The sequence below is a fragment of the Molothrus ater genome, chromosome 6 (assembly GCF_012460135.2).
Source record: "Molothrus ater isolate BHLD 08-10-18 breed brown headed cowbird chromosome 6, BPBGC_Mater_1.1, whole genome shotgun sequence".
Classification (NCBI taxonomy): Eukaryota; Metazoa; Chordata; class Aves; order Passeriformes; family Icteridae; genus Molothrus; species Molothrus ater.
In genome coordinates, this window is record NC_050483.2 from 10,127,653 (window position 1) to 10,181,472 (window position 53,820).

The following is a 53,820-nucleotide window of genomic DNA, read 5'->3' on the forward strand; positions in this document are numbered from 1 at the left end:
CCCTGGCAGCTCTCAGCGGAGCTCCCACCGGACCCCTGGGACACACAACTTTCCCCGAGTTTGGATGCAGGGCTCGGTGTGAGTGGGACCGCCCCCGGGATGCGCCGGGCACACCCGCGAGGTGTGAGGGCGCCTCGGGCGCCTCTGAGGGACCCACGGGGGGCGCCCTGAGTGGCGCGCGAGGCCGCCTCACGCCCCCGTCCTGTGAGGGAATCGCGGCCACCGGGGGCTACCCCAGAGCTCCGGCGGAGCGGTTATCCCGGTTTTCCCGGTTATCCCGCGCCACTGGAGAGGGGTAGCAGAGTGGGGGGCTCCGTGAGGGGAGTGGGGGGGCGCCGAGGGGGGCTCGGGGCGGGGGCGGGCGCGGCGGCGATTGGCCGGCGGCGGCGGGGAGAGGCGGCCGTGATTGGCCGGCGCGGCGGGGCGAGCGGCGGGCGGCGGGCGGCGATTGGCTGCGGACGAGGAAGCAGGAAGGAGGCCGGAGGCGCTCGCGGCTTGCGGGGAGTTCGCGGCGGCGGCGGCGCCCCCGGTCCCTCCTCCGGTCCCTTCTCCGCCCCCTCCTCCGCCCCTCCCGGCCCCTCCGCCGCCCGCTCCGGCCTCCGCCCGCCCGCTCCGCGACGCCCCGCGGCCAGGGGCGGGCGGCGGCGGTGGCGCCTCGTCCCCATCCCGCAGCCGAGGAGGCGGCGGCGCTGACGCAGCAGCAGCGCGGAGCTCGGGACTCGCGGCGCTCCCGCCGCTGGATTTCTCCCCCCCGGGGCCTGCGGCAGCCTCCCGGTGAGTCCACACGCGGTCCTCGCGGCGCCGGCTCGTCCCTCCGCCCCCGGGAACTCCGCCGGGCCGGGAGCAGGTGCCGCCGCCCCGGGGTTTGGGGGGCGGGGGGTACGTGGGGCCACCGGGAACTTCCCGCGGCGGCGGGGAAGCGCCGGGAGGGCACGGCGGGCTCGGTGGCGGGTGGGCCGGGCCGGGCCGCCGTTACCCCGCGCGGTCCCACCGGTGCGAGGCCGGATCGGCCCCGCCGAACCCCCCCGGGCTCCTCCGCCCCTGCCGCTCGGGCAGCACAAAGGCGGCGGGGCCGGGCGGGGGGGGCCCGGGGGAGTTGCGGGGCTCGCGGTCCCGGGGGGCTCCTCGCCCCAGGGGCTGCTCGCCTCGGCATCGCCGGATCGGGGGCGATTCCCAGGGAAAGCCGTCGCTGTCCTCGGCCCCTCCGGATCTCGGAGCTGAACCGGCGCTGCCCGGCCGGGAGTTGGCACAGGACGGGCTGGCTGGGGTTGGCGTTTTGGGGCTCCCCACGCCCGAGCGGGGCCATGAGCCCCTCCCCTGAGGGCTGAGCGGTTGAGTGCGTCGAGTTCCCGATGGTTTGCAGGATGTGATGCCGGGCGGGCTGTGCGCCCCGTGTCTCTGTCAAGCAGGTACCATCGAGCCTCTTTGGGGGACAGCACAGCAGTTTTCATTTCCATCGTGATTTTTCCCACTTGCCGTGCGCTCCCCGTGGCTCTGGACATCTCTCCTTTCCTGCCGGCTGCTCCGGTGGCCGACGGCTTGTTTCCTCTTCTCCTTTTGTGTAGCGGTGGCTCCTAATGGAGGCAGCTCCGCTGGCTCCCTCTTTTCCAGCTGCTTCTATAAGGCGCAGGAGCCAGCACATGTGACTGGGCAGATCTCGGGAAGACTAGCAAGTGCTCCCCGGGCTCCTGCTCGACAGCCAGCCCCAGTGCGGGGATACCCACACCCCGATGTCCCTTTCCCTGCCCCGGCACAGGGAGACACAGGAACCCCCTCTCTTTCACAAGAGCAGCCATGAAAACTTAAAAAATACGAGCATTTGGGATCTATTCTATTTGCCTCTCCCCCTCCCCTCTCTCTTTCCACAAAATGCTTATCTGAAAGAGGTTCTGGTTGTGTTTTGTTTTAAAGAATCCAGCTGCCCCTCGTGCTCGCTCTCCATCTGAAGTCATCATTGTCAGGAGCAGGCGAACCTCAAAGCGAGAGGCTTTGCCGGGCTTTTGCTTGCCTGGTTAATTGATCTGTCCATCAGTTTGCCACAATTAGCGAGTGCTTGCTCCACGCTGAGGGGCTCTCTGGTGTTCTGGGGGGCTCGGGGTTTTATTTTAAGGCTTCTGGTCCTCGTGGTTGTGAGAAAGAGTGACACGAGCTGCGTGATAGACTGATGCTTTTGAAATCTTAATGTGATTTAAATACCAGCACGCTGCTGATCGCTTTAACAGAAATATCCTGCTCACATATTCATCCCGGGCCATCCTTCACGTTTGTCATGTCCTGGCTACCTGAATCGTTCTCAAGCTTCAGCTGGAGCTGTCTAAATGTTTGCTGGTGATAGGAAATTGTGCATTAGTGTGATTTACCAGGATGTTTTGGATTTAAACATTGATTTCTGTTTGTTTTGCTCATGAACTCAGTGCAGCATTTCCAACTGCTTTCCAGCTGGAGCAGAGCAGAGAAGTGTAGTGCTACTGATAGGTGTAAAATCAGCTGGAAAACGCCAAGCCTGCAAGGAAAAATAATTCCCTGAACTTTGTGCCAGTGGATCCTTTCTGGATGCTTTGTTTGCTGGGGGTTGATGGTGACAGTTGCACAGAACAATAAGATGCAACTTAGAAATGTGGGGTTTGGGGGAAAAAAAGTCACACCCTTGTGTCTTGAGGCAGAAATGTTATTTTGGAGGTCACTGACATGTTCTCATCCAACTGAATCATTCAGTTAAGTGTCGGTACTCTGTCCTTCTTGCCAGTTCGTCTGCATCACCTTTCCGTTTCCACTCTGGAAGCCTCAGTGTTTATTTGGCTTTTTAACCAGTATCACGGGACAGTTGGGGTTGGAAGGGCCTCTGGAGACCATCCTCACCTAGAGCAGGTGACACAGAAATGTGTCCAGGTGGGTTTGGAATGCCTCCAGAGAGGGAGACAGCCTGAGCAGCCTGTTCCTGTGCTCTGCCACACTCAATGGAAAGTTCTTCCTCCTGTTGAGGTGGAACTTGTTGTGTTTTAGGTGATGCAGGTGAATTTTGTTTGCTGTGGTGGTGTTAATCGCTGTTGTGTGACTCGAAGGCTCTGTGGGACACGTGTGCCGGTGCAGTCTGTGGAGATCCGATTTAGGGAGAGCCTGGCCGTGATTTGGGGGGAAATCCACCCTTCAGCAAAAGCTTTTCTAATGCTGCTGCAGCACTAAAAATAAGCCCTTAGCAGCAAATCTGTCCAAAGTAAACAATTGAAAAATAATTAGGAGTGGTAGGCAAAGGCATGCTCGCTGCTTGGCGTCATGTTCAGATCACAAGCAAATGAATGAATGATGAGATCTGGCTCTGCAAAAACAGGAAGGTATGCTTGGATGTGCAAATATCACATCCAGTGTGGGGCTTATTTTGCCCCATCTCCCAGTTAGTTGTCTCCATTTGGACATCAGAAGGGATTTCTTCCTGTAAAGGGTTGTCAGGCACTGGAAGGGGCTGACAGCAGGGAGGTGGTGGAATGCCCATCCCTGCAGGTGCTTAAGGAAGGACTGGGTGTGCCATTCAGTGCTCTGGGCTGGGTGACAAGGTGGTGGTTGGTCACAGGTTGGACTCGATGATCTCAGAGTTCTTTTCCAAGCTCATTGGTCCTGGGATCTCAGTTAACCAGGGGATACAACTCGTGGAAGCAGCAGCAGAACAGCCTCGGTGTCACACCCAACCGGCTGAACCAAGTCATAACTCTCATGTTGATAATAATAAATGGAGCAGTGTTCAGATGACTGGGAAATACAGGGGGGGAAAAAAAACCAACCAAAAATAAGCAGCCCAGAGAAGCCATAAATCTGAAAATCGCTTCAAACACAAGCTGTGAGCTGGCAGGGGCTGGGGTGGCTGGGCTGTGACAGAGAGGGATGTGCTTCGATCCCGGGGGATTTCCCCATCCGAGAGCTCTGACCGTCTGGTTTGCTCTCCTGCTTGAACTCACAGTGTGAGTGATGATTTATGTGCCTGTTTCCAGCAGCTCATAGGTGAGCTGGTTATATTCCCAGCTGCAGATTTGGGCTGTCTTGAGCTATTCTCCAAGTGTGAAGTCTGGAAGACGTTGCAGTTTTGGATACAGACAGTGTTTAAAGGGAAGAACAGGGGATGTTTTGTGGAGGATGCTCAGAAGGAATTGTTCCTTGTGCTTCTGCATGAGGACTGGAGGCTTTGGGTCCTTCAGCCATGATCACAGCTGTCCAGCATGGCAGCTCCTCTTTTATTGAGACCAAAGACATGGATTTAATGGCAGAAAATATTGAAATTTGTGGCTAGATTGTTGTTCTCAGTGAATGAGTTGCCTGTAAGAAGACCATCACAATTTAACTCTCTGTGCTTTCACACTTGTACTGGCACCTGATATCCTTGAAATGGGGAAAACACACTTAAATTTGATACTACTGGTTTTATGTCTTTTAAGACAGAAAGAAACAAGATTGTATGGGACAATGTCATAACTTTGTCCAGTTATTGCCCAGATTTGCTATTTTAGCATGGAGCTTTATTATAAATAAAATAGAATAGAGTCACAGTAATATTTCATATTAATAAAAAAACCCCTTCCATTAGGAGAACAAGACACTGGAAAACTTTATCATGCATTAAAGTGAAATGAGGGACTGAAGTTACTAAAAAGAGAAGCCAAGGGTATCATTAAGAAAAACAAATATAAATCTGGTTTAAAATCAACTCATTTGGGCCCTGTCAATATTTGTGCCATTGGGGTTTAATTGATCTGTTCCAAGTTACTTTTTCTCTGGCCATGTGGGTGAAACCCCTATAAAATCAGAGTATGGAGAGCTGGCAGGATATAAGAAGTGCAGTCAGCTGAGGGAAGTGAACCTGAACCTCTTTGTGAAATCTCTGGTCTCTCAAAATTATAATTGTATAATTTCCAAAGAATAATTTGATTTAAATCTTAGTGGAAATCCCTCAGTGGGGATGGCAGTGCTGCTCTGCTTCTGGAGAAAAGCAGCTGAAAATGAGGATGGCTGCCCTGGAGGAGCAGTTGTTTTCCCTTCAATCTGCTACTTATTGATATACATGAAATTTCAGGACATCTTCCATAGAGGGCGGGTGGTTATTAACTCCACATGGGTCAAAAATAATTCAGGGGACGCTGTTGATTTTGGCCTGATTTGTGAGTGATGCTCTCATTTGGCAGTGCTGGGTTCTTGCTGGTTGATGACGGGGGAAGGCGTGGATGTGTCTTTCCTTGAATCAAAGCGTGTGGGAATGAGCGATGGAACGCCCTGCGCGCCTGGTGGCACCGGGCAGTCCCCGCTGGGGTCTGAGCCGTGCCGGTAGCGTGCAGCTAAATAAACACTGTTAAATGGGGAGGGAATGTGTGTCACTCCCCGGGAGCGCGCCGTGCTCAGGGCCCTGCCGCTGCGCTTTTCCCACGTGGCACGGTCGGGAATGCCGCTTTTATCACCTCTTGTAGCAGCTCTGACTTAGATTAGAGGTGCATTTTCAGGAGAGATGTTTGGCCGGACCCTGTCTGAGCCTGCTTGGAATCCCTCGGTTTGTCATTCTCCTTCCTTCACCGTTTAAAATTCCCAGTGCTTTTGGAGACTTGGCAGCACGGGATTTTGAGGGGTGTTTGCTGTCACACGTGCAGCCAGGCACCGTGACACGAGTCTGGTGGCACTGGCAGGGTGTCAGCTCATCCCATGGGATGGCACAGCCGGCACGGTGATGCTGGGAGCAAGGAGGCTTTGGGATCCGTGTGTCTCGTGGCTCCCTCCTTCCTCTGCCAGAGAAGGGGATGCAGCCCAGGTGGGAATTTTCTCCTGCTGTATTCCCTGGGCGCTGCCCTGTTGCGGACAGAAGCGCTCCGGGAAAAGGCACGTGGAGAGCGGGTGGGATTTGTGTTAAATGCGTGGTGCTCAGGAATAAGATGATGCTTGGGCTCAGCTGCCGGGTGCTGCATTCCTCGTGTCCCAGTTCTCCTAAACAAAGGTATGACTAAAGAAAATGATGATTTTTAGGTTTTCCCCCTTTGTAAGGCACATCACAGGAGCGCTCACTGGCACCCATTGTTCTTCCAGCAGTTTTTGAAGGGCTTTCTCATGCTCAGCTTTGAAACTCTACAGCTCAGCAGCCTTGATTTTTTTTTTTTAATGAAAGATCTTGGCTTTTAGAGGCTGCCTGTATCTCAATATTTCAAATTATTTACGAGGCTTTTAGAAATAAAAAGCAGACGTTTTCCTCTCATTGATTGGAATAAAACTGCTTTGCTGGCAGCTGATTCTTCAGTGTCTGAATTATCATCCTTGAAATAAAATCTCAGTGCTAGGGAAGCATCGAGATCCCAGGCATTGCTTCCTACTTACACCGTGCCTGGCCTTCTATTGTTCCTGCCTGTGGCCTGTGGGAAGCACGGAAAATCGGGAGCTTCAGCCAGCCTTCCCGCAGCACAGCATTATCCGGTGCTCGTCTTCATTGTGTCTCCGGGTGCGTGCGGAATACCTGGAACAGGCTTAAATCGACAGCGAGGGAGAGCAGTGGGCAGTTCCGGGATGCGAGGGAAGGGTGGCTGAGCCGAGCTGAGTTTCGGGGGCAGGAGGGAGCGGGCGGAGGAGCCGCGGGGAGCGCGGCCGCCGGCGGATGCGGCTGGAGCTGGGAGCACCCCCGCGCTCCCGGTTCCACATCCTCGCCGGGAGAGTTCGGTGAACTAACGAGCATCCTAACGGGAAACGGACCGGGGCCACGTCCCTGAAATCCCTTCGGGAGCGCTGCTTCTGCTAGGGCATTTGGCCGGTTGAGCGTGTTCTCTCTGGCTCAGGGTTGGGAATTCTGTGGAAAAAGAGCAGGATTTGAGGCGGGGTGGAGAGGAGCATCGAGGTCTCTGCTGAGGGAGGATGGAGAGGCGCCGGGGGAAATGCAGGCAATGAGGATTAAGCTGCAATAATCACATATTGATAAATATGAATGGTTTGGAGGGAGAGAAAGCAGGAAAGTGCAGGCTTGTGGAGGGAACTAGTGGGCAGCAGGAGGTTTATTTTTAATGAATAAAAAACTCGTAAGAAACAGATGCAAGAGGCATGTTTGGGTTTGTTCCTTTGTTCAGCTCAGCCAAAGTCAGTGGAAGGATTCAAGGTTGGAGATGGTTTAGAGTAAGGAGACAGAGCAGCTCTCTCCAAGGTGAGCAGGATAGTAAAGGAAAAGGATTTGGCAGCTATAATCACGTGTAGACAGAGAAAAAAGAGATTTTATTAAAATCCTGGCCAAATGCCAGGTGTCAGAACAGATACGGAAATGCCGAGTTGGGCAGGTAAATCCCAACCCGGGAATTCCTTAGGTTTCAGCAAATGGCACAAGCAACAGAAGCAAACCAGGCATTTTGGGGATTTATTCCTTAAAAATTACTTGGTAACCCTGACTCTGTGACATGTCCCTAATTCCTGGAGGTGGTGATTACCTGGAAATGGCCCCTGCAATAACCAAGCATGTGGTGGGCAGAGCTCCTGGTGAGGGGGAATATGCAGTGCCTGCTGGCTGCCCCCGTGTTCCTTCCCAAGAACTCTGTCATCTTGTCCTTCCTAGATGCTGGATTTCATCAGGGATCTCTAGGGATGTAGTTATGTGGCATTTCTACTGTCCTCCTTGTGTTTTGGTTGGAAAGAGGCGAATCCTTTCTAGTCCTGTTAGGGTAGATAGGGTGGTTGGGAAGCAATGTTTAGCCAACCTTCAAAAAAAAAAAAACAAAAGCTGTTTTCATTTTCATTTCTTCACGGTTCTGTTTATTCTGATATAGTGGAAGAGGACCCAGGGAATAATTTCCACTTGAGAATAAATTGCCAGCTTTGCTGGAAGTGCAGTCCTGCCACCTCTGGGGCTGTAGAGGAGTGGTACAAACCCTGTCCCTCTCTGTGTCTGTGGGTCAGGATCAGTTACCAGGAATAACTTCAGCCTAGGGATGAAGTTTTGGATGCAAGTAGCTTAATTACAGTGCGAATGGAGCATCGCTGTCTGTGCTCAGCCCACATGTGATCTGCTGCAGTTCTCCTGCCTGAAACCACTAATGAGCTTAAGAACTCCCCTGTTTTCCCAGCGCTTAACAAAAATTAAATCCTTCCCTCCCAACAAAACTGGTCGCGTGCTCAGCCCGCTGCTTTCATCAGAAACAATGGGTGAGCGCTGACCTTCCTGAGATGCCACCTCAGAGCTCGTTACTGAATAATTAGGTGATCCTTCCCCTTCCCACAAAGCTCGGGGGCTGTTTTTTGTATTGATAACGTGACATATCCCAAGGCTCGGCCTTGAATTTCAGGCGCTGGGCTGTTCCAAACTCCATCTGTCCACTAAGTGAATGTCAATCCAATTTAAGCTTGCATATGTTTCCAAGGAAACCATGGGAGGCAGTGGGGAGAAATGGATCATGGAGGGGCAGGGAGGCTAGCGCAGCAGCAGCACTTTGACTTTTCACTATTTAAATATAATTAAGCCCCAGTTCACTGTAATAACCCTATATAGAGCAGTGTCTGGAAGCCTTGAGGGTCAAATGGTTGATCTTGGAGTAGCCTGTGTTATGTGTAAAACAAACACAGTGAATTTAAAAATAAGAAAGGAAAGTGGCCTCAAGGAAGGTGGCTTCAGGTGCTTCTGTGAGGCCTCAGTCCAGCTCGTAGAGCTCTGCACTTTCTTATGTAGATCCCAAAATCATTTAGGTTGGAAAAGACCTCCAGGATCATCAGGGTCTACCTGTGGTTGATCACCGGCTTGTCAACCAGAGCAGAGCACTGAGTGCCATGTCCAGTCATTCCTTGGACACCTCTAGGAATGGTGACTCCACCACTGTCCTGGGCAGCCACTTGCAATGCTTGAAATCATGGGTTTGGGTAGTGAGGTCCTAATTTTCTTTCTCTCAGGCTGGAGAGCTCATGCAGCCATATAAAAACCTGTCCAGCCCTCAGCTGAACAAAGCAAGCCGTGAATAGACCCAAAGGAGTCATCATATGTGTATTTAGACCCCCACGAAAATATAAATGGAAAGTGTTTGGATAAATTGAGGACCAGTGTCCCTGTCAAGTTGAAAGGGCCAGGTTGGATGAGTCTTGGAGCAGCCTAGGCCGGTGGAAGGTGTCCCTGCCTATGGGGGTTGGAATGGGATGATCACTAGGGTCCCTGCCCTCCCAAATCATTCCAGGATAAAACATCTTAATGCTGCACACTGATGTGCTTGTGTTTGGAGGGCAGTAACTGTGACAGACCTTGCCTGGGGAGCAGGAAAGTTGGTGAATATTCGGATATTTGCTCCTGATCCCTCAGATAAGCTGCAGGTGCTGTGGCTCCCTAAAGGCTCATCCTTCACCAGAGGTGTGAGAACTTCCAGGCACAGCCCAGCTCGAGTAGAGGCCTGGAAGGAAAGCTGTGAGGTGACACTGAGCAGGAGGCCCCAGAGGTAATTTGGGGTCTGTTCCTTTTGCAGACCCTATGTCAACCCGAGCAGAGACCTGACAGAAGTTGTGGCATCCTCTAGGAAGTGTCACTCAGCTCTGCCGGTGCTCCCATGTGTGGGGCAAAGGTGTAAGCCGGGTAGGAAGCAGCAGAGCTGGAGACTCAAACGTGGACTTTGTGCTTGGTTTCTGTTCAGAAGAAATGAGGGTTCCCCCGCCCCATTTCCAGGAATTCAACTTGAACTGAGAGTTTAAATGCCGCAGAAAGCCGGGACTGTAAGTCTGCCTGGCTTTCTGAAGCAAAGCATGTTTCTACCTGCTAATACAGCTGTTAAATAAAATGTTTATCTTAGTTATTGAAATGAAGAGCGAGGAGCTAGCTTTGGATCTCTAAAATGGGATATTATCTGTCATTTTACTTTGAAGAATGCTGCTGCCTTAAAATGTTTTACTGTGACAAATAGCTGTAGCTGAAATTCTAGTGTCTGGGGATATCCTGCGTGGATACATCTCTCCTTGTGCACTGTAACTGCAATCTGAGACAGAAACTCCTCAGCTCTGAGCTCTTTGCAGCTGTTGTCCAGCATCGGATCCTCTTTGGATCAAATCTCCTGAGATTTGGACTGCCAGCAGCAAAACTGGCCAAAGGGAGGTGTGTGCTGGGCCCGGGCACTGGGAATTGTCCTTGGGCCGAACTGTGGGATAGCAGGGGGTTCTGCCTGCTTGGGGGGGCTTTGCAGCACATTCCTCCTTATCAGCTGTTAACCCTTCCAATCTGGGCACAGCCTGGGAAAGCAGAGCTTGCTGCAGCTTGCTTGGATCTTCCAGCAGCTCCTAGAAACTTCCTACCAGCTCTCCCGACATTCGACCGGTAGCTGTGAGCGTCTCCCGCTGCCACTTTGGCTCTGCTTCAGCTGGCAGCTCGTGCAGCTCAGGAATCCCTCTGGGATCGCTGCTCCACTCGCATTCCCCATGGTCTGGCTTCACACATTGTCTCCTTGTGCCCCATTCCTTGGAGCCTGGCTCTCTGAACCATGTGCATCTTTTACCCTTGTGGTTCTGTGCAGGTGACTGGGATGGATGAGGGCAGTTTTCCCTTCCCCATCCCTATAATCCACAGTATTGAACACCTCAATGTGCAGTCAATGTTCTCAAATCCTGTAGCTGATAATGAAGGGGATGATTCTGATTCTTTTTTTGTTTCTCTGCTTGTCAGTGCTAGGAGTTCCTCAAAAGTTTTGCTGTTTTCTGCCCTACGATGAATATTCTCCTCAAGGCTGGAGGAAGCATATGCGGGGTGGTTTTGCAGTATCAGAGCATCATTTGGAAGAACAGTACTTGTAGGACTCTTCTCCCTGCTACTCAGCACACCTGGATGTTTTGAAGCCACAGCCTGACTTCAAGGGATCTTCCTGAAAATTATTTGGAGCACCTGTGGCATTTCCATAAAACTAGGCTGCACTATTTAAAAGCTTTGTGGTTCCCCAGAGGAAGTTGTAATTAGGCTCCTTTGCCAGAGAGCTGATGTTTTATCCTCTGGAGTTCCCACTGGCTCCATGGTGACCTGCACTGCTGGGAGAATAGAAGCATTCAGCATCCCCCCAGAATTCAACCAAGAGCTCTTGGGACCAAGGCTGTTACTTAGTCACTGTTCTTAACCATTCCTGATACTCTTATTTCCTTCCTGGCTGTGCAAGGTGCAGTGAAATCCAAGCAATATTTCAATGTGATGGAGTCTGTAAGACCCACCTTATTGAAGAAGTCTGATCCTAGCCCTGGCTAGGAGAGCTGAGCGTGTTTAATTGCTGCCTTTCCGAATGGCCAAGCGGCATCACGCCCGTGTGGGTCGATAAATGCACCTTAATGAGTGCATATAAACCAGATCACTCCCAGCACGGGCTGCAAACCCTGTCCAGTCTGTTTAAAGGTGCTATTTGTTGCCTTGACTGATCAAACCTGGGGCACAAGCAAAGGTGTGTGTTTAAACACACCTCTAACGATGTGGGTAAAGGATGAAAGAGCTGGGGCAGCTCCTAATGGGAGTTAAACGGGCTCTCATGGAAGCAGTGTTCCAGCAAGCTGGGTTTCTCCTTGTCTAAAGTGGCTGAATTGCCTATGTTTGGCTTGTGGTTCCTGGGATTTTAACATGTTACAACATCCAGCTTCTGCTTGAGTTTTCCCTCACCAGATTTCTGATCTGTGCCAGCTGCTGGTTCCTAGAAACGCTCCTCTGGGTCAACTCAGGACCTTTGGCAACACTGAGTCCCCTGCTTCCTGGGCTTAAATGATCCAATTGGACCCAAATTTAAATGATTCTTCTGCTAACACCCTAGGAATTAAGGAACTGGTTCTCCTTGGAGATGTCAGCTGTTGCAGCACAATTCAGCGGTGCTACATTTCCTCTAACTGACCTAGTACCTGAAACCAGTTGAGTTGTGAAATTTTAAGTGGAACTTCTTCACTTACTTTGTGAGTTACTGATTTGTAAAAACTGTCTCTGGCACTAATGAGAGGGAGGAAAGGGTTTAAAGCCGGTTTAGGTAGGTTTGGCAGTTCTGCCTTGGCTAAAACCATGTCACCAGAAGATGCGTGAATATACACCTGTATTTGTGGTGGTGATTGGTCCTGTATTTTGTGAAGGGAAAAAAAAAATTGTGTATTTTCAAGCCACATCTAGACTTTTATTCCAGGAGTTCCCAAACCGTTCTATGATTCATGGAATGCCAGAATATTTTGGGTGGCAAGGGACCTTAAAACTTATCCATTTCCACCCCCTGTCATGGGCAGGGACACCTTCCACCAACCTGTGCCAGGGCCTCACCACCCTCACAGGGAAGAATTAGATTCTCTGATTCTAGTTCAAATCCACTAAGGTTGGCTCTGGATTTAAGCTCTGCTCAGCATTCAGTGCAGCACTGTGGTTTACAAGACATCAGGGAAGGAGAGGGTTTGGTTTCCAGGAATTGCACTGGGAATGCAAGAGTTCTGTAAAGTCTTTCTTTGACTTGAATTTTGGATTGGGATTGAAACTCTCAAATGGAAAAATGCTCAGCATAACTCATCCTCTGTCACCTTTGTCCTCAGCTGGGAACGTGTGGGGTTAAAGCTGGTGTTTCAAGTGATGATCAGAAAGTGAGAATAAAGAAGTAGAAAGTCTGTTTTCTTTTGAAATGTCTGTTAGCTTTGAATAGAAAGAGGAATCAAAACCTTTGATGAAGGAAATCCCAGAGAGCTGTTTTGCTGTATGGAAAACTTGCAACCCAGCTGAGGGTGAAGTGGTGCGCTATTCCTTTTTAAACCATATAGAAACAGAAGGTATTTCCAAATGTAAGATGATACTGTCTGAAGTACTTATTCTAGAACTGAAAATAATTCAGGTAGCAGTTTTAGTCTGAAGAGCTAGTTCTGGTCAGTGTATTTCAACTGGAGATGAGTCAGAACACAAGAATCCTCGAAAATATTACATGAACTTGTTTTTTAACAGAACTTAGTTTTGCCTGCTTGGGTTTAAAGCTTCTGTGAATTTAAGTCGAGGTTATAAACATGCATGTCTGTTACATTTTCAAATTCAGGCTGCCTTTTGCACTCCTCAGAGATGATAATTCCTAGAGTCCCTACTTGGAACCATAGTGTGAAGGATTTGGTCACTGAGGTGGGGCAGATGCAGTTTTGAGGGACATTGAGGTGAGGAAAATAAGATGAAGATTATTTAAAGGAAAAAAAAATGTTTAAATCAAACACTTAGTTTAATGTCATGTAGAAGGAATGCCTTGCCCTTCCCTGAATTTCTTGCATTTCTTTTATCTCCCCTAAAGCCACTTTTGAACTTGTGGAGTAGGAATGTGTTGTCTTTGGATCCTGAGGGTGCTGTGCCCACAGTTCCCTGGCAGGCAGAGTTGAGTGGAGACCTTTGTGGGAGAGAGGTACCCGAGGGAGGAGAAGGGGAATCCACATCCAGAGATAGGATGGCAGTGACAGCTCCGTGACATGGAGAGGAGCTGGCAGGGATGCACCTGCCCTTGAAATTCCCACAGGCAGCACAGTTTGCAGCCGCACGTGTAGAACACAGAATCACGGCGCAGCTTGAATTATTTAAGCTCAGCAGCTTGAAGGAAGCTCCTAAAGCAGTCGTGGAAGGGTGTGATTATAATATATAGAAGAGCTTTAATATTTACTATAGAAAAACCTTACACCTTGTTCTTCAAAATAAAGCCTTGGGAATAATTTGTTATTCCATTTTGCCCGTGGAACAGGAAGGGTGCCAGAGCTATCTGAGCAAAGTGACATGTGATTGATATTTTACCAGACTCAGCCTTCTGCCACGAAGGAATCGAGTTTGCATTTTGCATATATGAAAAATCAGATGAGCAGGGCTTGTGTGGGTTATTTTTTTAAAAAACCTTGATTGGCAAAGCTTGTGCTTTTTCTATAAACACGACTGCAAAAGCTGTCCCGGAATATTTTTGACTTGGTTTTTCAAACTACTTATAGGCATGTTTTAGGGTGTTGTTGGCATAGCTGTCACATGGCAGCTTTGTACAGAACCTATTTAAATTTGTAACAGGCAATTCTGTGTAAAGGGGTGGTATTTAATAGATCTGGTATTTTATAGAGTCAGAGAATCCTAGAATTATTTGGGTTGGAAGGGTCCTTTAGGGTCATCTCGTTCCACACCCTGCTACAGGCAGGGACACCTTCCACCATCCCAGATTCCTTCAAGCTCTGTCCAGCCTGGCCTTGGACACTTCCAGGGATGGAGCAGCCACAGCTTCTCTGGGCTTGATCTGTGCCAGTGCCTTCCCATCCTCACAGGGAAGAATTTCCTCCCAATATCCTGTCCAACCCTATGCTCTTGTCAGTGGGAAGCTATTCTCCCTTATCCTGGCACTACCTGCTCTTTCAAAAAGTCCCTTTCCTTCTTGTTGCTGCTGTTCCTTGGGATATTTCAGGATTGCAATATCTGTGTAAGCTTCAGCCTTGTCGTTTTTCCAAGTGGTCTGGTGTGCCCCTCCCATCCTTTCCCATGTCTCTCTTGCCTAATCTCTGGACTCTGAATGCCTTCATTAAAGGAAACCTTAGTAACTAGTTCACTGGGGAGTGATGCAGCAAAAGCCAAGTGTCAAAGCATCTCTTTCCATCAAATTGTCAGCCTGGAGACAAGCTCAGCCTCATTTCCACCCCCACATCCTTGTACTTACCTGCAAATGCCAGGGAATTCCTTTGCCCTACCCAGGCTTTCCTTTGCCGCAGCATGCTTAAGGCTGATTATCCATAGTTCTCCATGGGTTGCTGCTGCAGCTGGGAGGCTCCTATGGGAAGCACAAGTGATGGATGCTGTTTGGGAATTGCCATATGCTCTATCACACTCTAGAATCCATTAATTCCAAATTTCCTTCTCCTCCTGTTGCATCCCTCCCTAACTTGTTGAAAAGCAAAGAAAATACATCCCCTCTTGAGAGTAGGAAGGTAAGCAAACTCTGAGCAAACTAAGGGCACAGAAACAAATCCTGGTCTCTACTTCCAGTTTTTTACTGGCTTTGGAGTGGGTTTGGAGTTTTGGGGAAGCAAGGATAGCTTTGCCTGTAAGTACAGATTTTGCATCTCTTCTGCACAGAGTGAGTATGAAACTGTGGCTGTGCCGTTGCCTCTCGAGCTCTGACCCCACTCAAGCCAATTTCAGTGGGATTTGGGAGGCTGTGAAGAGCAGAAGAGGCACCAGAGGTACGAGAGACACACAGAACAACGCTGCTTTATGTTGGGGTCACAAGCAAAAGGGCTTGTGACAGCTCTTGGGCTGGAAATCTGCACTTCTTCAAGGCGTAGGAAGTGGTTTTGCCAGTGTTTTGATCACGGGTGTTCAGTGAAGGCTTTGCTTTCAGAAACTTGGGGTTTGCTTTAATGCAAGTATGTGCCAGACCCCAAAGCTTTGGGGCTCCAAACTTCATCGGGGTTTGGTGCCTGATGTTGGAGTTGCTGAGGTCACTTATCTGTCCCCACATTCGTTTTTCACTTCATCATTTCCTGGCTGTTTTGCTGGGTGGCAGCCTGTCACTGGCAACGTGACACAGTGTTACAGCTTCTTACCATCGGTGTAAAGGGGAAAGGAAAGCCGGTGCCTTTGAGAAAGATGTGCTTTTCCCGGGGTTGTGTTAATTGACCAAACAACCTGCCCTGTTGCGGATTTTGAAGAAATATCCTGTGACTCTCCCCCACGCTTGTACATTGTTCGCTCCCACTGGTGTTTTCTTGGTTTTCCTCTTATTTCCCCCCCTCTTTTCCCCATCCATTTTCACTCCCATTTCCCCCCACTTTTTCCATTTTCCCCCCACTTTTTCACCCCCCATTTCTTTTTATCCCCCTCTTCTTTTTCCCCCCCTCTGCTCTTCCCCCTGTTTTTCCCCCTTTCCTCTTCCCTGAGAATGCCGCTTGCTGAGGCTGCGGAGAGTGTGAGAACAACCAGAGAAATGTAATTTTGGCTTCCCCAGAGCACTGCCACTAGGCAAGATCTGAAACCAGATAACCGAGGCTGAGCCAGACCTTCCCAAGGAATCAGCCGGGGAGCTCCTCGGGGGTGTTCCCAGCTGTGGCTCCGGGCAGCGCGGGTCAGGCTGCGCCCGGCCGGATTCGCTCCCTGTCGGACACATTCAGCACTCGGGGTGTGGAGCCCAGGGCTCTCACTGCAGTTGTCTGATTTATCACGGCCACACACGGGCTGCAGAGCTCCCAGCCGGGTGGTGGAGCACACACGGCTTTCGCAACAGGGGGATAATTACGGGCGTTGGAGCAGGGAGTGAAGCAGAGCCCAGTCCGGGACAGCTCCCAGAGATCCTCTCGGCTGTGCCGGAGTTGCCCCACATCCCTTTTTATGAGCCTTTTGGAAGCTGCGTGTCCACATGGCTTTTCAGGAGCTGCTGGCAGTGAATCATAGAATCCTCAAACGGTTTGAATTGGAAGGGATCTTAAAGATTCATCCCCCTGCCATGGCCAGGGACACCTTCCACTATTCCAGGTTCCTCCAAGCCCCATCCATCCCTTCCAGGGATCCAGGGGCAGCCACAGCTTCTCTGGGCAACCTGTGCCAGTGCCTGAGCACCCTCACAGGGAAGAATTTCTTCCCAGTATCCCATTTAACCCTGCTCTGGAACAATGGTCAGAGCTATGCTGATGAGTGAGAGAAGCCAGCCCTTGCTGCAGCCTAATAAGCTCTGTATAAACAGTTTCCTCCAGAGCATGTGAATGATGGAGCTTTCAGTGGATCTCAGGAGAAAAATCAGGACTGGACCCTGGGAAGACAAATTGTAGCTTCCAACAGCTACAGATTTTCTGAATGTTTGAGAGGGAGGCAATGTTTCCACTCACAGGACGTGCATGGCATTCAAGGAACTCAGCCTGGGATACCTGATGCTGCTGCGATTTATCCGGATTTCCCAAAGCTCCTGCAAGGCTTCTTCCATGCAGCACGTTCCTTAGAGCACTGGGAATTACTCGCCTGCAAAAGCAGCAGGGAGGAAGGAGCCAATCCTCCAGATACTCACAGTTGTAGGGCTGTTGTCACAGCAGAAGCTGTTCCAATGGAAATGGATAGACAGGATTCAAGTAGATGGGGCTGAGAGTCATCGGAGCGGTGCCGTGCGTGGAGAGGAGGATTGGTGTTGTCGTAACTCTTTGTGTGTTATTGAAGTGCCAAATGGATTAGGAGCTTTAAAAGCTTTAATTTCTGTGCTTTTGGCATCGTCTCTTGGAACGCGCGCATCTCCGTAGTGAAGCTCTGGAGAGGAAATGGGGCTTGAAGGGGTAGTCCCAGACTAGTTTCTTCTAATTTCACTTGCAATCAAGTGCTGGAGAGAGAGAGACAGATGCTGCAGCTGCATGATTACAGAACATGCAGCTGTTATCCCACTTGCTTCTTTTCCTGCTAATGAGGCATCAACTCTCTCCTGAGTTTGCTGTTTGGGTAATGGTTTTATTCTAGCACGAAACTAGAAGTGGTTTTAATTTTTCTTTATTCTGATCTGGTTTGGGTTCAGCAGCTGGAAAGATGGTTTTTCACAACCAGTCTGGTTTGAGGAAGGAGTTGCCCAGAGAAGCTGTGGCTGTTCCATTCCTGAAAGTGTTCAAGGCCAGGTTGGATGGGGTTTGGAGCAACTTGGGCCAGTGGAAGGTGTCCCTGCCCATGGCAGGGAGTTGGAAGGGATGAGCTTTAAGGTCCCTTCCAATCCAAACCATTCTGTGATTTGTATGATAAGGAGGCAGCAATTCCAACTAGCTTTAAAGTGCTTGGTGGACTCTGCATGCAGCTGGATAGACTGAGCTGCTTGAAATTTTAATTTCCAATGCCTCAATGTCTTCTCACCATTAATCCAGTTCCTCAGCCACGAGCAATAAATGGGTGGTTCTGATTTGAGTATCTTTCAGTTCTTCACATTGTCTCGCACTTTCTTGGAGACTTCTGGGCACAGGCAGTTTTTCTGTGCTTTGTGAAGCAATACAAAGGTGGAGAGAGGATGAAGAGCTCTGCCACTCTCCCTTCCCAGCTGGCAGGAGCACAATAGTCGCTAGAAGGAAACTCGGCAGGACTCTAATTTTGAGGAATGATGCATTTGCCTGTCAGAGGGCTGAGTTTGAGTTGTGTTCAAAAGCTCTGTCTCTGTGTTGTGCTGAGGGAAGAGGAGGGATTGCTGGATCCCAGGTGAGCTGGGAGCAGGGGCATCCCCCTCACAAAGCAATCCATGCAGTGCAGGTGATTGTGGAGGTGTGGAAAAACCTCTGAGTAGTTCATACTGAGGATAGGTTTTGTTCCATATGTGCTGGCACTCAATCATAGAATCCTGCAATGGATTGGGTTGGAAGGGACCTTAAAGCTCAAACAGTTCCACCCCCTGCCATGGGCAGGGAGACCTTCCACTATCCAAGGTTGCTCCAAGCCCCATCTAACTTAGCCTTGGACCCTGCCAGGGATGGGGCAGGCACAGCTTCTTTGGGCAGCCTGTGTCAGGGTCTCACCACCCTCACAGGGAGTTTATTCCTAATAGGCCATCTAACCCAGCCCTCTGTCAGGGTGGAGCCATTCCCCCTTGTCCTGTCACTCCAGGCCCTTGTTCAAAGCCCCTCTCCAACTTTCCTGTAGGCCCCTTCAGCTACTGGAATGGACAGTTAGGTCACCTCAAAGCTTCTCCAGGCTGAACAATCCCAGTTCTCTTACACCCCCTTCCCTCAGTCTCTCCCAGCCTTTTCCTAACTTTAGAGCATCTATGGCACGAACAGTCACAGCTACAGCACCCAGTTTTTAGCAGTTACTCCAACTCATGAGAGCACGAATCCCCCAGGACGTGTGGTACTAGGCTGGGTCAGGCTCCTGCCTTTGGAAACCTGAGAAGACCAAGGTGCCTGATGCTGGGTTTAAGGCAAACCATGGTTTTTTGTTTTGGGATTTTTACCAGAGGCTCAGTCTCTCAGTAGGGACAGTAGAAAATAGGATGAAAGTTGCAAGGAAATCATTGGTCCATATAGCCTGGGAAGACTTGTCCTCCCCAGGGCACATTCTGCTGGATACCTGTTCTGCCTCTGCCAAATCCTGCTCTGCCTGATCCATTTTTAAAAATTGTACTCCTCTTCCAAACTCCAGAGGTTGCATGTGGTCAGTTTAGCCTTTTGTGCAAGAATAATTCAATTCTGGAGGAAATTCTATCTGACTTGATCCTCCTAATTCCCAGAGCCTGATTTTCTAATAAGAAAAATGTAGACATATATAAGTGTTTGTTCCCCACCAAGCTCTCCTCCTGGGGCACCAGCCATGGGATATACCCTGTTTAAGGGGGTGAAGGAACTCAGTCACCCCAAAAACACATTGCCAAGAGGATGACATCTAAAAAAGCACCATGCAAACCCCAGCGGGTTTCAATTCCTGAATTTCCCTTAGTTAATGCATATATAAGTAAGGCAATTAAAACACATTGGGCTTATTTCAAATAGATAATCTAATTATCAGCTTGATTAAACCATATCAAATGAACAGTTCTTGTAATTCGGGAGCTTTGTTCTAATCACTGCCAAAGCAGTAGGAGCTTTAATTAAAAGCCTCAAAAGTGGCAGACCAGTGTCAATTGAGGGGAGTTACAGCCTGAATCCTGATTGCAGGGAAGAGCAAACCCATCCTAGGTGGATGCTGATAAAAAGATCAGCTCTTTGCTGCCAATAAATGGAATTTGACCATTTTGTAAATATCATTGAATGAAAGTAATTGTCCTTTGCTGCTGTTTCTGGTGCTCAGAGACAGACTTCATTAAATCTATTCCACTATCACTCATTTACACTGACATTTTTAATGTCTGTAGGTTGGTATCACCCAGCCATATCCTGTCTCAGCCTTGGACCTCCAAGCTGTAGACTGCAGAATTTCTTAATTAAAAATTGGGTGCCGGATAACTCAGGAAGCCCAGACTTCTTTTTCCTGCCATGAATGTATCTTTGGGGCCCCTCTGCCCATTGTCATTTGGTGTTCAATGCCCACAGCTTTTATAAAACACAACTACAGGGAATGACAAGAGCAGTGGGCAGCCAGGTTCCAACCTGCACAGAGATTTGCATGTATTTAATTTATTAATGTTGGCAGGTCTCTGCTTAATAGCCCAAGTTTTCTTTTCACCTGAGTAGGTGGACTTTTTGTTTTTCTTTTGCCTAATTGTCTCAGAAAATGAAACTGGAACAGCCTGCCTGTATCAACATGCAGGCAGTCACAGGCCGGGGGTTATTTCTGCTCTGTGCCCTGGACCAGCCTTCAGATTTTGGAGATTTGATGGGAATTTGTAAGATGTTAGGAACAGCATCAGTGGAAGAGGGAGCTGGGTGGACAGCTCTCTGTACCGACCCAGCTTTCCCCAGCTGCTGTGGCATTTGCCATCACCACCTTGCTTTTAATTACTGTCGTGTTCCATGGCTTAATATTAAACCACATCTAATTGCATCCTGTCTCTTAATTGGCTTAACTGGCCATCACCCAAATAGACTCTGCTGTATAGAAACAAGCTTCCCCAAATATTTCCTAATTGGCAGTTGGTGCTTTGTGAGGAGATGGGACCCTCTCAGCGATATTAATAGATGTTTTCTCCCGTTCGTTCCCAGGATTGGACATTGATCCTATGACGCATGCCCGGAAAAAACAACTTTTCCTTCTGAAACATCCAGCTGGTTCTGCTGGCCAGGCCTCGTCGCCAACAGGCAGCAGGAGGATGGACAGGGCCAACGCAGAGCAGCGGGATGGAGATGCCTCGAAGGCTCCAAAGTGTCCCAGTGGGTTTGTAGGGAATAACAAAAGCAAGAGGTTGCGCGAAGTGCGAAAGACATACCCACTGCGGAGGCGGCTGCTCCCCTCGGTGAGCAAAAAGACCTGCAAGGTCCTCCTCACCAGGCTGGAGGATGTGGCTGGCTCTCTGTCCAAACAGACCCCGAGCTGTAAAAAAAAGCACCTTGCCAGCTGGGTTGAGGGTTTGGGATCTGCTTTGTTCTCAGAACAAGTTCAGCCTGTGGGAGCGGGCAAGAGTGACTCATCCGGGGAGAAGTGCACAGTAACTTATCCCGGGCCGGAGCAGGACTTTGATCCTGCTCCCTCGGAGCCCAGGAAGCGCCGGCTGGCCTCGCTGAACGCCGAGGCGGTGAACAACCTCCTGTTCGAACGGGACGATGGCTTGTTATCCGGCAGGCGCTTCCGCAGGGACTCTGGGAAGGCTGCTGGGGACTGTACCCTCAAGGGCTTGCAGTGCAAAGCCGGTGACAACTGGCCTGCCCTGGAAAAACCGGCTGTGAAAACAGGGAAAGGAAAGAACCGGCATGAGCCCAGTCAGAAATGCAATAGCTGTGAGCATTCGCTGGATGAGGTCTTTGATGATGGGGCAAAGAGGGAGGATGGTGCCATCTCCTACCATCCCACCCCAAAGAGACTGGCCAGCCTGAATGCCGTGGCCTTCCTGAAGCTGACCCACGAGAAAGACCAACCCCTGAAACAGAGGAGTAAATCAGACGGGGAGGGCAAGTCCGAGAACCACTGTTCGAAATCTACACTCAAATGGGCCAAAGCCGGACGGAAGAACTGTGTCAAATCCAAGAAGGAAGTGGCTAGCTTAAAAATGGATGGGCAGCACGGCTGGCAAGGCCAGACCCTGGGCACGTTTGGGAAAGGGGAGCAGCGGGACTCTTCCAGGCTCTATGGGACAACAGAGCCCGTCCCCTACGAGTCGCTGTCTGGCTCCTACGCCAGCACGGAGGGCTTCTACCACAGACTGCCTTTGCTCATGGGAGGACAAGCTTCCATGAAGCCGGAGTATGGAAGACCTGGAGAGAAATCCCCAACCCCCAAACAGGAATTTCATCAGCCTTCCTTTCCCGTGCAGCAGTTCCCTCCCTTGCCTGTGCCCGGGAATCACGCGGATTGTGGATGTCTCTATGAATCCTCAGATCTGACTCCGTTGAACGGGTTTTATGTTTATTACGGCCAAAGCGGATACAGTGGCTATTCCCCCTGCTCCATTTATCCCAAGGACGAGCTGTCGCAGGCTGCGACCTGCGAGGGGCTCCTGGTATCTTCCGGTTCCTTGCCATCAGGTGCTCATTTCCAGCCCCTGCACTGGTGCAGCTCTCCGTACTGCTGCGGGGAGGGAGCAGCCGTGAGCAGCTACAGCGTCTGCGGCGTGGTGCATGTGCCGGAGGGCAGGATCGGCAGCGTGCATGCGGGACGGAACAGCTACCCCTACAAAATGCCTTTTGCAGCAGGTAAGGTGCAAAGTGCACGCAAATCCCGGCCGGCGTTCCTGGGAGAAGAGGGTGGCTCGGCGCGGTGCCTGCTTGCCTGGAGGCTGGTTCCCTCTGCGAGCAGTTCTCAGCTCCACAGCCGAGCTGCGGCTTGGAAGGGATCCGCCTTCCACCTCCCCTTCCCCCGTTTTTTTGCCCGGGGGGTTTTTCCCACTGAAAGGTCTTGTTGGTGTGGAAAGCAGAGAATCGGTGAAAGGATTTTGGCAGCGAGAAGTTGACTCACGGTTTGTCACGCTGGAGCTGAGGCTGAGCTTTGATCTGTGTAAAACGAGCAGGGTTCAGTTCCTGCACGCCATCCCGCTGTGCCACGCTGAGCCCAGGGTCGGGAGCACACCAGGATGAGTTACTCCCATCCCAAAGCCTCGCTCTGGGGGCTGAGGCATCCTCACAGAGCCTGTGGAGAAGCAGGCATTGCCTCTGCTGTTAGACTCTAGTAGTGCCAGCTCGGGGCTGCAGGCTTTTTGGATTCCATGGATTGATCAGAGCTGGCAGGGCTGCATAGGGAGTTTCACTGTGGTGGTCTAAGTGCCAGGCACACTGTTAGTTTGGGAATTCTTGAGCCCATCTTTGCTCTCTGTCTGACAATGAAGCACTGGAATGAGGAGGGGTGAGGGGGTATGGAAATATCTTTACCTGCCCGCCTCTCCTCTGTCCCCGCCTGCTTTTCAGACTTCCTGTTTTATCTTGGAGCTTTGCCTCTGCCATTGAAAAATACCTTTTTAAATATTTAAAAGTGGAGTACTGTGTGGGGGTTATCAGACACCAGTGCTGTGTGTAACGCCAGGCTGGACAGTGCTGCAAACAGTTGGTCTGTAGAGGAGGCTGCTTTCCAGCTGCTGGGAGTGCCAGCGTGGGATCTTTCCACTAACCACGTGTTCCAGCCAAGAGCTGGCATGACTTACCCACTGAGAACAGATTTTCAGGTAGGTGGATGGAGTTTTGGTTCAAGCGAGGCTTTGTCATCTCCCGTTGTAGGAAGCTGCTGAAGCTCAGGAGTGTTTGGTTGAAGTGTAATTTCTGTTTTCCCGAAATATCCCCGCTGTCATGGTGCTGCTTCCTACAGCAGCAGCCAGACAGGGCTTGCTGGTGGCTTCAGAGCTCTTGAAAGGGGAATGCTCGCAAGACAACCAGCTCAGCAGTGTGTTCTTGCCTGACAGTTTCTGTGTAGCGCCCCGAGGTCATACCAGTCTACTTTGTTCCTCAGCTTTTGCATGCTAGTGCCTCTGATTTTGTGCACCCAGAAGGATGCAGGCAGTGCAGACAGAGTATTTTCCAGAGCTCAGCCCTCCCTGTGGATTCTGTGATTTCTCCTGGTGCTGGCAAGGGCAGCAGCAGTTCCAGGAGTGGGTATTTGCTAGTGTGTCACCCCGCTACTGAGATCTCCCTTGCTGTGATTTCCTTGCTGGGAACAACTTGGATTTAAAAACCTATAACACCAGAATCATTGAGATTTTCGTTTGTGGATTGAAGAATATAAGGAGGTCTCAGAGAATATTGATGGTGCCTTAGGGATTGATTTCTATATAATTATGCACCTCTGAAATATTTTCCTTCCCTAGAGTGAACTGAAGGAGCACTTTGGCTGCAAGCACCAGGCTCCCATCAGACACGGATCCAGCCTGACATGCCAAATGCTGTGTGTTACATCTGTCTGATTTGGTGTCTTCCAGGTGTTTGTAGGGAAATATCAGTGTCTGTGTGGTACAAATCCAGAGACTGGGCTGTGATCTTGGGCAGTGGTTGGGCAGTGTGGAAGCAGAGTGGTGGAAAGGAGCTGGGACAGGCTGTGAGAGCTGCTTTAGTGCCAGTGCCATTGGAGAGGCTGAAGTGTGTGTGACCAAGGAAGGAGTCCCAGGGGTGCCAGCAAGAGCAGTTCTGCACCAGGGCTCTGATGTTCAATAAAGATTTTTGTGAAGCTTTATCTTGCTCTAGCTCAAGCTTAAAAGCTGCTTTTGTAAGCAGAATACCTGAGAGGTGATTCTTTGCTCCATGTGTCTTGTGCCTGCCAGTGCCTGGGGTTCTTGTGGCATTTGCTACATGGGGTTGATTTGATTTGATTGATTGATTGATTGATTGATTGATGAGGATGATCTGTGGCATCCCTTGCACTCACAGCTCCAGAGTGGCTTGGCTGAAGCCCTTAGGGACGGTAAGGTGGGGAGGCAGGAGTCCCAGCAGTTCTTTGGCTGGAGCTGTGTGGCTTTGGGTGGAATTCTCTCTTCAGATTTGTAAGCTCTGGTCTGAGGCATCTCCTGGAGCCTGACTGGAGCTGTGCTTTAGTCACCCCAAAAAGCACAGTCTCCCGTTAGGGAACAGGGGTGCATGATGTGTTGGTCCGGGAGCTCTTTTCCTGCTGATAGGGCATAATTACAACTGGTTCTTCCCTTGGCCTGGGTTGAGACTTGTTTGTGACTCCTGAGTGGAACAATGTATTTCTGGGATGCTCTGAGAAGCAGCGTCAGCCAAATTCCAACCTGCTGAGGTTCCTGTGTCTGCTGCAGGGACACAGTTTTGCTGAGGATGCAGCATCTTGTGGTTGTGTTCCACCTTGTTTCATCTTTCTGGACTTAATTTGGAGAATCTTCTCAATTTTCCCTGATTAGTAGAATTTGGCTTTTTGAAAGAGGCTGGCTGCTTTTGGCAGCGTGATTTAATCCTTCTCATTGTTTCGATAAGCCTTTTATTTCTTTTATACATATTGACAGGCTGGAACTGCTTTGGACACTGGCCAACCTTGTGTGTATTCCTGGCTGGCATTACTTGGGATTCAGATGGGTTTGTTGTGGTGCAGTGTCATCTGCGGAGCACTGGAACACGCAAGCTCGGAAATGGCTTTGCTTTTACAATCCAGTGACAGTGCAAAATGAAATTACAGCCTGGAGAGTCTTTACAGCTATAATGCAATAAAGGGATTTCGGGCAAAAGCGGCCACGGTGTGGGACAGTCCCGGCTGTGTAGTTGCTTTATGTTCCAGATGAGATCCGTGACTCATTTCTTCCCTTCCCTTAGAAGGCTGCAAGTCTCTGGACCAGCTGAACCTCACAATCCCGGTGGCAGGACACCCCGCGTCGCCTGCCCATCCGCTCTCAGGATGTCCCGTGCCCAGCGTGCCGCCAGCTGCAGAGCCCGTTCCTCACCTGCAGACCCCCAACTCTGACCCTCAGACCATGGCCCGAGAATGTCCTCAGAGCTCCAAGCCCCCCAGCGGCTCCAAGTCGGGGCTGCGGAATACTCCAGGCTGCCTGCACGCCTCCAACAGCAAAGCGGCGGGCGGCCACTCCCACCCCAAGCAGCAGCGGATCGGCCGGCGCAGAGCCACCAATGGCTGGATCCCCGTGGGCACGGCCTGCGAGAAGGCTGTCTACGTCGTGGTAGGTGTCTGAGTGCTGGGGCTGGGCGGGGACAGCCGCCTGTGAGCCTCCAGGTGTGAAGGCTTGGGAGTTGTGGGGCCCTCTTCCAGCTGGAGGTGGTCACTAGGTGCTGTCTAGAACCTCCCGGTGGAATTCTGATGGGAGCAGAGGCACTGCTGGCTCTGTTCCCTGCGTGTCCTGCTGTTACCTTGCACGGTGTGGTTTGGGAGGGGAGGAGAACCTGCTGCTCCTGTGCTGGCCTCAGCTCAAAGGTGACGGATCCTCCCAGCTCCGGCATGTACAAGGGTGGCACCCGAGGCACGTGGGAGTCCATCCTACTGGGATCATCCTCCAGCTGCTTTCTCTTGGGTAGGGCAAACCTGTCTGAGAAGCTGAGGGTTGTTGTAGCCTCAATTATAAGGGGCACATCTAGAGGCAGCTCTCATAAGGTGGCTCTCACTTAGAGTGTCTGTAGCCCCACAAGAATCTCCCAGCACACAGAGGACTGAGATAGTCTAGTGGCTCCCAGGTGGAATTTTTCTAGCACTCGCAATCCCCTTTCTTGTAACTTGCATGGTGGTGTGGCCAGTTGCTTCTCCAGGGATTTCCTGCCTGTACTTTCCCATTTGTTGCATTCAGGGGCAGAGACTGGTTCCTGTAAGATGGGAGATTTCCTGCCAGAGAATTCAATTAGGTCCAGTCAAGTCTGCTTCAATTGTGAGAGAAGGCAATATCCTTCATCTTATTAAAGCATAAGAGCTTGAAATGGGCCCCACGTGGTGTCTAGGAAGGTGGGACAAGGCACTGATGTGCAGTAGATGTCAGGAGGAAGGAGGGCCACGGTTGAAGCAGGATCTGTGCTTCTGCTTGGTGTGGTGGCACAACCTCGGGCTGCCGGGAGCAGCAGCCAGGGCAGGTTTTGGAGCTTTTAGCCTTTGGGGCTGTGTCCAGGTGCCAAGGACTGTGCCAGAATGAAGCCTGTCAAGGCCAGGGACTGGCCTTGTGCATCCACCCCTGAGGCTGTCACACCCCAAAGGAGCAGTGAGGCATTAATCTCCTTAAGATGCTTCCAATCCTGCCTGGGAGATCTGGCAGGAGGTTAAACCATCCTGCTCAGGCATTCTGAAATGAAACTCAGAGCAAAAGCAAACTAAAACCGCCTGGTTCATAGTCCCAAAAGTGATTATGTCGTACTGTCAGAGGGTACAAAGGAATCATTGGCAGTCCTGCTAAGGAAGGCTTTGTGCCACGGCCTCCCTGCCACTCCCTGCCCTGCTTTTGTCAAATATTTCATATTTTATTGGGTTTTTACCATGTTTGTATCAGAGAAAAAGCATCCAAAACACAATTTTCAGTGCCTTTGAATGGGAAGAAAAAGCAGACCTCCAGGTAGGCAGGTGGAAAGGTGATTTTCCTGAAGATTGTGGTTTTGTGTGCAGAATGGAAGGAGTGAGCGTGTTTTCATTTGAAATCAGAGTATTAATTTCAGCAATTAGGGCTTTTGTGAGATGTGCTGTCCCCCTGGTGAGCTGCCTCTCACTGCCAGCACTATGGAAGAGAAGCATGAAGTCACTCTTTGCCTGTTGACTGGGTTGTTTTGGTTCCTGTGTGTGCAGAACGAGCCGGAGCCAGCCGTGCGCAAGAGCTACCAGGCTGTGGAGAGGGACGGGGAGATCATCCGGGTGCGGGACACCGTGCTCCTCAAATCCGGGCCCCGCAAGAAATCCATGCCCTACGTCGCCAAGATCTCTGCACTCTGGGAGGACCCCAAGACAGGTACTGTGCCAGGACAGTGTGTGTGTGTGTGCTTGACAGAGAGCTGGAAGCAGGGAAGGAATGGATCTAGGGAGAGCTGCAGGCTGGTTCGGGTACCAGGGTGATGGAGAGGAGATGAGCACCATGGCTTCCATTTGGATTGTTCCAGGAACTGAAATGCTCCTTAATCACTCGTCTGGGGCTGATAAATGGAAATCTTCCTGGATATGGAAGCACGGAATATTTGCCAAGTGCCCATCTTAGCAGCCTTTTCCCATATTATTTCATTGCTCAAACATCGGGGGAGCTGCTGTTTGCTCCAATCCAACATCTGGTCTGGGAGCTGTTGGGAACAGGGCTCTTCTGCAGCAGCTCTGATGGACCCCAGTAGAGCTGGGGATGGGATTTGTGGGGTCTTATGGTGAGATCTGGTGTCTGACTGGCAATCCCTGAGCCAAGGATGCTGAGCCAAATGCTTTAAAGTAGAGGTTGTGCTTTAAAGGGGAGAAAAGAAACCCCAAAAATTCTGTGTAAAAGACATAAATTGAGGCGTGGTGAGGCTCAGTGTGGTTGTGTCAGTGCAGCAGCAATTTGCTCTGAACCTGGGAATCAATGCTGCAAGTTTGGACGAGTATCTTTTCCAGCTTGTGTGCTGAATCGATTTTTTTTTGCAGGTGAAAACATTTGATTCTTGAATCTTTGGGGAGTTTTTTGTGCCTGACTTCCTTGGGATGTTGTAACCTGAGTAGAAGGAGGCGAAGGTGTAGTGGAAAAGCAACATGACCGACTCCATGCAGCTTCTTGCTGTAACAAAGGGACACCTAGTTCAGCATGAAATATTTATCAGCCACAGCTGCCTCTCCATGAGCACTGTGGGAATGAAGGGGATGGAGCAGCAGGAGGAAGCTGGGAATGAGTAGGAAAACACTCGGAGAAGCTGAGGCTTGACTTGTTTTGATCTGTGCTGTTGCAGGGGAGCTGATGATGAGCCTCCTGTGGTATTACAGACCAGAGCACACTCAGGGAGGCCGCAACCCCAGCATGCACCAGGTGAGTCCCCATGGGGCAGGGCATCCCGGGAGGGGAGCACTGCCCCAACATCTCCCTGCATTCCTGGGTGGCCTCCAGCTGAGTACAGCAGAGAGCTCTTGGCTGTGATGCTACTGTTGCCAGATGTGTTGAGTGGTGGTGTCCTGTAGTTGGGCTTTTCCCCCAGATTTATTGTCCTGTGGAGAAAATTGGGCTCTCAAAAAAGCTGCTGAGTTCCTTACATGGAGGCTCTGCCAGAAACTGCTGATGTTGATGTTTCTCCCTTTAATCTGAGAAAATTCCATATATTAGGTAAAAAGTAATTTTGACTGTTGCCTTAAGAATAAGGAAGAAAAAGTTTCTACTGAATCAAGATCAGACACCTTCCAAAAGCACATTCTAATTCCTACAGGACTGCAGAGCCTGATGCAAAAGCTCCTGCTGCCATTTTGCAGGAAACTGAAGTGCCTGTGTCATGTGCTGCCTTTTAATAAATCCCTTAATCTGCTTCTTAAACTCCAAAAACGTGTTAGTTTTGTACAGAAACATGGATGCATCATCCTTGCCCTGCATAGATTTATGCTGAGAACTAAAGTCTGGCTTGAGGATGCTGTACCAGGATAATGGAGTTGCTTTTTAAAGAAAAAAACGTGTGAATCACTGTGACTTCATGCCTTGCTCTGCTTTGCATGGGCTTGTGTTGGGTGACAGAACAAGCTGGTTTTAACTGGGAATGAAGAATTCACTGCTGTGTTCAACCCAATTTTAAAAACTTTCTTAATTTCCATTACTTTTTTTAAATAAAAAGGGATGGAGGGTTTGAGAGCAGCCAGGGAATTGTAGCTGCCTTGTTTGCAGGGCACAGGTGAGTTTCTAAACCACAATGTGGCACTTTATAAATGAAAGGTGAGTGTATCCAGTTGCATTTCAGTCCAGGTAGAATGCCAGGAGGAATTAAGCCAGGTTTTTGCAAACCCATTTAAATTACACAATTCTTCAAACAAGAGAGAGCTTGGGCTGAGGGCTGGGCCAGGCTTGCCAGGGTGACTCAGGTAGTTTTGACTCGAGGAGTAAACCAGAACCCCAAGGTGCAGAAGGCAGGTGTGGCATTCCCAGTGTCCCTGATCAACCCTGTCCCCAGATGTTCACCCTTTTGTGAGTTTTCCCTTCCAGCAAAGCAGAAATGGAGCCTGCAGGGAATATTTCCAGACTTGTGCAGGGCATCCATGTTCCCAGAGATCACCTCTGCTGATCTAACCATACCTGAAATTCTTCTCAGTGGCTCTGTCCGGGTTACCCTGTGTATAACCAATCCTGCCTGCTGCAGAGCCAAATTCCCTAAATTACTCTGGGAAAATTTGAAGAGGAGCTTGCCAGTAGAGGTTGTGGCTGATCCTTCCTGGATGTGTTCCAGGCCAAGTTGGATGGGGCTTGAAGCAACCTGGTCTAGTGGAAGGTGTCCCTGCCCATGGCAGGCGGTGGAATGAGATAATCCTTAAGGTCCCTACCAACCCAAACCATAGCAGGATTCTATTCCATGATTCTGAAAAAGGCTGTTGCTACTTCTCTCACTGAACCAGCCTTTTTAATTGAATTGGGAGGAGGAAGTGGTTGGATAAGAAGGGTTTCTTTAAGTTTTTAAGATATAAAGATGGATTAGAGAATCCAGAAGGAAAGGGGAGACCGAGGGGTGCAGCCAGCCATGGCCTTGCTGCTGAAGAGCTTTGTGACATTGGAAATTCATGGAGTATTGGAGCACTTAGTCTCATAAAATGTGCTGGACAGGGTGAGATGGTGGGAGAATCCTTTGCTCACTGTTGCTGGATAAAATGTGGTGCACAGAGCACATGGCAGGTACCTGGGTTACGTGGGACACTGGCTCTGAAGAGTATTCACCATGGGCGTGCTTTGGTGACTCCACGTTAAGGTGATGGGTGAAGGTGCAGAGCTCCCCGTTCCCTCTCTGAGTGGGTGAGGGTGTGGAGCTGGCCGTGCCTCCGGGGCTCCGGGCCAGCTGGGTGACCTGTCTGTCCCCTCCCCTCCTCGCACAGAATGAGATCTTTGCGTCGCGGCACCAGGACGAGAACAGCGTCGCCTGCATCGAGGAGAAGTGCTACGTGCTGACCTTCGCAGAGTACTGCAGGTAGGTGGAGCTCTGAACCTGCTGCACTTCCCAAACCTCCCCCTGCCTCCAGCCTCTCTCGTCCTGCCCATTCCAGCCAGCCCAGCTGTCCCAGCCTGCGGGCTGTGGTGTGGCTGGAGCTGGGGTAGTGACACTTGCTCTGCTGCAGGCAGGGGGCTTCTCCTGCTCCAGATCCATTTCATGTCTGGATTGCGTAGGATCATGGAATCTTTTGGGTTGGAAAAGACCCTCAAGATCATCAAGTCCAGCTGTTCCCCTGGAGCTGCCAAGGCCACCACTGACCTGTGCCCCCAAGTCCCACATCCACATAGCTTTTAAATACCTCCAGGGATGGGGACTCCACCACAGTCTGTTCCAAGGCCTGGCCAGCCTTTCCCTGAAGGAATTTTCCCAGTATCCAACCTAAATCTCCCCTGGTGCAACTTGAGGCTGCTTCCTCTCAACCTGTCCCTTGTTCCCTGGGAGCAGAGCCTGACAGGCTCTGGCTGCACCTTCCTGTCAGGGGCTTGTGGAGAGCCAGAGGTCCCCCCTGAGCCTCCTTTTCTCCAGGCTGAGGCCCCCCAGCTTCCTCAGCTACTCCTGGTGCTCCAGACCCTTCCCCAGCCTCTTTGTGCTCCTTTCAAGGGACTCCCAAATATCGATGCTTGTATGACCACTGCATGTGGTTTCAAGGAAGACAGGAACAGGTATACAGGAAAACATGGAACTTGGAGCTAAAAACTGAGTTAGGAAGCGATCCTATATGTCCATCCCTTGTTGGACACAGGTGCCAGACCAAAAACCTGCTGATACAAGTGCCAGTGTTTGTGCTGGACACCAGATCCTGGGATTTCGGCAGCAGCAGCCCTTGGAGCAGTGACTTGGGCTGTTATAGTTGAGCTCTTGCTGATTGAAATGCAGCTTTGTCAGTAAGAATTTCCCAGCATCCATATTCCAGCCTGCCATCCTGTGATGGGTACACAGGGCTGAAGGAAAATAGGGATTGAATTGGCACAAACCCATAATGCAAACCAGTGCTTTAAATCTCAGTTCTGCTGGGTACATCTTGTGGTCTGTGCAGCCCTGCCATGGAGGAGATGCCTGAGGCCTCCTCCTCAGCCTGCTCCTTGCCCAGGGCTCTGCTCTTGGAATTTCTCAAAACAAACTGGTGTACAAACTCTTTACAAGTTGAATTTTGATCTTTCTTTTGAGAACACTTAAAAACCCCAAACAAACAAAAAACCCCAACCTAACCCCAAGAATAACAAACCAAACAAGGCCAACCAAACAAAATCCCCCATCCCCAAGCTTTGGATCAAAGCAGTTCCTTTCCATTCTAACACCCCAGTCTTCTGGAACAGCTACTGGCAGGAGTTCTTTCATGCTCTTGTGGGTCAGATCATCTTTGAGAGATGTTCCCTGGAGGCATCCTGAATTCTTTGTTTTCCTAAACATTGGTTCATAAGCATCTATTAGGGGCTAATTAGCAAAAATGAGGCCAAAGTAGTAAAAACAAGGTTTTAAAACTTTTTTTTCAATTGCTATCATCTTTGGTGCTGTACGATATCCACCAGTATGGAAATACAAACTTGTGTTGCTTCCTGCAGGAGTTCTCTTTGAACAAAGCTTTGTCCACATTCCTTCCCTTCCCCTTATCCCCCAGCAGCTGCAGTTGTGGCTCCCAGCAGGACACAGGCAGCAGGAGAGGGAATGAGTTCATGGTCCCCAGCACAGAAAGGACATGGACCTGTTGGAGCGAGTCCAGAGGAGGCCATCAGGTTGATCAGAGGGATGGAGCACCTCTCCTATGAGGAAAGGCTGAGAGAATAGGGATTGTTCATCCTGAAAAAGTGAAGGCTTTGGAGTGACCTAATTTCCCCTTCAAGTACCTCAAGGGAGCCTACAGGAAAAATTGAGAAAGACTGTTTACAAGGGCCTGAAGTGCCAGGACAAGGGAGAATGGCTTCACACTGCCAAAGGGCAGGGATAGATGGGATATTAGGAATAAATTCTTGCCTATGAGGGTGGTGAGGCCCTGGCTCAGAGAAGCTCTGGCTGCTCCATCACTGGCAGGGTCCAAAACCAGGTTGGATGGGGTTTGGAGCAACCTGGACTAGTGGAAGGTGGAACCTAGTGAAAGGTTCCTGCCCTTGGCAGGGGTGGGACTGGATGAGCCTTTATTTCCCTTCCAACCCAAAGCATTCCAGGATCCTCTGATAACTCTTCTGATGTGATTGCCCTGCAGATTTTGTGCCTTGGCAAAGCGTCGAGTCGAAGGGATCCCGGGCAGGAAAACCATCATGGTTCCTCCCTCGGAGGAGTATTCCACCCCTCTGCACCGCAAGGTGCCCGAGGACACGGACCCCGAGCTGGTTTTCCTCTGTCGTCACGTCTACGACTTCAGGCACGGGCGCATCCTGAAGAACCCGCAGTAGCGCAGCCTTGGCTCGGAGCGGGCGGCACCGGAGCGCCCACCATGGCCTGGGACACCTGTGCACTGTCACCCACCTCATGCTGCTGCAGGTGGGAGCGCCCAGCGCTCCGCCCTGGGACTGGGAGCGTGCGAGGAGCGGAGCCCCTGGAGGGGGAGGCAGCAGCTGAAAGCACAGCACTTCATTAAAAGCATAAATGAAAATATATACGTAAAAAAAATAAATATATGTATATAGATATAGGGATTTGCATAAGTAAATCTATATCTATATATGTATGTAGAGCTGCATCTATTGGGAGGGTTTGCAGGGGATAAAAGCCAGGAAGCAGTGCAGAGCCATGGCTGGGGGAATGGCGCCAACGTGCAGGAGGGATGTGTCAGTGCAGTGTTTGTGGAATCTGGCTGGGACAGTCGGGGGTTTTCAGGCCCTGAACCGAGCCGAGCTCTTGGCAGAGCACAGGAGAGTCTCCTTGGTACCACAGAACAGACTCTGAGGATTCCCATGGTGAGAGCTTCAAAATGCAGCTTGGGGAGCTGCCTGGGTGCAGAGTGGCCTTGTGTCATGCTTGGATAGGTGTTGCTCCACCAGGGGAAGAGGTGTCCCCTGTTCTCCCCTGTCTTTTACCTCCCCTCACCTCACCACCTAGACTGGGGCTTGGAGCCTGCTCCATGGTGGAGCAGAGGGAGCTGGCAAGGTAGCAGGTGTCACACCGCAGTGTAGGGTTAGAGCTGGTCCTGTCCCAGGTGTCCTGAATGAGCCCACAGGATTTTATGTCCCATTCCCAAGGCCCAGCACTCATCGCTTGGAAGCTTGGAGCTCACAAAGTGGGCTCTGATGGGGAGAACCACGTTTCCTCTTCTCTTCTGAGTGTTGATCTTCCTCTGATGGCTCAGGGGGCCCTGGATTTTCTCTTTCTTCCCAGTTTGTTTCCTGTAATGTTGTTTACAGACCCTGCTTGTCCCCATGTGTCTGCAGTGGGAAGAAGCCAGAGGGGGAAGTGGCAAACCCTTTTCTTGCCTGTTTTTGGCTTTTTAAAATTCCTTTCCCATGTGACTCTCCTGATCCTGGGAGTGCTGTTGAAGCCGTCAGCAACCTCTCCCCCTCCAAACTCATCCCGGTGTCCAAGCAAGCTCACCAAAGTGGCTTTGTGGCTCCTGAAAGGACCTGAGCATCGGGAAAGGTTTGCATGGATGGACCATGTGAGCCCGCAGGTCCTGCCTCTTGCCTTACCTGTACAGATCCCAGACAGACCTTAGATCCCAGACAGACCTTAGCTTATCTCAACGCTAACTTGGAGTTAATCCCAAAGCAAACCAAAGGACAGTGTCACATCCTGGGGAGTCACTGCACCAGGCTGGGAGCCCAGCCCGAGATTGCACTAACTTACAACAGAACTGACCCCGTGCCACCCACATGGCTGCTGGCTGGAGCTGCTCACTGAAACGAGGGATCTGCGTTTTCCCAGTCTTTTGGGGCTTCTGAACTTGTGTTCCATGGTGGAAGTGTCCATTCTGCTTTAATGTCCTGTCAGTGGAAGCAGCATTCCCTGTACTCCCTGGGGACACAGGGCTTGTCACCTTGCTCCAGTGGCCACACACCTGCCTGGCCTGGAGAGAAAGCCCATGGCACCCAGTTCCTTACATGGAATAGTTCAGGCATGCAGGAGTTCTCCAGAGATTTGCTCTACATACCAAAGAGGGGAACGTGTCTGGAGGCGATGGCTGGAGGGGATGACAAGGTCTGGCACCTGCCACAGCAGGCAGGCATCTCCCTGCAGCTGGTGGATGATTCCTGCTGGAAAATTCCTGTTTATTCCTACCTGCATAGCCCAGGGAGAACACCCAGCTCCAAGAAGGGGGATCCCAGGTGTGCAAGCAAGAATTGTCAGGTGAAGCATCTCCTCTCACTTATACCTCAAGATACTGTTGGTGTCAAAGGGATTGCCCAGATCTCTCCTGAACAATTCGCTTTGCACTGGGGGTCTCTTGGAATGACGTGGTGGGGCTGCGTTGGGTTGAGAAGTGGTGGCACTGTGGGGACACTCGGATGAAGGGGTGCAAGGAGGCGTTGGAGATGGTGGTCTCTCATGCTTCTGGGGGAGGATATGAAGTGGTTTTCCCCTGAGCAGGGAGGGAGGATGCTGGAGAAGTGGAGCTGCTCCTGCCCGTGACACGGAGGGAATGGCAGCTGCCTGGCCGTGGTGGGAGTGCAGCAGCTGCACCCCACAGTGAGTGGGAGGTGATGGGAAGCTCTAAATCCACGTGTTTGGTTTCATGGGGACTCCTTTGTCCCTGAACCTTGAAGCAGGAGAGCTGCTGTGGCCATTTCTCCCTGGCAGTGCTTTGGACACGGAATGCTGCAAGACCCACCAGCCAGGTGAGCCTGAGCACTGCTGCAGCTGGGCCCAGGTGTGAGACCCAGCCTTGGAAACACAGTAACTCACTGAAATTCCTCCTTCTGCCCCATCTCCCCCTGCTCCCACCTCGTCCTGGCTCCTCTCCAGGTAGCAGGGAAGTTATCCTTGCCCTGGGTCCATAACGGGCTCCGGTCCAGCTCTGGAGAGGACAAACCTGAACTCTTCTCATGTTGAATCTGCTTCAGGCCATGAACATTGAGGTTCACGTGGTTGCTGATGCTGTTGTGCAAACAGCATGTAAATGAACTGAAATGTCTTATCCCTAATGAAAAGATTTCCTGCTTTTTTAATCTATTAGATATGGAAATATTTTTTGAAACTGAAAAATGCAGTCGGTAGAATTTAAATTGAAGCGTAATACATGTAAAATATATTTTAGTTGATAATTTTGTAAAATGCACTTTTTGTGTCTCTTCCCTGGTTTCCCAGATCTGTATTTCATTGTTTACAGATGGAATGAGAACATTCCCTATTCCCTCCTTCTGTGAGAAAGATATATTAGAAATAATTCTTAAAAAATAAATTTGAAAAATCGTATTGATTTAGAAAACAAACCAGTGCTGGACTGTTCTTCCCATTCCTGCATGAACTTCCCGCCTGGACCTGGTGGTTGCAGGAGTTAGGAGTGCTTGGGATCAGATGTAGGTGCTCATGGTTGTGGGATGAGCGATTTGTTGGGTTTTCCATGGAAATAAAACAAGTGGGAACAGGATAGGCAGGGATTGACTGATTTTTCTCCAGTCTGCTCTTGACAGCCGCTGTCAGTGGAGTATTTGAGTCTCTGCTGTCCAAGCAGGGCAGGTAGTAGTGACAGATCTTGTTTTAGATAGGCTTTAGGAGCCCTGAGGGAAGCAATTGGGAATGTTCCTTTGGAAAAGTGTCTTGCTTGGAACACTCTCTCCACCAGCTTCTGCTATCTGAGTGTCACAGCCCCGTGGCACCAAGTGCCACGTGCACCCTGAGGAAGGGCCAATAGCCAAGCCATCTACACAGACATCCCAGGGGGCCAGAAGGATTCCAAGTGGGAGAAGAGCATACAGAAGTCAAATAACCTGCTTGAGGAGCAATGAGGAGCAGGGTAATGGGACTGGGAGTACCTGGTGGGAGTGTCTGCAGCCCCTTGCAGGCGAGAGCTGTTCAGGGGTGCTCCCAGCCAGCGACAGAGCTTGGGGGTGCAAGGCTGAAAGCACAGGCATGTGCAGGGGCATTGCAGGGGCTCCTGCACACTCATCCTCAGGGGGAGCAGCTCCCGTGGCCCTGGGTGGTGACACAGCCACTCCCATACAGTCCTGAGCCATGGCTCCTCTGGAGCTGTCCCACAGGCTCTTCCTTGACTTTCATGTTTTCCATGTTGGGATGTTCTGCTGCATCCTGGGGCTATGGCTCTTGCACACCTGGGGAGGGAGGGGATGAGTTCTGGGAACAAAATGGGCAGAAGGCAAGAGTAATGTCTGACATGGAATTAACTCCTAATTTCAGAGAAGGGAGCAGGGGGCGCATGTGGCTTGTGGCCTCAATGCACATTAGCTGGGCATGGCAGAACTGCATCCATAGCCCTTGGATAATCCATTGGACCCTGGCTGCATCTTTCTGAAAATTTGCAGCATCTTTCACTTCCAGGTCACCTTGAGCAGGAGATTCTGAGATGGTCCTGTTGGATGAGCTGGAGCTGCTCAGTCCCTGTTCCCTGCAGCCCTGCTGGCATCACACCTGTTCTTAAATTCCTGATTAAATTTATTCCTAGGATTAGGAATTTTGCTAGAGGATCCTTGCCTTTTGCTTCCTGCTCCCAGCCTTGTCAGCACAGCTTCTCTCAGAGAGCTGCCAGAAGCACAGATCTGGAGAAGCAGATCAAACCAAGAGAATTCCTGAAAAAGGAAACCACAGTGATGAAGTGAATTCATGTGGGAATTTTTCTCCCAAGGGGAGGAGGGAGCTCATCCAGGGACATGTACATTTGTGAGCTGCTGTGGGATTACTGAGCATGATATTCCCAACCCCATGGCCTAGGACTTCTGCTGAAGAACCAATTTGAGATTTCCCAGTTGGATTTAATGTGACCTGGTTCCTGGGAGCCATCAGTGATGTGGGTGCCAGAAATGGAACAGAAACCTGCCCCCTGTGCGTGACCCACGGCCCGCTCTCGTGCTTATCCAGGCGTCGATGCTCCCTCAGAGAGGTCCTTTCGAAAGACAACCAAGAAGAAACTTTTCCATCCCCTCTCCTCCTGCGTGGTGAGCTGTCACCAGAAGGATAATCTGTGGCAGGCTGAAAAGTTGGGATTAATGTCAAACAAAATTGGATTTACTGTTAAAATCTGCTACCCGAGGGAGGCGCACAGAGCCGTATCCAGCTCTCCTCGATCTGACATTCAGCAAACTGCTCTTGTGTCATGACTGACACTGCCAGGACTGTTCTGCTGCCACTGAGGCAGAGTCCTTTTGGCCACAGGTTGTCCTTGGAGTCCTCCATGCGTCAGGAAGGTGTGGGCTCACCGGCTGGAAAGCGTGAGGTGTGTGGCCATTGGAATCCCGCCCGGCTTTGGCCAGCTGGGCATCCCCTGGCAGGTTTTGATGACGAGCAGTGGTTCAGGTACCTGGCAGAGCCAACCTGCTGTGTCCCATTTCCCTCATTTCCACGTGTGGTGTCTGAAGGTGACATAGCCTTGTGGCAATTGCAGAGAGAAGGAGGCACTTGGGGTGCTGGGAAGGAGCTGTTTGGGCTATGGGCACTTCCAGAGGCTTTGGATAAGGTTTGGGCACGAGCATGAGCATGCTGAGAGGGTGAGAGTTGTTGAAAAGTGCATCCTGACCTTTGGGAATCAATTCTTTGAGAAGCACAGCAGTGTCCTGCAGATTCAGGGATGCTGGTGTGGCTCTTTGTTCTGCTTTGGAGCAGCTCTTTTTTCCAGGGAAAGTGCCAGCTGGTCTCCTGATGCTGCTGTGGGAGCCTTCTTGGGGTTTCCTCACCTCACTCCCCATATGTCCCAGCCAAGCAGATCCAGAGCAGCATCCAGGACTGGCTGAAGTGTCTTCCCACCTGGAGTGAAAGCCTGGAGCTCCTGCTTGTGTTTAACTGGGGCTTTAATGCTGCTAATTATAATTGGCTGTAATTGTGCTAAAATCCCTGCGAGCCAAGAGACAGGAGCAGTTGGGACTGTCACATGAACGTGACAGAGTGCTCCAGCACCCGCCCAGCTCTGTCCCTGCCCATGGATGAGCTGTGCAGGAGTGGGATTTGTCCCATCACTAGTGGCAGGAGCAGCCCTGGCAGGGTTGGTGCCACACAGGGAAAAGGGATGCACATCCCCTTAACCTGGTGGCTCCAGGGACCTGAGTGTGGGCAATTTTTTTGTTTTACTCTGCCATTCTCACCCCATCCACGTGGGATAAACACTTGGCTCAGCGAGCTGGGGGCTTGAGGGGAGATAATGGATAACTGCTCATTAATCCCTGCATGCCAGCGTTGGCTCTTGCTGCTCTGTGCTGCTCCAAATGCTGCAGTGGCAGCACAGGGAGCCCCCAGCTCCACTGGCACAGGCTCCATCCATGGGAAAGCAGCCGCAGCCTTGCAGAGCCACTCTTGGAATGGCTCCTGCACTGCCTGTGTCACTCAAAGCTGAATTAAAATGAGGTTGAGCTTTTTGTGTTCTTCTCCAGCTGCTGCTCCTGCCATGGCTGCATTCCTGTGCCCAAAACCTCAGGGTCCTGGAGCAGCAGAGTGGGGAACCATTTTTCTGGAAACATCAAGCTGGACATTCCTGGAGGCTCTTTCCTGTGCTAAAGCTCTTGGTAGAAAGGTAATTCCTATGTGGCCCTTGGGAAGGGAACTGTGCTGAGGGGTCACATGGGGACTGGCCAGGACTGTACTGCTTGAGCTTCCTGCAAAACCCCAAAATCCAGCTAAATCACCCCCTTATATGTAAATTTTCCTTAAATTCCAAATGTCAGTGTGGAAAACATGTTGAGAGCTCTGCAGGGCCCCTGGGAGTGGCACTGGGCAATGTGAGAGACTGGGGCCAAAAGCAGGAAGAAAAGGAAAACAACAAGCCCAAGAATCAGGGGAACAGAGGAGGAACCAGGTGAGCACTGCCAGGTGTGCTGGGAAAGGCATCCAACCTCCATCCATGTGTTCCATATGGGATGGGACTCACCGAGGCAGTGGGAAGTTGCAGCACAGCACTCAGTGCTGGCCTCAGGGTTGCAATTAATAGTGGGAGATGCTGATTAATAATTGGAGGTGGTAAAAGGGGATACCTGGACTGGGATGAAGCCGAGGGGCTGTCACGGAGCGAGGGGTCTCTGGGAGCGCGGCGTTGCCATAGGGATCCAACAGCTTCCCCGTCAGAGCCTCCGGCGAGAGCAGTTAATCCATTTTTAAGAGGAAAGGATATTTAATAAAGGGAACCATTTAAACTGGATTTACAAGGCACACTGAATGGAGGCCCCATTTATTCCGTGACTTCATATTTAATTTTAATATCTCTATAAACCTCTCCAGAGTGTTCTGCACAAACAAGCCGGAGCCAGAGCGGTTCGACCGCCCAGTGATTCTTAAAAGCAAATCAATTTAACAGGGCTGGAAAAAACCTGCCTCTCCAGGAATATTCTTCCTCTCTCAGAAGGAGCACTGGAATAGCTGTATTAGAAAACAACAAACAAGCTCTTCTGATGGAGAGGGATTTTTGAAAGGATATGGTGCAAAGCAGGGTTGGGAGCCCCCACAGCAAGCCAGGTTGTTGGGAATTTGCTTTGTTGCTCTGTTTTCTCTGCACTCATAAATAATGTAATTAATAATCATATAACTTCATCAATAATCCAGCTTTTTCTGTAGCCGTGCTCACTGCTATTCCTGTGCTGCTGCCTGAGCAGGGATGCAGTGACTGTAAAAGTCCATACAAGAGCTGGGTTAGGGACGATGGCACCTGGCAGCATTTAGCACTCCATAAGTGAGAAAAGCACAGGAAGGCAGCCAGATTTCCCACGAGGAAGCAGTTTGTGGCTGTTCCCAGAGCGTTTCTGCTTCTCACACTGGGAATGTCGTGGTTTTGGAAGAATCAAGTTCTCTGGGAAGAGCTGGTGAGAAAACTGCCTTCTCCCTCTGCAACAGATAAACTCTCCTGCTCCTCCTGCACCAGGCTCAGGGCACAGAGCAAATTCCCTGGCTTTCCTTAGTACCTGGAACATCTCTTTTTTATTTATTTTTACTATGTAGAGATTGTGCTGCACAAAGCTGTCTCTGACTTCTCCATCTTTTGGATGGTCCCTGAACCCAAATTTAAGGAGCAGAGCAGGTGGCCCTGGCCACCACATCCCAGGCAGCCTGTGCAGTGTTTTGTGCTCTCAGATCACAGAATGTTCCCTCACCTCCACTTAATCCCTTTTTCCCCCTCTTGTTCCTTCCACACAAATGACCTCCCTAGCAGGAAACAGCATCCTCTGCTGCCCTGGGTCACGGAGATGGATTTCTCAAGGAGCAGACTCTGGACTGCTCAGAGTGAGGGTAATGTAGCTATTAGATGTTTCTCCCTGTCCCAGGCTGGGGGATGTTTCTCCCTACCACAGCCAAAGATCCACGGATGGGATTGGATTCGTAGCACATCAGATAATTAGTTTATAAAAAAGGAATTACATGGCGTGTTAACGAGCACAGTTGAATTTTGTTCTCGCCTCCCTGTGAGATGAAGGCTGAGACTCCCCTTGGGAATTGCTTTCCTCAGGGGACCTCCCTGTCTCTGTGATGTCCCAAAAGCAGCCCCACAGGTTCATGGGGGTCTGGAAACCAGGATCCAGGCAGGCAGCAGTCTCCCATTTCTAGGGGCAGACCGCTTGCTCCCAACCCATTTTCTTCCTAATATTTGAGCAAATTGTCTTGCAATTTAACTTTCCCAATTAGTTTTCTTCTAAAATCTGGAAATAATGCAACTTTTTTTTTTTTTAATTGGTAGAGAGAGGGAAAAAAACCATTTTCATCACTCTTTAACAGAAAGCCTCAGTATTCTATGGTCCAGAGCAAGAGGAGGCACAAATGGACTGATTTATTTCATTCTTCCTGATGTTTATTTTAAATTAATCCTGTTGGGACAGATGTCAGGCCAGAATTCTTGCTGGAGTCACTTATCTTCTTTGATCTAATTAACAATGGTTCATGTTTTATAATAACTCATTTTTCTAATAATTAATTTTTCATGAGTGATGGGATTCACTTGCTCTTTGCCTTCCCCTAGATCCTGCATTTCCTCCCTCATTTTTCTTCCTTTCATTTTCCAAACCACCTTGATGCTGATACATTTCAGGCTTGAAAACACTGGAAATAACTTTCCAAATATGCTGCATTTAGAGAAAATTTCAGATTAATTCTACATGTTTATTCATTAAAAGCACCAGTAAGAACCTGCTGTGCACACACAGGGAGTTTAACATGGAAAAACAAATTGAGTGTGTACATAAGTGTGTGTCAGTAATAATAAAATAGGAATGATGCTGCTGTGATTCATTGGCCCAGGATTTCCGACTGGAATTTACAGTGGGCTTGATGATAAACCCTCAGACTTTCCTTGGGAAGTGCCCCTGGAATACTCAGGAAAATGCTTTTAGGGATTACACAGCAATTTAAATAACATGCTGCCTAGGATGGCCTGAAGGCACAAACCTCCCGTTCCTATAAAACTCAGGTTACAAATGGAAAACCTTATCAAGAAGAATAAGAAACAGACCAGAATGTTGAGAAGTTTTCTGCAGTACCACAGCTGAAGATTGCACCTGATGATCTTGGAGGTCTTTTCCAAATTCTGGGATTCTGCGAGTCAGCCAGCCTGGACTCCACACAGATGGCACCATTCCTCCGATGTCTGACTGTCCCCTCCAGGATAAATTTGTCCATGTTTCCGTTCAGCTTATCCCCAAAACTTCCCAGCAGCCATCCACCGTCAGTCTCCAATATCCCAGTCCAATACTTTCCCTGCGGCAAAGCACGTCCTTCACAGGCCATTATCACTCCTAGCACATGGAAGGATGTTACAAACCTAAACAGGGTTCAGTAAAATGGGTCCTTATCGGTCCCATTGCCTTGGGGACAATGATTGCTGGTGTCAGGGGTGCGATGCTGCAGGTTTTGGAGGTGTTGGAGCAGATTCAGTCCTCGTCCTGCTGCCTGTGAAACCACAGAAGCATTAATTGCCTACAAATTCCAGCAGGAACTTCACACACACAGAGTCACGACTTCATTACAGCCCCGCAGGAGCCGCCTGGGAGCCTCGGGAAACTCCGTGTAAAGAGCAGCAGATAGACCTGGAATGAGTTAAGAGACTCGGAGACTCTCCTGCGACACGGGTTTGGGAGCTGTGTTGGATTTAATGTGTGTTTGTACTGAGCGCTGGTGGTAAAACCCCGGCTGGCTGCGACTCCGAGGATGTGTGTGTGTGCATCCAGCAGCCCTGGGCTCAGAGGGATCAGAGGGATCACAGATGGGTCAGCGGGAGGATAAAGGGTGCAACAAGGGAGCTGTGGTTGTTACTGGCTTGAAATTGGATACACTCAGCCTGGCAATGGGCTTTGCATGTCAACCTGATTTTTGGGGGGGAAGATCTGGGAGCGGGAGAATAACTGGGCGAGCTCTGCCCGAGCTGCTGTCCCCGAGGCGCTGGCGCCTGCGGCATTCCTGCCTTCGCTCCGACCTCCGGAGTGTGTGACAGCCCGGGGGGATGCGGGTCCGTGCAGTGTCTGCCAGCCCTGCTGGCCGCCTGCCCCGCAGCCTCCGCTCTCTGTGCCATCCCCGGCGAGCGGGATGCGCTCCGGCTCGCTCCCTGCCTCCTCACACCCCAAATCCAGAGGGGAAGAGCGAGCGGTGCCTGCTGCTTCTCCTGGCCCTAAGGAGCTGGACCTCCCGGGATGGCTCCGTTGGGAAGCGATTCCACAGTGCCCAGCGGAGCAAGGAAAGTAGAATAGAGCTCAGCGTGAGGAACTGAGTGAGGATCTGAGCTCAGAGCAAGGTCTTTGCAAGCCCAGCCAACTGCATATCAATGAATTTAGAACCAGATCTGTCAGCAGAAAGTTTTCCTTGAAAACAGTGATTCTTGTGTTTGACCATCTCCTTGGAATTACTCAGTGTATTCATCCAGAGTGTTTGACTTTGTTTAAAAAGGCTTTTTCCCCAGAGATAAGAAACTCTGCCTCGGTAGTGAGCTGATTGTGGAGCGGCTTCTGTGCTTATCCCCTTGGATAAGAGGCTTTATTATACCAAATTACGGGATAATCTCTGGACACGCAGACACAGCATCGGATCTCTTCTCCTTTGCTTGTTTTACTTTTTGATCCAGAGCTGTTCAAACCAATCCAGGGGGTCTCCTCGGATAGGAATCACCGTCCTGTTTCTTTTCTGGGAAGCTGGCATCGGCCCAAACTGATGTTTTTTCAATAAACCTTCTTTCTCTTGCTCAGCTTTTCCAGAGGCCTCACCCGTTTGTCCTTTTTGCGGTTCTTCCAACCAAAATAAATATCTGATCTCACCCCAAAGCAGAGCCTTGGCAGGGCATTTGTGATGACATCAGTGTCCAACCTTACTCCAAGCTGGAAGGACAGGGGTGTCCCTCAGTCTTTCTCTCCAGCCCCTCTGGGAACTGGGCTTTTCCTTGTCACACTGACACAATTTCCTGATTTCTGACAGCCAAGGTGAGTTCTACAGCCTTCCTTAAACCTGTGTGTGCATAAATGCTCCTGGGAGACTAGCTCAGTGTAAGGTGGTTGATATTATAATGTAACATAATAATAATAATAATAATAATAATAATAATAATAATAATAATAATAATAATAATAGTAATGTATTTTAATGTTGTTTTTCTACTCGTGTAAGTAAACAGTGAGGAAAAGGCCCAGAGATTTGCTGCTCCTGTTACCCGGGGCGGAGGCTGTGGTGGTCTTAAGGTGAGTAGTGGGGTTTGAAGGCATTTTGAAGAGAGCTGGGAAGTACAAAAATCTTTTTATACCTGTAAGTGGGAGTTTTAGGGATGAGGCTGCTTCTCCAGCCCCTGGTAGTAGATCACACAGAGGCCTGGCAGAGCATTTCCCTGGGAAGGGCTGTGTGGTTTCCCTTCTTCCACAGAAGAGAGAACCAAACCCTTCCATCATTGCGGTGTGTTGTATAAACTTGTAGGCAAACCACAGCAGCCTGAGGTTGGGTTTCCTCGGTGACATTTTATTTGCTAAATGTGCTTTTTCTGAAGGGATGGATCTGTCTGGGAAATATATTCCCATAGTTTTGCACATTCTGAACGTGAGGCGGCTTTTAACTGCTTTGGAAATCAAATTAGTGCTCACTCTGGGTGTTAATTAGGCACACTGAGTGTAACCACAATTAATTTTCCCTGGTGACACAGGGTTTAGCCCTGCAAACCAGCCCCTGAACCCTGTATTTGCTTGGCTGTGCTGTTCCTATAGAGACTCTGCATCCCACCCCATGCCTTTGCTCTTCAGACCAGTCCTTAAATCCAGGTTCCCTTTGGAAAATAGCCCCTCTGACCTCGTGGGCAGTTTCCTGTTTCTCTGCATTTCCAGAACCAGTGGGCTATCCTGTATAACTGCTCCTCACCTAGAGATATTAGTGGGGAATAGGAACAAAAAGGAATGAGCAGTGCCAGACTAACACGCCTTCGAAGAGATGAAAATTCCCCTTGGCTGCTTTGGAGTTTGCTGCAATCAGGCTTTTTCCCCAGGAGGAGGGATTGATTTTTGTCTCAGTGACACGGATTATATATGTTGGCACAGCTTCAGTTTGGGCTGGTGTTGAGATCGGATCAGGACCTGCCCTCTGAAATGAGAGCAGGAATCTGATAACACTTCGTGTGTGCAGCTTTGCTGGTGGCAGGTCGGATATCGGTCTCTTCCTAGAGCTAATGCTGTATTTACATCCAAATAAAACTGGGAAATGTGCAATAATCTAGCTGCAGGCTCTCACGCTGCCTCCAAGTGCTTTGTCTGCCTTGGCTGACAAAATGCTCTTGGCTCCTGATCAAAGGAAAGTAAGTGGAAGCTGGTTTTCTCTTGATGTTAAGAAAGCTCCTAACAGAGAGTCCCTGCAAGGCTGGTTAAGAGCCCAGGCCCCGTGGTAGGCTAGGAAAACTCATTGAAGGAAAATGCGGAGAACAATGGCAGTGTGGAATGACTTGGGAAAGGGCTGTGTGAGGAAATGGCATCCTGATGGCTGGGTTAGTGCCGCAAGCAGCCAGGGGATGGCCTGGAGCAGCAGGTGAGCGGCTGGGGTCATTCACAGAGGTGCTCCGGGGGAAATGCCTGCCGAGAGTTGGGAAATCCCTCCCTCTGGCTCTCGGTGTGGCACAGCCTCCTCGGCTCAGCACATAGCCAGTGTCTGCCCCTCCTCCAGGTGCTAAACCTGTGCGGGAATTACAGAATTCTGGAATTCCTTAAAGTGGAACACAATGCCTAATTATGGCTAGTTTGGCCTGGTATTGTAAAAACCATCTGTTATCACTGCACAAAGCCACAGAAGCACTGGGATGTGAATTGTGCTGCCAGCAGTGCCCAGAACCTCAGAGCAAACCTGGTGAGCTGTTTGAAATGACACTTCGGTGTATTCTGGGATGAGAGCAGTGTGAAGTGTTGCTCAGGCCTGACTGACATCCCGACATGCCCAGGTGCTGGTGGAGGGATGGTCAGTGGGAGTAGGTGCTCTGAGGAGCAGCCGAGGGAGCTGGGGGGCTCAGCCTGGAGAAAAGGAGGCTGAGGGGGACGTTCTCACTCTCTACAGCTCCCTGACAGAAAGGTTCAGCCAGGTGGGGGTCAGGCTCTGCTCACAAGGAACAAGGGACAGTACAGGAAATTACCACAAGTTGTACCAGGGGACGGTAAGGCTGGACATCAGGAGGAATTTTTTTCGTGTAAAGGGATGTCGAGTGCTGGAAAGGGCTGCCCAGGGAGGTGGTGGAGTCCCCAAAGCTGCAGGTGTTCAAGGAAGGACTGGACATGGCACTCAGTGCTCCGGGCTGGGTGAGAATCAGTCACAGGTTGGACTCACTGGTCTGGAGGGTCTTTTCCAACCTGATGATTCTGTGATTCAGTGATTAGAGAGCTGCAGCAGCTTTGCTCTGGAGACAAGCTGGTACGTTCAGCCTGGAGAAAACTCTAGGGTGACTTTAGAGCCTTTTCCAGTGCCTAAATGGCTCCAAGAGAGCTGGGGAGGGACTTGAGACAAGAGATGGAGGGACAGGACAAAGAGGAACGGCTTCCCACTGCCAGAGGGCAGAGTTAGGTGGGAGATTGGGAAGAGTTCTTCCCTGGGAGGGTGCTGAAGCCCTGGCACAGGTTGCCCAGAAAAGCTGTGGCTGCCCCTGGATCCCCGGAAGCGTCCAAGGCCAGGCTTGGAGCACGCCGGGCGGGTGGAAGGTGTCTCTGCCCACGGCACGGGGTGGCACTGGACAGGCCCTAAGGTCCCCTGCAGTCCCGCTACTCGGTCATCCCGTGACTCCGCCGTCCCCGCCGCAGGGCCCCGGGCGGGGCGGGCTCAGTGCGGGGCGGTCCCGCCGCCTCTTCCGCCCCGCGCCGTCACCGCGCCCGCCCCGCCCCGCCGAGCCCGGCTCCTCCCGCAGCCCCGGCCGAGCCGGCCCGGCCCGGGAGCTCCCGGCCATGCAGCCCCGCGGCTCCGGTCCCGCCGAGCCCCGCCGGGCGGTCCCGCCGGGCCGCAGCCGGGTGCGCTCCCGGGGCGCGGCGGGCGCGGCGCTCCTGCCCTCCATGCTGATGTTCGGCGTCATCCTGGCCTCCAGCGGGCTCCTCCTCATGATCGAGCGCGGCATCCTCGCCCAGGTCGGGCCGCCGCCGCTGCACCCGCCCGCGGGGCCGTCGCGGCGGGACGGGCGGGACTCGGCGGCGGAGCTGGAGCTGGAGGTGCTGCGGGACACGCGGAACCGCACGATCCGCGCCCTGTGCGGGCAGCCCTCCATGCCCCGCAGCGTCTGGGAGCTGCCGCCCGGGCAGCGCCGCACGGTGCTCCGGCACCTCCTGGTCAGCGACAAGTACCGCTTCCTCTACTGCTACGTGCCCAAGGTGGCCTGCTCCAACTGGAAGCGCGTCCTCAAGGTGCTGGACGGGGCTCTGGAGAGCGTGAACGTGCAGGGGAAGATGGACCACCAGAGCGACCTGGTGTTCCTGGGCGACATGAAGCCGGAGGAGATCAGCTACCGCCTGAAGCACTACTACAAGTTCATCTTCGTGCGGAACCCGATGGAGAGGCTGCTCTCGGCCTACCGCAACAAATTCGGGGAGATCAAGGAGTACCAGCAGAAGTACGGCGTGGAGATCGTCCGGCGCTACCGGAAGAACGGGGGGAACTCGGCCGGCGACGACGTGTCCTTCTCCGAGTTCCTGCAGTACCTGCTGGACGAGGACGTGGAGCGCATGAACGAGCACTGGATGCCCATCTACAACCTGTGCCAGCCCTGCGCTGTCAGGTACGACTTCATTGGCTCCTACGAGCGGCTGCACGCCGACGCCAACCACGTGCTGGAGCACGTCCAGTCGCCCTCCTTCGTCCGCTTCCCGGAGCGCCAGGCCTGGTACAAGCCCGTCACGGCCGAGACGCTGCACTATTACCTGTGCAACACCCCGCGCCGCCTGATCAGAGAGCTCCTCCCCAAATACATCCTGGACTTCTTCCTCTTCGCCTACCCCCTGCCCAACATCACCAGCGAGTTCTGCAGGCACTGAGCGGCTCCTGTCGAGAGACGGTGGGAATTCTGCCTTGGCTACAAGGATTTGCTTGCACGGCCCTTGCTGCTGTGTGAAGCACGCTCCTCTATGCATTATTTCCTAATTTTATACTTTGCAAGCACTGTTCGTATGAAATACTCTCTACTGCCTTCACTACTTAGGATCCTTTTTGTACCTCTCTGACTTTCCCATGTACATATGCTACTGGCTCGAGCACAGTAGCTTTTGTATGTCTATTTTGCTCTAAATCCTTTTTTTATGCCACAACGTGGAGAATTCCTGTAAGGAATCTGAGAAATTTATATATTTTAAGTATTTTTGTTCCTTTTTTCGGTTTTGTACTGAACGTTGGTTGAATTGAGATCATAATGTGGCACTTGATGCACTAAAAATTAGTGCTGTTAAACCAGTCCCAGGTGGGGTTTGGGTATAAGTAGGAAAAAAAGGTAAACCAGGCCCCATTTATCCTTTATTTTTTCATTGTAGATGGTACTGAAATGAGGCTGGTCATTTTTTCTGTGTCAGTAGCACCTCTGGTTTTTATTATTATTATTATTTACCATTGAAATATAATTAGGGTTAGGATAGTCCCCCTTTTTTGGGTGATTTTGGGACTACAACTATTTACCCAACATCACGTATCAGATGCAATATCAAGCCATCCCATTCTGCTCTTTTCTCTGAGTTGAAGCAATACAGACTCGGGATAAGATCAAAGCCCATCCTGGTCCTTAGGATGGAAAACAAATCCCATGGGCCACGTGCCAGCTTTCAGCCTCGTGGGTCCCTGCATGAAACCACTGTGGAAAAACCCTTTCTCCAGCCATGTTTGAAAAAAATGGCAACTTGTGGATTGATTTTTCCTCCTTTAATAGTTGTGCATACCCTTTTTATAGCTTTTCTATTTAATTATGGCTCTGAAATGGTGAAAGTTTGGGAGATAAGACAGGATGTTGTTCCTGGGAGGCTGTGTCCTTGTTTCTAATAAAGTTTTTATATGAATTAGCCTGTTAGTGCTTTTCCTTGGGATTGTTTGTGTCCTTGAGGAGGCCTCTGCCCCTCATGCTGAGCCACAACACAAAGGTGGGATGAATTGGTTGTTCCTGTTGTGATTAATTAATGTCTTAATTGCCAGAGCAGCACCCACACCTGGGGAAGGGACACATTGGAGGCGAAGGCATAACAGGACACAGGGAAATGGGATGAAAAGCAGCAAAATGGGCTCCTAATGGCTGTGGAGTTAGTACAAAGTGATTTTGGAGCTGGCAACTTCCTGGGATTCCTCTCTTAATTTTCTTTCCCCATTTTTAAGGTGTTTTCTTCAGGATTTTAACATTGTCTGAAAGAAGGGCATGGAGCCAGATCCAAGCCCACTGTTGGGGTAAGTGGCCAAGGACAGTTTGGGCTGAGGGATTTTTACCTTTGCTGAGGGGGCCGTGGCTGGGTATGAGGGCAATTGCTGGAATATTCATGGATTTGAGCTCCTGGCCATGTCCTGAATCTGTGGGCACTGATCCCAGGCCAAAAATGGGTCAGAAATTGGCTTTTCTCTCTCTGTGCCCACTATGAAATCAGCAGCATTCCTGTCTGTCCCCAGGGGTTTTGGTGCGCGGTGCTGGAAGAACTGGAGATCTGTCCTCCAGCCAAAGGCACCAGATCTGGCTGGGAATCAGATTTTGGTTTGTAAAACAGATGCTGCTGAGGGGGGGTGGGCTGAGCTGTAATTAAACCTGACCTCCAGGTCTCCCTAACTAGGAGTAAGTTGGTGAGACTTTGCTATCTTTGCTTCTGGGAACATTTCCTGCTCGTTTAGTAATTTGGTTTTTAATTAAATGTTTATTTCTCAGTAGTTTTAAAGGTTTATGCTGCTTGTTTGTTTATCTGCTGCAGCTTCTGTTCTCTATATTAAATTTCTGTCTCTTGTCCCCTTAATCTAATTTACTGTGCACAGGATTTTGCTTTTCTCAGACTCTCTCTCTCTCCTTTTCTGAGCATCAATGATCACCCTTTTCTCTTGAAATAAAGCAAACAGGCTCCCACCTCCTTGTACCTTCCCATGAAGAGGATTTTAATTCAGACAGAGCCTTGTAGCTTGGAAAGAAGTTTGTCTACAGGTCAGCAAAAATGAGAAATCTATCAGGTTTCCATTGTTTGGGCTTCTTTTTATCTGTGACCAATGGTACAATTATCCGTGGCAGCTTTGTACAAGTAGAGTGAAGAAAAAGTCAGCTCCCTCTGCAGCTGTATCATTTCTTTCCTTTGTCAGGTGTTTCTCCAGGGTGGAATAAATCAGGAGGAGATTCCAGAGCTGACAGCAGGCGCTGGAGGTGAGAGGTGCTGAGCAGGATTCAGCCATCCCCTGGAGCACGGGGAAAGTGGTGACGGCTGCAGGAGCAGAGAGGAAAACATGAAGTTCTGAACTGGTTTGGATCTGCTCCAGTCTGGCAGCTCCTTTTCCCACCTTTCCATCCCTACACGTGCAGTTATCCCGCAGAATCAAAAGGGAATCTTTCCTCTTTTGAATTCTATTTTGTTAATCCTCAGTTCTGCACTGAATGCCCCAAACTTCCCTGAGTGAACAGCCCAAGGTTTTGGCATCGGGGTTTCTCCCTGCTTTTTCCTCACTTGCTTTTGCCAATTTTGTGCTGATAAATCTCATCCCTGACCCCGCTGCTCTCATGTTCTCCCTGTAGAACCCTGTCCAGGGATGTGGAGACAGCCCAACAGTTTAATTCCACCTCATGACACAGAAACCTTCTGATTCCCTCTGAAGTACCACAATGATACTGTATTTTGTCATTAGTCACTTCTGCTCAGTTTTTGGAATTTGGAGCTGGTTTGGTGTTCCCCTGTGCACCAGGGAGCGAGACAGGTTAGGAACCTTTGCTGTTCCAAAAATCTCACTTCATGTGTCATCTTCTTTACTAATTCCAACATTACACCTGCAAAGCCTCCTTCCACCCTCAAAGCCTCATTCCACCCTTTCCAAACCCCAAGCTGTTGGCTTTTGGCAGTGTGTCTTGGGAAGGGGTTTGGAACACATTCCCTTTGGTCCCCATGCTCAGCTCAGAGTCTATGTCAGGTTTCTCCTTTTTCCTGTGGATCTTGTGTGGATTTTGCAGGAATAACCGACTTCCTGGCCAGGCACTGGGGCTGAAATAAACACATTAAAGCTGCCAGTCACCAAGCTGGCTGGTAGCCATGACCCCGGATCTAGCGGGAATAAAGCTTTGGGAATGGCGGCGGGAGGGAGCGGTGCCAGGGACGGCTGCCCTGACGCCTGCAGACGGCGTCACACCAGCCTGGCTTCTGCTCCTCTTGGCTCCCAGCCTCCTTCCTGATGGACGAGGGTCACCACGGGCTGTGGACCTTACTTGGAGCACGGACATCCTTGGGATGTTCCTTCCCTCGCAGGCAGGAATTTCAAAGAGCCAAAAGAAAGCATCTCCAATGAGTCTATTGTGTGTCGAGATATTTTGGTATTCATAGAATCCCGGAATGGTTTGGGTTGGAAGGGACCTTAAAGATCGTCAAGTTCCAGCCCCCTTCCCTGGGTGGGTTTGTGAGGGTGTCAGGCACATCCCTGGATGAGGCTGTTTGTAAAGCAAGGAAATGAGGAAGGCTGGGATGAAAAGCGCCGTGCCCAAGCGCTGCCCCCGCCCTGCACCCCTCGGCTTTTATCGCAGCTATTTTGCATGTGAATGAGAACTTTCCCACTTCCTTCTGGGGCTTGAATTGGCGAACGGGGAGCTGTTAAAAAATCTCCAGTCTTCAGCCCCGACAAAGGATGGTTGCCATGGAAATAATGGAAGTTGCATCGTGAGCAAAATATGTCCAGGCCCGGCGCCAGCGGGAGGGAGGAGGGAACACCTTGTCGGTCAGGAACCTTCTGCCAGGGCCCATGTGCCTCCACGTGGTGTTCCTTGGCAGTTTGTGCTTTGGGTTAAAAGAGGAGAAATCAGAAGTGTCACGACTGGATGGGAAGGGCTTGTAGAACTTCACCTGCTCTTTCCACCGTGCTGGTGCCACCAAATCAGCAGAGCTGCCCCACATTCAGGATCCCAAAGGAACCGAAGCTGGAACTCCATCTCAGGTAACAGGCAGGAGTCTCCTGTCTCAGCTATATCCAGCCTCTTCTTCGTGTCCAGGAATCTTCCAGGTGTGTTTTCCACTTGCCCATACAGACAGACAAGGTGGCTTCCTTTTCTTCTAGGGAAAAAACACCTTTGGATTTTAAACTCTCCAAAAGCCTTTTCTTTGCAGACCCACAGTTATAACCTGCATTTTCTGTTGCTTTCAGCAAATCTTAAGGTGGTTTCGAGCCAAGAGGCTTGAGGAATTTGCTTTATACCTCTCCAAAGTGCTAATGGGAACCTCAGAATCCTTGCTGAGCTATGAGAGGGACTAAAATAAATCTCCATCAGGGTTTATCCATGAGCTGCAGAGCTCTTTGGTGAGGCCCAGAATCAGTGAGGGAGCTGCACTTTTCAGTGGCTCTGGTGAGTGGTATTTGCTGATGGGAGCTGGAATGGGGAACACCAGGGCACTTTGGGGCCTAAGCACATCCTTCTGCTCTCCTGAAAGCACCAGGGCCTTGGGAAGAAGCTCAAAGCAACCAGCAAAATCCTATTTGTTGCTGTTGGGGAGCATCAGGTGAGCAGGAAAACAGGGATGTGGGAACCAGCAGCAACACACAGGTGCCTGAGGAAACCCCTGTTGAAGCTGCCACTGTTTGAAGGAATTTTAAGGTGCTAGAGTGAGGAGTGAAGGATAAAGAGTGTGGCTGGGTCTAGGCTCAGATCCCTGCCACCAGCAGAGCAGAATTCAGAAGGTTGGGAAAGGGCCAAGCAGGGGAAAGCAGCAAAGGCTTGAGATTTAAAATATGAAAACATAGTAAATGCATATAAATATCTGGATCCTCATGCTACTTTTCTTCCTAAGCCTCAATCCCACCTCCTGCTCATTGGCAAGTCCAAGTGGATGTTAAGCTGATGAGAGCCCCGCCACCCTGACCTTTGGGGAGAATCCTAGAATAATTTTGGTGGAAACAGACCTTAAAAATCATCCAGTCCCAGCCTCCTGCCATGGGCAGGGACGCCTTCCACTACACCAGGTTGCTCCAAGCCCCATTCAGAATCAAGGTGTTCTGTGGGAGGCTTTTGGGGGCTGAGGCTTTGAAGGAAGCAGCAGCTGGGATGAGGATCTGGGGACATTTGGGGTGGCCGTGGAGCCATCTGGTTTGTGGCAGAGCCCTGGCAGCAGGGCAGGGCTGGGGGGGTCTGTCCCGCTGAGTGCTCACAAAGAGCCCCCTGGAGCCAGGACTGCAGGACGGCAGCAAATTCCTGGCGCTGACAGGACGATGCTGCAGAGACCCGGAGTCCGAGGGCACCGCGGCCGCCCCGGGCTCTCGGCTCCGCGCCGGAGCCTTCCCTGGAGCAGGAATCCACCCTCCGCTCGCTGGCTTCAGACAATTCCGTATAAAGCATCGCTTTCACCGAGTCTTGCAATAGCAGGGGTGAGCCCTGCAGCGTTTCAGTGGGTCTTTGAAGACTGTAAGTGGTAAGTGTCCCCCGGCGGGGCTGGGGCAGCTGCCTTGGTGGGGACACGGTGCCACGGCCCCATCCCGGCCTGTCGCATCCCTCCCTTCCCTGCTCCAGCCTGGGATACTCCTGCACACCCCATCCCTGCCACCCCTCTGATCCTCCAGGGCTCAGCTCCGCCTGTTTGAGCAGTGTTTAACACAACCCCAGCCCCGCCCGTGGCTCCCAATTCCAAACCTGCCCCG

The 53,820-nt window shown here is 50.8% G+C and overlaps 2 protein-coding genes across 3 annotated transcripts; both read left to right on the top strand.

Annotated features, from left to right (window-relative positions):
* The first annotated feature begins 565 nt into the window (after positions 1-565).
* Positions 566-35,870, top strand: BAHD1 (bromo adjacent homology domain containing 1). Of its 2 annotated transcripts, none has more exons than XM_036384542.2 (7): positions 566-774; positions 20,527-22,170; positions 25,219-25,580; positions 27,176-27,335; positions 28,288-28,364; positions 30,395-30,486; positions 32,711-35,870. In XM_036384542.2, the coding sequence occupies exons 2-7, from the start codon at positions 20,544-20,546 to the stop codon at positions 32,898-32,900; spliced, it is 2,508 nt and encodes an 835-aa protein (XP_036240435.1). In that variant the 5' UTR covers positions 566-774; positions 20,527-20,543; the 3' UTR covers positions 32,901-35,870. The 2 variants fall into 2 exon arrangements, with proteins under 2 accessions (XP_036240435.1, XP_036240436.1); XM_036384543.2 differs by having other exon boundaries at positions 698-774; positions 25,222-25,580.
* Positions 35,871-46,963: 11,093 nt separating this feature from the next.
* On the top strand, positions 46,964-49,040 carry CHST14 (carbohydrate sulfotransferase 14). Its single transcript, XM_036385130.2, has one exon. It carries the CDS (start codon positions 47,061-47,063, stop codon positions 48,030-48,032), a length of 972 nt encoding a protein of 323 aa, XP_036241023.1. The 5' UTR covers positions 46,964-47,060; the 3' UTR covers positions 48,033-49,040.
* The last annotated feature ends 4,780 nt before the right edge of the window (positions 49,041-53,820 follow it).

What these genes read in the sequence shown, in the direction of transcription:
- BAHD1 (XM_036384542.2), top strand. Translation starts at nt 20,544, where the DNA reads ATGACGCATGCCCGGAAAAAACAACTTTTCCTTCTGAAACATCCAGCT. An exon ending in CTGGGAGGACCCCAAGACAG is followed by an intron (nt 27,336 to 28,287) that starts GTACTGTGCCAG and finishes GTGCTGTTGCAG; the next exon opens with GGGAGCTGATGATGAGCCTC. An exon ending in ACCTTCGCAGAGTACTGCAG is followed by an intron (nt 30,487 to 32,710) that starts GTAGGTGGAGCT and finishes ATTGCCCTGCAG; the next exon opens with ATTTTGTGCCTTGGCAAAGC.
- CHST14 (XM_036385130.2), top strand. Translation starts at nt 47,061, where the DNA reads ATGCTGATGTTCGGCGTCATCCTGGCCTCCAGCGGGCTCCTCCTCATG.